The 61,641-nt window shown below is 29.8% G+C and overlaps 3 protein-coding genes across 3 annotated transcripts in view; 1 reads left to right on the top strand and 2 right to left on the bottom strand.

Annotated features, from left to right (window-relative positions):
- The window catches only part of LOC132919356 (loricrin-like), a 2,504-nt gene extending 49 nt beyond the window's left edge, over window positions 1-2,455 (bottom strand). Inside the window, exons 1-2 of the mRNA XM_060980917.1 lie at window positions 2,296-2,455; window positions 1-1,282 (exon numbers count right to left, since the gene is read on the bottom strand). The exon at window positions 1-1,282 is cut by the window's left edge and continues 49 nt beyond it. Coding sequence (XP_060836900.1) covers window positions 554-1,282; window positions 2,296-2,313 — 747 coding nt within the window. The 5' untranslated portion in view covers window positions 2,314-2,455 and the 3' untranslated portion in view covers window positions 1-553. The remainder of the gene's footprint in view (window positions 1,283-2,295) is intronic.
- A 19,316-nt stretch (window positions 2,456-21,771) lies between these two features.
- On the top strand, window positions 21,772-26,720 carry LOC132919933 (probable ATP-dependent RNA helicase DDX20). The gene is made up of 7 exons (XM_060981879.1): window positions 21,772-22,121; window positions 22,202-22,375; window positions 23,312-23,516; window positions 24,181-24,486; window positions 24,554-24,810; window positions 24,877-25,134; window positions 25,204-26,720. The coding sequence occupies exons 1-7, from the start codon at window positions 21,938-21,940 to the stop codon at window positions 26,511-26,513; spliced, it is 2,694 nt and encodes an 897-aa protein (XP_060837862.1). The 5' UTR covers window positions 21,772-21,937; the 3' UTR covers window positions 26,514-26,720.
- LOC132919932 (chondroitin sulfate synthase 1-like) lies at window positions 26,714-53,007 on the bottom strand. The gene is made up of 6 exons (XM_060981878.1): window positions 51,548-53,007; window positions 33,728-33,868; window positions 33,448-33,634; window positions 33,160-33,317; window positions 32,369-32,570; window positions 26,714-28,145 (listed from the first exon to the last, which is right to left on the bottom strand). Exons 1-6 carry the CDS (start codon window positions 52,559-52,561, stop codon window positions 27,070-27,072), a joined length of 2,778 nt encoding a protein of 925 aa, XP_060837861.1. The 5' UTR covers window positions 52,562-53,007; the 3' UTR covers window positions 26,714-27,069.
- Window positions 53,008-61,641: the final 8,634 nt, after the last annotated feature.

Below are 61,641 nucleotides of genomic sequence, written 5' to 3'. Positions count from 1 at the left end.
TTTTATACATAAAAAAATGATTAAACAAATATTACATTTAGTCTAATATTCAATATTGTAATATTATGTCAAATGTAAATATGTGATATGGCTAAATTTTCGACTACACGCGTATAACAATAGATAAAAAAAAACATTATATAATATATATATAACAAAATATAAAAAAAATACATTTTAGAAAAAATACGAAAAAAATGTGCTCTTTCGCGTCGCTGCCCCCGTGTCGGCGTTTTTGTCGTGTCGATGATGATAATATATTTACATTTCGTTGTGCTCACATAACGATGCGTCGTATTGCTGTTATAATATTATGTATCGTACACTCGCGGTTTATTTTATATTTTATAATATAACATACACGAGTAGAGAAGATCGCAGAGATGGCGAGTGTATGATATGATAACAGTAAAAGCTGTACAGGTCGATCACGCGGCGGCGTCGGAAGAGCGGAGGAGTCTGTGTACGTTATGATGATATTTATGCGGGTTGCAGCGGTTTGAGGTGTTTTTCGTGCGAGATGGTATCGACGAATCGAGCGCACCGGCCGCTATTAGTAAGAGGACGATGGTGCTCCGTAGGACGAAGACGGCCTGGAGGGAGCTCCGTACGAGGACGACGGGCCGGAGGAGTATCCGCCACCGGAAGAGTATCCGCCACCGGAAGAGTAGCCACCACCGCCGGACGAGTAGCCGCCGGACTGTTGGAATTGAGCCACTTGGATGGCTGGTTTCACCTGTTCCAATTCAACGCCAACGACGCGGCTCGAGTACGATTGGGACGGGACTCCGTAGGACGATGATGGGGCGCCGTAGGACGAGGACGGTGCGCCGTAAGATGAGGACGGGGCTCCGTAGGACGATGAAGGTGCGCCGTAGGACGATGACGGGGCGCCGTAGGACGAGGAAGGATATCCGCCGGATGATCCGGAGTTTTGGGCTTCGTCTCTAAGCACGATCTGCTTGATCTGTTCGAGCAGCTGTCCGTCGACGTACTGTCCTTCGTATGTGGATGGTCCTGGGGCTACTGGCACGTAGCTGCCACCGGACGAGTATCCGCTGCCGCCGGATGAGTATCCACCACCGCCGGACGAGTATCCGCTGCCGCCGGACGAGTAACCGCTGCCGCCGGACGAGTATCCACTGCCGCCGGACGAGTATCCACCACCACCGCCGGAAGAGTAACCACCGAAACCGCCGGACGAATGACCTCCGAACGATGGTCGGCTGTAGCTGCTTGGTGGTTCAGCGGTGACGATGGCGATCGTGGCCACGACGAGACACTGCAATACCACAATAATCAGTGTGTGTTAATATCGTGTGTATGATATCGAATAAATAATAATATTATGTCATATAATATTATATTTTTTACGTTCGTCGGGTTAGGTTTGTTTGGAGACAAAATCATCAGATCTATGATAAATTGTAAATTATGCTAAATGTAATAATTTCATATTAAGTTCGTTTTGATTTTAAAGCGTATTTTTTTCACATTAATATTGTCTTTTCACGTCTTACATTTTTCTATTCTCTAATAACACTATATCATACAATTAAGATACTAAAACAACAATCTTTTAAATTTAAAAATATCTCATAATATTTTCTTAATAAAAATATATTTTTTTTTTTATTAAAATAATATACATTTATTTTTTGTGGCGAATAAGAAATAAATGCTCGCGTGTGTTTAGATCATCTAGGTGCTATATCACATCGCATCGTCGATCCTTATAGAAATCGCTTCAGTAATATTGTAAATCTCGTACTATATCACCAGCTGCCAGACTTCGACTGGAGAAGAAAAATATAATATACACGAATATTATGTGTTTATATACATTATACGTGAGTAATAATTTACGTTTTAAGCCGCGTGCACATACGAATGTGGAGTGTATATATACATATTGTAGAACGGTTTGAACATACAGTGAAAGCTCCAGATACAAAGACCGTCTCGTGGTGTACGAAATTTAACGCTGGACTATTATGATAATGTATATTTTATATTTTATAACATCGAGTTGTGCAGTGCATATAGTTTAATATTATACTTAGTATGAACGAATTTAACGTAGTAAATTAATAACAAAATTATTTGTTTTTATCCAAAATTTTTTCGTTTGAAGAGTTGCTGCACTTTAATTTTTTTTTCTGTTATTATTCACTAGTATTATAAATATTATAAACAAACAACATTATATTATAGGTCTCGTCGTCGACGGTAAAAATAAAATAATAATTATTATTAATACAATAACGAATAAAAATTAATTTAAAAGTAACTTACCAACAGAAGACCGTTCATTTTGAAAATTTAAAAAATTTACTTGTATTAAAAAAACAGAAGAGAATAATCACTAAATTCACTGACTAGTCACCGAACTTACACCGACTATTGGATGGCTGTATGTAATTGCTCAGCTATTTTATACAACCACCACCCACCTGCAGGACACGGCGCGCGCGCTTGGTAGGGATTGAAAATGAAAGGAACGAATATTAAAAACTTCTTTGCAGATTCCCAGACTAGTAATTACATTATATCCTAATATAAAGTGATTGTAACTGCTTAAATCATAAGAAAAATATATATACGTATAAAACTGCAGCAGTACGCAAGTTATAATCCCACGATAATTGTTCATTTAAAACGCACTACGTTATATAAGTATATTCCTATAACCTATATAAGTATGAGAAAATTAATAGAATTAATTTCGTAAAATAACTAAGATTTGTGTGACTAAAATTGTTTTATTTTAAAATTCTAAACAATAAGGAACATGTGGTATATATACCTATATTGAACGTGTTATAGTATAAACTATTTTTTCGTCTATTTGAAACATTTTAATTCAACACATAGTTTTTTCTAATTGTTGCAATTCTTTGAAAATGAATGATTGATGAAAATTAAATTTGAGTAAAAAGTATTTTTCCACTGAAAACAGAAAATATTTTTACGTAATATAATATAATATATATTCCAATATAGTCTATGTCGCATAGTTAGACTTGGTATAACATTTGGAAATATTGAACTAAATAAAACAACTCAATAGAGATCTTATAATTTAATTTCAAATCGATTATTTCTAAATTCGAATAATCCCTATGTATCACCCAGCTAACAACGCAATAAATATAAATATAAGACATAGACACACTACGAAAAATAATTCTAATAATATGTTACGCTTGTAATATACCGAAATAGATAATTGATTAAGAAAGTGTAGTCATTACATATATCATGCAATATTCATCTAATGCGATCAAACATCATTAATTCACTTTAAAAATATTAAATTAAATGGAAATATTCTATTCTAAATTCATTATTTAATATATAGTATATAATAATTTATATCGTCAATTCAAAGCACTTTCTTTATTTTAAGTATTATTATTTAATATTTATAGATACATATGGTAAAAAATATAAATATTATAATTATACATAATTCACCGAACAATAGGCGTTAAGATAATAGGCATTAAGCACACATTTATATATTTGTACATCTCCCTTAATTATAATTTTTTATTTTCCTTTAATATATAAAGGATATAATATATATATACACATAGTTTATCTGATCTAAACAATCTTAATTATGCAAATAATATTTTTAATTAATATTAGGTAATGCATTATATGTATTATTAAAACAGGTGGCTTTTTATATTATAAATGTACCTATTCATTACTGAGCATTTTAATATATTTTTTTTTATATTGTATTATAATATATAAATAAAATATGAAAATTAGGCAAAAAATGATTTTGCAACTCGTTCTATAGATCATAGTACTCCTTTATAGGTACACACATTTCGTAAGAAAATGTATAACTATTGTATATCTGCTGGAGTTAAAATAGATTTGTAATCCATCTATATAACAAAGCATAGATTTTTTCAAACCATAAATCAAAACTAGTAGGTACCTATCTACTAACACAAAAACAATTAAGTTATAATAAATAATCACTGTACTTTAGTATAGGCACCTATAATATATAAATTATAAATATAAATAGTACTAATCTTAATTTGTATAATATTCAATTGAAATTATATGTAAAATAATGAATCCAAATCATATCATGATAACAATATTATTTGTGTTATAGTAACGTAACCTCACGTAGTTGCGTTATACTATATTCCTTTAAAACTTTAATTATTTGTCATTTAAAATATTATATTATATAATATGGCTTGTATAATATGGCTTAATATGCCTATTTCTCAATAAAATAATTCTTAGATAAATAACCCAATAATAATACGAATGATTAAAATATATTTTAAATTACGTATAAACTTAAGGTCATATATCATCCATCAATGTTTGATCTCCGTATTATAATTTTTTTATATATAAATATTATATAGAAAGTGGAGATTCCATGTGTATACGTTTACGTCATGCAACTATTACTGAAAAGTTGTTTACAGTTTTTTTTAAACAATGTTTTTCAGTATAAGTACCTATAGCCGTATAGGTATTGAAGTTTTCTCATTATTCTTTAGGCTTACTAGATTATATTTGTAAGTACATTTATTTACTCTAATATGGGAATTTATACATAATTGTTTTCTCGTCTATAATACAAGTGATACAGGTACCTAAGTTTTTAATCAATAATCGATATAGGTAAAACGTAGTCAAAACGTACCTATAACCGTTATGTTATCTTCTACTCAGTAGACTCTACTGCATGTGATACAACAGACGTATCGACATATTATTGTATCTTAGTTTTGAATAAGATCTATCGATGTACTTGAAAATAATCATTTCTTAATATAACTTTATTATATTTATGTGTAAATCAAACATCGATAAAAAAAAAAAAGCTTGCGATAAATTAGATACAATTTAAGTGTACAAAGTATAATATATACGTACAATTAGAATAGCCTACTCTTAGATCGTCATTCGTCAATCTTTGCAAAACGACCATGGCTAAAACCCTAACCCGCAGTATAGGTACCTATTAGATACACACGATATATGTGAAGGCAGAAGGGTTGTGTTCGGATAATACTGCACCACCATCATTTTCATCGTGGCTGTACCGCCGTCTGTTATGGTGATGCAATATCGGTAACAACAATATACGGATGAGTACCGCGTGTGAAATAATGATGTAAGAAAATGCGCGTTCCATCGGACTGTATAGGTATAATATCTGATCGGGTGAAAGTAGATCGGTGAAATATATAATATGTAGGTCCCGAAAAAAGACGTACCTATAACTTATAAAAATTTAAAGAAAACGTATTATCTTCCTCATAAGGTTTTAACAGATAGATTATGGTATGCATATGATCATTCAATCTTGTAATGAGATAAACTTATACTAACACTATGCATGCATGACGGCTCCATCACGTGGTTTCCATTTTAAATTTACATAATAGGAGATACATAGATAGTAAAATTTAATTTTAAAACCGTTCGATGTAAAAACTTTTGATCTTCGGGTGTCATGATTTTTTTCCAATTACTTGCATGAGGTTGTATGATAAAAATCGTTATTATAAAACAGTATAAGACTCTACAATAGGTATGCAGATGATCTGGGCATAATTAAAGAACTATTAGTTGTCATGATTGAGTTTCAACTGGACAACTGGTTCTAGTGGGTTTGTTGTTTAATGTAGACTATTTTTATACATACTATTCCGCGAACCTCGGTTATATCAACGAATTGTATTACTATATATTATACGGTCGTAATATAATTATATGTTATATTTTTCTTTTTCTTTTTTTTTTTACCGAATAAATCTCACGGTTGTAGACCACTTCACATTTACTGTTGACATAACACCGGAAGATTATGCCGTTTTTAGAGCTCCGACCAAATACCTATTATAATACTTGCAGCAGATAACCTGAATAATAAATACATCATGCAGCTGTTATATATATATGTTATCTAAATATAGGTGATTTATTCATGAGACAGCATAATAATATTATGTTTTATTTTATTCAAAAAAACAGTTGTATATTAGCAGAAGATTGGTACTATATGTATATATTTAGATGTATCGCGTGTTTTAACGGGCGATATTGGTTTGTAATCATATGAAAGTGAAACAATTTCGGTACACTTTCAAAAAAAAAAAACATCAACAGATTTGTTGAAAGTTAAAGTAAAAGAAGAAGAAATGGTAACCAATAACCAAATGTTCATTTCTTGTAAGTACAGGTTACATACAGATGTAGTTGCATTAAGCCCTCCCCTCATCCAAATAATGCTAATAATCTTTTAAAACTCCAACTTTCAAAATTTTTAAAAACCACGCATTGTTTTATAGTAAGCTAAATCGTAAAAATATAATATGGACTAGACCATTTCTCAAGTACTGTTGTCCAATTTATTGCAAAATGTAAACAATTAAATTCGATAACACAACCACGTAATATTCACAGTTTATTTTAACATTTTTGTGTAAAAATTAATAAATTGTATTAACTTAAGTCTTAAAGCTGAAAAAAATAAAAATAGGCACATATTGAAAAATCAGTCTTGTGATGTAATTAGTGGTAATATTACACATTTACACCTATGTGTAAGTTTATAATAACAGACCAAAATACAATATTTCAAGGACAATCGATTCTTATATATTTGTACATTTAATAAGGTGGCTAGGTAAATTACAATATTACAGTTGGCTGGATACACTAAAATATTATCAATTATTAGTTCTTATCTATACTTTTTAATATAAAAATAAATGCACACACATTATGGGAAAAAATAGACATCAGAATAAAGTTTTTATAGTATTTTCGTGCGCAAATTAAAATAATTATTAAAAAATTCTTCATACTTATTATATTTTGTTTATTATGCAGCTGTGAAATCCTCAACCTTGACCTAGAAGATTTTTACTATTAGGTTTATAGCGTTCGAAATTAAATTTATTGTCCGTCCAATTTTGTTTATACCTATCACATTCAAGTATAGTTATAGGCACCTATTTATATTATATCACGATAAGTTATTACTGTCATGTGTCTGGATGCGATTGACGTAAGAAACTATAAAATAAATTAAACAACAAATTGTTGTTCTGTGCTGTTTTTTTTTTGTGTAGTTTTTCATTGTACCTGGCACCTGCAGTGAATTATAATAAAATAATTGGTGATTTTTTTACGATTCTAAGCCAATTATGCAATAAATTTATACCTAGACATAACTATTATAGGCATATACTTCATTATCACTGTTATGCTACGCAAATCGAATAGCTTTAAAACTTTAAAGTGCCGACCCAATGCAACTGCAGTCGCTAAGATGAACCCGGTATTTATATTTTATTATGCATTTTATTACACGCACACAACTGATACTACTGAGACTATGGATCTAATAAAACTTATATTATAACAGGTAGGTACATAAAATATTTTTAGTTGTATTTAGTTGAATGTTTTCATCGGTGGCATATATATATATATATAATAGTAATATTTTAATCCCATACATTATAGATCATAAAAATATCATAAACATGGCGTGTATGCTATAAAAAACGATTATGTTTTTTACAATATTTTTTGTTGTATTCTTGTTTTATTGGTATTCATAAGTACCTATGTATTTAATGAGTAGTGAGTGAGATTGTGAGATCCATTTCTTCAGAAAAGAAAAAATTAAAAAAGGCCCATCAAAATGATTTTATATTTTTATCCGTGTTGATAGTCAAAGAAAATTTTACGAGTAATAAAATAATTAATGTATAATTAAATTGTGTGATACTGTAATGTGTAATATAGATTGAAAATTTAAAAAAAAAATACCTATCAGTGGCCTTTTATTTATTAAAATTATTTATTTCGAAATATTTTAAATAACTATTCAATTCTTCTAGCTGATAGTCTAGCCTAGCCAAGACCTACTGATTAATTCGGTCAAACGAATATTACAGGAGCTAAGCAGATTGCTGATTAGTAATTCTGGACACATATGTTTTGAATACAAATGGTGCATTTAACTTTGAAACATCAAAATTAACCCAGAAAGATAGCGTGACTTGAATTCCAGCGTGTTTAATGTATGTTTTCAGATTATTATGCAATGCAAACAGAGAAAAAGGATTAAACATAAGGTAGCTGGAGATTGAAGCCTTGCTAGAATATAGTTTATGTTCTACAAAATTATAATAATAACGAAACATTTGAACAGTGTATCCGTTTAAGACCGTGTGTAATATACGCAGATAAAGACTTTTTGCAGTATATGATAATTAATAATTATGAAAATATTGTGTAAATAATATTATTACTCTGCATCTTTTACCTACAGCATAAAATATTATTATATAGACTGTAGGCATAGGTATTCCTTAAATCTTGATGAAAAATTGAAAATAATAAAACGATAATTTTTAGCTGTTCTTAATGGCATAGTAGACTTTCGTAAATATACCCTTTCTCGCGAGTAAAATGATACCTAATTTATCATTATTTTATCCACTTTATCTATATATTAGCCAAAAATTATTTTTATTACTTTAATAGTTTAATATATTTAAGTACAAAAAAAAAACAATGGTCGTAATTTTATTTTAAGACATTATCTCTTATTGCTACATTTCTCTTTTATTCATTTAAAGTACACGTCATATATTATCAGAGCCTTGGGAAATTTCTTTATTTTTTCTTCCGGGTGAGAGATTTTAGTTTTTATTAATCTTGACAATAGGTACTTATCTAATGACTAATACTCTTGCAAGCCACAAGCTCAACTAATTTGGTTAAAGCTTTAAATTAAAAGACCAAAATGTATAATTGTAAAATTCAATAGATATATATACTCGTATATAAGATATATATTTTATAAATAGTTTGAAAAATGTTAACTAATAAATGTATACTTTTGTCATTTTCACATGTTGTGCGCATTACCTGCAGTGTATATGCATTATGCATCGCCACGTGCAATAAGTAAAACGATAGCAGTTCACAAAATCATATATTTTTAGTTTCGCATAATATATCTACAGATGTAATAAAGTTTATAATTTATTTCATTTATCATAATATTTTTTTGGATAAATTAAATCGTACCGATTTGATTATTAAAAAAAACTTGATAATAAATTCTTTAACTGCAATTTCGGATTTATAATTTATTACGCTTTAGAATGATACCTGACACTCATCGTACTATAATTTTTTATGTACCTATAGTTGTAAACTTCTGTTTGCATTACGGTCATAAATTATTTTTCAAACTCGCAGGTCTTAATTTAAGCTTATAGTCGTTTAAAAAATATTTTTTTCAAATTTTAGCAGTTTTTACGGTTTTATTGCAGTGTTGGGTGAGTGGTACATCGCAGGTTATTAAGTAATTTTAGCTGCAAGTCGTCATTATTATATATTTTTATTTGGTTTTTAATCACGTTTTACAACGCAGAATTCATATTGTATTTTTTTTAAGGGGCTAAATATTATATTATACCTGCGTCTACAATCGAGTACCAACGTAGTTTTTTTTTAGAATGTTTGCAAAACAAATATCGTACTAGAGGAAACACGCAGTTCACGTTTCAAAGACGCGTATTCCCGAGGGTATTATCTATTACTGTTAAAAATCTTGCGTTGCCCATTGACTGCATGTTATGTACAACGCGCACTGGACATACTTTTACCTATTTATTTTATCATTTTATTCCTATAAAAACGGCCATATACAGTGACCCACTGACTTGGGCCGCTGCGTATTACACAATTCGTATAACTACCTAATACCTACACTATACAGGTATATATAGAATACATTGCGGTTCGTCTCGATTTACATTGCGTATATTCGTGGCGGTGATTGCTAAGTAATTTGTTTTATTCAATACGTGTGAGCAAAAAAAAAATAAAAGTAAAAAATAAAATAGCCGTTTATCAACTTTTTCTACATTCAAACGTTGCATGTGACAGGGTAAACGGTATAGAGAGGGAAATACTTAGAGAGAGAGAGAGACATGAGAATATTAGGCTATTATAAATAATCATATACCATTTCACACGTATGCCCCTTGGACGTTTTAACGACCCCGCGAAGATTCACCTTTCTATAGATATTTTTTATCTTTGTATAGAATAAGCGTTGCTCGTCCGCCTTCGCACGATGCTCAACAACACTTGTTCTATAGGTAATAAGAAGGCATTCCTAATTGTCTGATTTTTATTTTTATATTTTTTTTAAACAATCATTATTAAATTTAGGGATAATTGGTAAATATTGATATGGACATACTAAAAAATCCGTTTAATATGGCGTATCGGAAAGTTGAGTAATGTTTCCAGTCTCCGGGTCCTACAGCTAGTTTGACCTTTATCGGATGAATTTATGTCAAATGAATGACCGTGACGAATGTTTTTTGATGGTTTAATCATAAAATGCAAAATATATTTGTGAATACGCAACTGTGTATAGTCATTAAGTTTGTCATAAAAAAATTTACATTTTAAACAAACGGAATATTATCTATATAGCACTTATCACCACATTATATATGGTATGATAATAATATTATGTGCATTAATTTATATACCTATCTTAAGAGTTAAGACACGTAATTTTATTCATATCGTTGTAATCAAAACAAACATCACTATGTCAGTATAAATACCTTGAGCCATTTATTCGCAGGGTAAATAAAATACTATAAAAATCTAAGTTTATAGTTTTTATTTTGATCCATGACATTGTGTTTATTAGAAAACATTAGAAAAAAAACCTTTTTCCTATGCCCCCTCAAATTTACTACAATATACCTAAGAGATAACCTTGTTTAAGCTTTGCCTTGCCTCCTTCGACTTACGATATTATATAATATAGTTCAGAGTTCTTCTATATACAGTCAAACTTCATAGCTTAACTATATTCTTTCCCTTATTGGCTATTCGTGTAATGGTTATTAAATAAATTACAAAATTTTATCATTGATTGTGGTTTCTTAATTTAATTTTATGTAAGCTTGTATACTCATTTATAAATTCTTGCATCTTGTAACACTAATCTTGGATAATAAATTACGTAATTATAGATTTGTATAGATATGTAATTACTTCACGGTTAAAGTCCCAAATAAGCAAAATAAATAAAACATTCTTGTACACATTATATATAGTTAAACGTACAGTTCGTACACGTAGAATATACTTATTTCAAATCTAATGAATTAATTATTGCTTTTAAATTTAAATAAATAAATACAATACTGATTTGCAATAAAGTAAGCTAAATTACAGTCTACAGACGAATGGTAAAAGCCCAATAAATTATTATGTAAAATTTTTTTAATTTAATTTTAACGATATTGATAAAAGATAAAACTCATAATAAAAATGTAATTACTATTATTATACTATATTTATGTTAGTTGGTGCTACTAAAAATGTTTTAACCACCGAATAGGTACGTATTTAAATTTTCATTTTATTTCTAAGTATTGACAGTTAACGGTTTTGGCCTTTATAAATATTATTTAGCGATATATTTGTACGATACTTTTGAGTAATATTTCATTGACGATTCTGGTTTATCTAATACATACTATTATTAGGTAATTATAGTAATAAATATATTATACTATAATAACGTGTATATTATACGTAGACATATAAATTGTTATATGCTTTTCCCGTAGAACCTCATCTAATACAATAAATCAATTAATCATATGGTCGCGCAGTGACCGCCGCCTCATCAAAATTTGTTTGATGGGTAACTCCCATATAATAAAACAATAATCATAGCTGTATGTTTGAAGTAAGTTTATTATTTTGAAATAATAAAACATCTTAATTTTTCTACACGAAATTCTAAAAAAAAAATACCCATCTTTAAACTTTCGAGAACTGTGAAAGTAAGAATTAAATAATGATTAAAATGGCTATCGTTTCAGAATAATTATTGCTTTTTGTATTAATGCTGAGTAGGTGGTAACTACGATATTATAGTGTAGTCATATAAATTATATTTTACTTTTATTTTCACTATATAGGAACTTATTATTTGGGTAATATAACTTGAATCAATTATTTATTTATTGGTAATCACTAATCAGTTACAGGTACTAACTGCTAGGTGTACAATAAATTGTATTGTATTAAATCACATTTAAGTCAAATTACTTATAGTTGTATCATGTATGTAGTACCTAAATGTTTTGTATAGATATATATAATTTAAACGTGGTAAGAATTTTATAATTGTGATAATAACTAAATCATGATGTGCAATAGTTTTAAAATGTATTTATTTTGTTCAATTATTGGCAATCTATCAGAAGGTATCACATTTTATATACATCAATATAAAATCAACGTGCAACCGATTGACTTAATATATAAAACACAGCAAAACAGACATTTATAATGTGTAAAGTGCGTAATACAATTTATATAGAATGTCTCAGAATTAATTGATGCTTTTAAGATAAATATATTGTAGATCGCTTATTTGGGATATTATCATATTATAATATTTTTAAGTAATCATATTATTTGATATTATAATAACCTATATGTTTTTTATTATTTGTGTTTTATAAAAACAAATTATTACAATACAAAAACATAAGACCAAAATTATGTATAATTTTAAAAATATACAATATACCTACTTGTCAAATATTTTTACACATTTTTCATAAGATAGAAAAATATAAAAATGAAAGTTTCCTGCTTATTAAATTTTAATATAAACATTTCTCAAATAAATAATCTGCATTCCTTGATAATCTAATATTCTAATGATTTCTCATCTTAGATGTTTTACTAAATTCGTCTTTATAATGTAAAATTGTTGTAACAGAAAAATTATTACTAGATTGTTTTTTTTTTTATGAGTGAAAATCGTATTGTTAATTGATTGAAATTGTTTGCACAGATCCTCCACTAATGTCTATTAAAAAGAAAGCATCGATTAAAATTTAAAAAATTAGTTAATTATTCATAAAACTATTAAAATATACGTTTTCAAAGAAAATTTAAATTTAATTATATTTGTAATAAGAAATAACTAGATAATTATTTAGATAAATTCAGATTGAAAATTTTAAAATTTCTTTGTATAATTTCTTGTTTTCGTTTTGTACTAATTAATTTACGTAATTACCTACTCCATTTACTTTATCGTACCGTACTTGGCTTTTTAAATGTCTTAATAATTCATTAAATAATTTACTTGCTATAATATAACATTTAATAAACTGTTACCAATTAAAGTTTTTTGGAAGGAGGGAAAGGTACCTATAAAACCGACGTAATAAACGAAAGTCTTCGTCTTTCTACACAAGGATTCTCTATGATTGAGCGCGCTAAGCAAAATAGCTAATGGCTAATACAGTAATATTACTTATAAAACTTATCTAATGTCTTGTGCACTAATATACTAATCACTGATTACCAAAAGTAGGTATTTATAAACTGAACAAGTACGTCTTAATAGTTAATATTTAAAACAAAGTTACGTGTATCGAATGTTTTGTTGTACCTATTGGTTCGCTTTTATATACTAATAATGTTCATATTTCATTAGGATTTAGTATTTAGAATATACAGAACTCGAGTAGTTTGTTAGAAATTGTAGGTGAATAATATTTTTCAGTAATCAGTATACTATATTTGCTCGATTTTGATGTTTTTATTTTGTTTTAGAAGAAATATCGGAAATCTGCAGACATATAATATGTGTATGATAATATGTATATTTTTATGATATATTATTGTAGCCCGTATAAAAATAAAATAAATTATATATTTATTATTTTTGATATAACTAATAAATAATTTTGTTTGCATAAAACATTGTAGACTTAAATAACCAAATAAATAAATAAATAATAATTAAATAAATTACCAAAGTACCTATAAAGAGAAATAAATTTGAACCTATTATAAGAGAGTATTATAAGACATAAAAGATAAAAAAAATGTTCATACATTTTTCTATTTTACATAGGTAATTAATTCAGTAAACAATAGAAAAGACTTGTTTTCAACTAATTGATAAATTCAAAATTTGACAAATTTGTTTATAAATATATATAAATAATAATAGCAATGGATGATTAGTTTTTCTATTCAACTAGCTCTGCGCCATTTAAAATAATACACCATTATAGTGTGATAATATCGATTTAGAGATACATTTATACAAATAATGTACTGTACCTGTACACTATAATATTGTACAACGTATTGATATGGTAAATCATTTTTAAAAAACGAACGAGATGAATACGTAGCGTATATAACCGCGAGTGTTCGCAATGCGATTAAATCTTAAAATTATCACCCTACACGCAATTATAAAGGTACTATAATATTATGACAACGACGATAGCGTCGTGTCTCGTCGGTAGGTAGGTAGATGTACATAACGCGAGAAGGCCCCCAGCTCATACGCGGGTTCAAAGGTCGCACGTCCTCAGGGGGGGAACTTCTCCGTATACATAACACAACTATTTTATGCGTTATGTATAGTTATTATCATATAATACATATATATACGGGTTAGGTTATATATAAACATAATGTAGGGTCGTCGGCGATTCGCGCGGGGTCATCGCGGCAGGCGGACGCGCGTTACTCGCCTATCTTGGCCGTCGGCGTCGTATCGTTACGGCGCTCGCGCGTGTGGGAGAGAAAGTTGCAGCCATCATCGCGGGCGTCGTGACTATCATCTGGGCGAACGGTAGCCCCCCCCCCTCCAAGCCTAGGTTTTAAGTCGACTCTTACGAGGCCCGACGGTCGACAGAAGTATGATGCATAACGCTTATAAATAATATAAATAGGAATAGTTGGTGTAGACGTGTATAGTATTAGAACACTCGGTACTATCGTTGCCGTTGGTAGGGTTAGGTATAGGGCGTGCGCGAGTACGGAGTACTGCGATAATAAGTATGTATACGGGCGGCGGACACAAGTCCGGAGAACGGGGGCGGTCGCCTCGGGATGAAAATATGCATACTATTATTATTGCTGTTATTATTATTTTATTATTGTGACGTGTGTATCGTACCAGCGTATATAATACTCGTATAATATGTGAGTGTGTGCGTGTGTACTGTGTGTCTGTGTAGGTATACCAAGAAAATTATTATGTCTTAATAATAATTATCGTCGTCGTACAGGACGCGCCACGTGCGTATTGCCCAAAAACGTAATCGAGTATAAACATGTCACAATCGTTTCAGTCTGGCCGCCTGCGGTTCTCATATAGTGAATATATAATAAAATTAATAACATATATACTTGATGTGAGTGTACGTATATGCTTACCTATAATCAGGTTCGTGAGTAGAACGAGCACCTCCCCTGCATCTGCGCCGGGACTACAGAAGTTGTAATAGGAAATGCCCATACTACAGTTACATATATTTTAATATCTTCGTTGTGTAACGAACGTTATTATTTTCTTAACAGCGTATGGATTCTGGCATTCTGCATTTCATATTTTACATAGCATATAAACATATATAATATACTGCAGGGTGATTCACCAAGCATTTTCACCCCTATTTTTCCTTAAATTAATTCATTAATACATATTATTATTCTGATTTTAAGAAAACAAAAAAAATAAAAAATAAATTTTTAAATTCTTAATATTTTTCTTATAATACTTAAGAAGTGTAGTCGTGATACTTCTAAAAATTTTACATTTTTAAAATTTCTGTTAATACAACCTGTGTCATATTTGAATTTTGAATACTTCCAATCGATGTACACCTATTTTGTTTACATAGGTAGAGATGTTGCGTGGAACTATTGTTGAGCTTATTTTGTTATATTCCATAAAATGACCATAATAAAAACAACACTATTATAAAACTTAAACATTTCTCTTATTTAAGATTTAGTGTATTCGTGTTTCAAAATAATATATTTCGAATCAAAATAAATATAATATTTTAATAATAATAATGTATATTTAAAATTTAACATTTTTGACAAGCAATGAATACCTATATAAAAGTGTGCCGTAAAATCTTAATTATCCTCTTAATATGTAGCATTTAACTATTAGTCGTATACTCGTTCAACATAAATACGTGTACTCGTATAATTTATATTACTATACGTTTTATATACGTATTTACACGGATACACACAGTTAATTAGCAGTAATAGGCATGAAAATTGTAAAAATAGTAATTATATTATCATTGATGTGTTGTAATAATTGTTTAAACATTTATAAACTATAATATTTATATCATGTTGAATAAATAATATTATATGTTTACATTGTTAACACTTGTAGGTAGTAATTATCATTTTATCAACGATGTTAATTTATATGCTCACACCAGTGAATCTAAATCAGATGAAAACAAACAGACAATTAACATTTAATAACACTATTCATTAATATACTACGTTTGTAAATAAATACCTTCATCATGCTTATATTGCATTATGGATATGTTAAATTATAGAATATAATTATACACAGAAATGAGTTACGATTGTTATATCGAACAAAAACATTTTGAAATGTTCGATTTCTTGACGATATTATGCAACATACTATAACATAGTATTTTAAATTATTATAATATAATTATTGTATTTACGGCAAGTCTGTGGAATAGAGAGGAAGTAATTTCGGTGATGTTTGAACTTTTTTCGACATCGTGCGTTTCAATCGTGTTCAATTTTAAATCAAATATGTCTTTCCTTATATACACAGGTAATATAATTCTATACATTGGCTACCCGGCTACAGGTATCACAATACGTGATTATAATCAGTTGATCGTTTACACGACCGGCAAGACAATAATGATTTCCTTATTAGTTATTACCTACTGCACGTATTGCCTATAGTGGTTGGGTTTATTACATATACCACACTGTATACCTAATATAAACGTGATAACATTATATATACATACACCAATGCCCACTGGTATACTGTAGTATCATTACTTTTTTTAATTTTATATGGTTTTTAACGAAGGTAATAACTAATAGGTAATTTAACAATGAGTATAACTAGAGAACTAGAGATGTACCTTTATAGTGCCTTAGTATAACGACGTTAGACATTAATCACACATTGGTGGAGATGAAAAGAAATATAAAAGCAATGTTAATATGTTATACATACATTGATACATCTCCAACAAGTCTTAATAAACAATATGTATGACATATTCAGCAAATAAACATATTATTGTAATATTAGTATATTATAGTATAAATTATAATATATATTTACGTAGTAGGTACACAAGTACTTAGATAATTACCGTTACTTAACCGTTTATAGTGTTGTATTGTAACAACAAAAAATATCAGACAAGCATAATTAAGGTAAGATCAATTAATAGATTGTGTTGGTTTTTCTTAACAAAATAACAAAATATAACATAAAATTAATGTTTTAATTTAAATAAAGGTACTTAGTCTGCCTTGTTATTTATTAAGTACTGTGTGAAGATGCTCAATGTTTATATTTGTTGATACTGACGAATATTATTCAGTAATGAAATGCTTATAGAATATAATTATTATAAAGCGTAATAATGAAACTATGAAAGCCGAAAAGTAACAATAAGAGAATCGGAAATGAGCACCTACGGCTACTTCAATGATCACGATTTCAAGTCGTGACAGTAAATTATTACAGAAGCGTCACTATTGCATCCGGAAGATAATTCCGTTACATTTTATTTGTAAAATAAAATATTATCTTTAATATTTGTTATTAATTATAAAAGTATAGAGAACATACAAATGTTATAAGGTAAATGTACAAACGCCCAAAACACAGACGAAAGTTTTATGAAATCGAATGAGAAAGAGAGAGAAAGTTGGCCGTAAAAGCAAAATGTTTGACGTTGACCAGAAAATTAAAATTTAAAGTACGAAATAAGCACTATTTTACAACATTAAAAGAGTTAAAAATAAAATTATTACAGCAATATTTTATGGGAGTATACAACAACAATGGGAACTTTTACACCTTTGATTAAGAATTCTCACCAGACCTGCACTATGGGTTTGTACTGCGAGTCTGCGAAGACATCCGTGAGACGAACTGACGTTAAACAATAACTACCTACTATAGCTATTTGCACACTAGGTAAACATTGTGTACATAATTGATTATAAGAACAATTTTATTTTATCATTATTTATTACAATAGACGTTATAATAGCTTATAACCGTCAACTGTAAAGTATGAAATAATTATGATGGTATTTAATTTAACTATTAATAAGTAAAACGTTTCCCAATGTATACTCTTTATTGATGCTTTTTTTCAGATATATAAAAATACAATTATTTTTTTAAATAATATGATACAGATTTTATAAATTCAAAATTCTGTCTTTTTTTCCCTTCTTCGTATTTTTTAATTTCATTAAGAATAAATTTTTTTCAAATTAAAGTTCATTTCCTGGCTTTTAATGCTCTCCTACGCTTCTAATTTTAATATAAACTTTTGATTGAACTCCCAATAATACTTGTATTAAATATTAATTTATAAAAATTTAGTATTTAATGGTGGCCCACGCCCAATTACCGGATACAATAATAAAAATCGTTAAAAATAGTGGCCCAATTCCCGGACGCCCATGGCCGTGTATCATTTCTGCTTCGTCGGTTTACCTGTGCCAAAATATCGTACATTGTTTGCGCATCAATATTCTTAACAATACGAGGGTATAAAAATAATTTGTAGTTGAAAATTTGATGATTGTCATACATCATGTGTAATAAATATATTCAAACAATTAAAAATAAATTGGATTATTTCAATTGAATTGTAGTCATAATAATATAAATGCACATATTACAGTAAAAGTTGCAATCGTACGTCTTGACAGGTCTATGCTTTACTGCCCGGTAATAAAAAAATATAATAATTTATATATATACAAAACTATGTGGATGGTTTATCGCTTTGCCGACGATCCCATGCAGGTAACGGACTCAATTCTTTTACATAACTATAGTTGGGAATGATCATTTTAACGCGCACTATTATCGGATTGGTGTTACCGGACACTGCGTGCGCGCCTTTGGAGAAATAATGTAGAATTTGGGGGCCCTTTATGGCTTTCCTGTGAGAGAGCACCGGGTCGAAATTAACCGCCCGGCAGGGAAGAGAGTAAGTTGTCGTTGATCGACGCGCATTCAGTCGTGTGGCGTGATGCCACGGACGTCTGCAGCGTACACCTAACCCTACGCGACGGCACTTCGAGAACGTTCGTCGGGCGTCATAATAGGTATGACGATCCCGATAGTCGATTAGCTCTGAGCGGTGCACGTCGATATAATATTGCCGTCGGTAGTATAATGTATAGAATAAAACCGACACAAAACGTCGTTAGTGAAGTCTGCGATGATGACTGCCGTGTCTTATTCTGTTCTAGTTCGTGACGTTTGGTCGACAACTCTATATCGTTTGTATCTTCCGATCTGGGCGTACTGTTATGGTCCGGTGCAGTCGACGGTGTTCGTCCGGTGTTCGGTATCCACTAATGGCAAGCTTCACCCGATCGTGTGGGTCTTATTTTTTCTTTTTTCCACTGGTTTCCTTAGCTCTTGACAGTTTGAAGGTTGAGAATAGACTGACGATATGTCGATATTCGGTAAACGCATTCGTATTTATACTCGTTGGCGTCAGTTATTAGGACGTTGATTAATCTAGCATTGTTGCTATGACGAAGATTTATTGCATTATTAGCACATAATACGATACATAGTTGAAAATATGATCTTTTTTCCTTATCGTATTTTTTATTCTCTTTGGTGTAGAATTGTATGTTTTTTATTAGCTTTTCTACACCAGTGTACTCGTTTTACTCGTCATACCGTTGTTTTATTAATCAATCGTGTTGACAGATAGACAATACTATGTTAATATAATATTTGATGACCATTCATATGATGCAGCCACTATGAAGCACTAATGACGCTAGTTTAGAAATGATACAAAGATCATGGTTGTAATAGTTACAATCGTACGTCTTGCAGGTCTCCGTTTTACTAACTAGTAGGTAATCTACTACTACTTTCCAGATTGGTATATACTTATGCGATACAAATGGATTGGTCACACATACACTTTATTACGATATATATATATTTTTAAAACTGAAATAAATATATTTTATTTATTAAATAATTTAAAATTTAATATTACGAGATTAAATTTGGAGATGTGCGAGTTTTAAGATCAAAGTTAGAAAAAAACTAGCACTTTTGGGTTAATATACACGATACACCTTTTTTTTTACTTATATTATTAAATAATATTGATACGCAAATTATGTACGACCTTTTAAACAGCCGATGCGCAAATTATGTATAACACAAAAACCAAACGATGCACAAGTGTCTTACAAAAAAGGTCAAAATTAACAATAGAGTATAGACAATAGTTATGCGCAAACAACAACCGCCGGCGCCCATTTATTTTACTATCACGATATAATTAAGTTTAAAATATATTTTTAAGTTTTCTTAAAATTTAAATGCCATAATTGCAAATAAGTACTTGATTTTTATACAATTTAAGGAGTATTCTGCGATGATACAATTATACTTATACAGTTCTTTTTTTCAAATAAGTACCATTATTTTTACTGTAAATTGTAATTTAGATAATTTGGTTTTTAATATCTTGTACTTATTATACTTGAATACTTTTTACAAACGACACAACAGTTTATAACAATAAGTTTGTATTATCACCATAGGATACCACGCACGGTCCACACGATCCGTGTTTAAAATTTTCTTTTATATTTACTAAATTAAATAATATTGTTTAAGTAATAATTTTACAAGTGAATAGTGATTAATAGGTAAAATAATAACCGCGGTGCTATTGATAATTGAGTATTTTCAACTATTTCATATTTAGTATATTATAGTATTAATAAACGGTTTATTCGGAATACGGCGGTGCACTGGTGCAGTGATCGGCGACTATTTATCCTTTGCATACACATAATACAATCTTCAAGTATTTGAAATATTGATATTTAACTTAATATTCCGCTGTGAAATAAGGAATTAAAAATACACGTTTTCATTAAAGAAGAAAAATAAAAAATATATAACTATGGTCCTTGATTCTTTCCCAATTTAAAGGCGAGGTTCATCAGTTGGTGGCATATCCGTCAGCAAGTCGTCGTAGAAAGTTTTCTGTAAGTGGCGGTATAATTCTGAGGGCAACTGACTCTGGGGTCTGATCAAATTTGACCTGATCCTGGCGAAGGCGATTGCAGTGTGCTGTCCTACAAAGCGTGGCATAGCTCCGTATAGATATCTATTTAATAAATAATATTACACTACACATAATATGCGCCTATAGGTACTTAAGTAATCCATATTTTGTTATCTATATATTATAAGAAATAAGGAAATAGTGGTTATATTATTTAACTCAACTTAACAAAATAGAGTACCTAATAAATAATTACTATTATGAAATAGCCAATTGTTTATACATATTATATACTATAATTAATGATTACTGATTAGGTACCTACTATGATTTAATTTTCTTTAAAAAATATTTAAAAAATAAAAATCTGTCGTTGCGTTGATAGTTGATACCGCAAATAAGTTTGAAAAAACAATATTGAAGTTGTTGATATCACAGAGATATCAAATCATTTTTACATTAACCATTGATAATGGTGTCAACAAAAAACACGTTGTTGTGATAATCATTATCAGTCATAACAAATTGATAAACGGAAACGGTGTTTGTCGTTTGAGTTTTTTGACTTTCGAATTCCATGGATCACCTGTCTCGTCTTATTCATTCTTACTTCATAGTGTCTTTAGTCTTACCTATTATCTAATTCATAAACGCTCTTTTACTCAGCTACTTTTTCTTAATTTTGTATTGATACAATGCCGGCGTCCGAATATTCCAAAGACACTGACCGAACTACAGATGTACAGACACAAGATGAGACGCCATTCAGTGCCATTATAAAGGACCATCCACTTATATTGAAAGGTCTGTCTGATTGTGAGTTTATAAATGCTTCTCCAATACAAGTTGCCGCTCTACCGACAATCATCGCAGGAAATGGTAATTTGTACAAAATATTTTTATTTTCTCCTTACCTCCAAAATACACCACCTCGTATTATATGATTTTTATATTTATAGACACAATAGTCGAGGCAAAAAATGGAACTGGAAAGACATTAACTTTTGTTATACCAACTTTGATTAAATTAAAATTAGAGCAAAATCATTTACAAACTATTATTTTGGCACCAACACGAGAAATCGCTGTCCAAATTCAACAGTGTTTCAAAAAAGTTGGACAACACTTAACAGGTACTTACAACAAAACTATTTTTTCTCCCAACTTGATACTAAAACCTTTCAGTGTATGTTTTATGGTGAATGCTAACAGTTCTTGTGTATATCAACACATACATTCAAAATTACCAAATGTTGATAAATTAAAAAAATCTGGACATTAACGTGATGATTTTGGTCATTGTTGATATACATAACAAAATCTTGGTTAATGTTTACGTTTATAGTTAAATCAGATAGTATTTATGTACAACATATTTAATTTAGCAATGTATTATTATAATTAAATATTATAAAATGTATAAATTAATATAAAATAAATGTATTTAATGTATTTAAATTATCTATTAGAAATTGTTATTAACTGAAAACTGATTTTTGATAAAATGTTTAGTTATTGTGCAAATCTATTGTATGTAATGTATTAATACTAATGTATAGCTGCTATGAATGACAATAGCATATTCAATTGCAGTATAGATAAGCCCCTATTGAAATAATAAAAGTTGTTAAGTAAAAAAATATTTTATAAAAATTACCAACTTGTGCTAAATCTAATATTATATTGTAGTATACCTACTATGTATTATTTATATATATTATTATTGTGACTTTCCCATTACCCCGAAATTACATTAAAATAAAACTATATCGGCATTACTAGCATTCATCATCATGACTATTAAAATGTCGATATACGTTAATGAGTATTTATAAATACTAAACAATACAAATTTAATCAATATATCAACATTTACCAATGATTTTGGTGTACAATAACATTTATTGGTAACTATCAGCATTCATCAATTGCAGACATTCATAGTAACATGTATACTTATATTATCTAAATAAAGATTTTTTTTCTCATTTACTTGATGTTGCATTAAATTAGTACCTATACATATTGAAATAGATAATCTAATTTAAACTTATGTATCTGAAATTTAGGACTAAAATGTGAATATTTCATTGGTGGTACTCCAGTTGATGTTGACAAACAGAAGGCAAAATGCTGTCAAATAGCTGTTGGTTCACCAGGACGCATCAAACATCTACTCAATGACCATGTGTTAAAATGTTCAGAAGTAAAGAGCTTTATACTTGATGAAGTTGACAGATTGTTTACTGACAAAAGTTTTACAAAAGATGTTCGGTAATATTATCAATATTGAATTTTATAGAAAATTAAATAAATATTGTAGGTACCTATTGAAAAATGTAGGTATAATAGCTTCTCTTTTAAGATTACCTATATAATTATTCTTCTTAGAAATTGTCTATATTTAAAAAGTTTAACCAGTAACTTATTCGCAGTACTTATTTTACTTATTTAAAAAAAAAAAAATTATATATACAAAGCTGTTTAATATTTAATAGATATATAATCCATTTTTACAATTAAAACAGTGTTAAGGTTTAAGTAAGTTACTATTTTTTTTTCTTCAAAATTTTTATTTAATTTAAAAATATTAAATATTAGCCATAAAAAAATAATAAGACTAATACAAAAAAGAAAAAATAACAATAGTTTTATCATAGACTTGTCTAATTCCTTTCAGTATATATTTTAGTATTTTGTAGAATACCTAAATTTCTTTTGATTATAAAATGTTTAATTAAAATATTTTTATTAAACTGTAAAATTCTGCATTTTTCCTCTAAAAATGAAAATGAATAGTTATGCTTAGGTAAAATGTTGTAATTTGATTTATATTTCTAATGTTAACATTATTATGTTATATTGGCACTGATTTTAAATGTATAACATATATATTTTTGTATAAATTATAATTTATGAAAAAACATTATTGTTCCAGACTGATTGATGCTAAACTTCCAAAATTAAAGCAAACAATAGTTGTAAGTGCATCAATTGATAAAAATGATATGTCTGTTTTCGACGAGTTCATGAAAGAATATATCATGGTCAAGGGAGCAGAAGAAGATATGAATGCGTTACAAGATCCATCAAAGTTCCTATTAGGTATTAAGCAGTATGTAGCATGTGTTAAAGCAGTCAGTACTAATATAATATTATTACCTGCCAAAAATGTGCGACTTCTCAATATATTACAAAATTTACCATACACTCAATGTATCGTATTCACTAATTACATGACAAGGTATTGTTATTGGTAAATATATTATACAAAATAATATATGGTAATTTTACTCATTATAATTTTACAGAGTTGAAGCTGTTTGTAATATGCTACGTGATCATAACTATAAAGCTGATTATATTAGAGGTGATCAAGATCAAAGTATTCGATTGAAATTAGTAGATAGATTAACATCTTTTAAATCAAAAATACTTGTTGCCACTGATTTGATAGCCAGAGGAATAGATTCGTCAAATGTAGACTTGGTAATTAATATGGACTGTCCAAATGATTGGGCTACATATCTACATAGAATTGGCCGAGCTGGAAGATTTGGAAACAAAGGTTGGATAATATTTTTTTTATCAAATATATATAATTCTATCAAAAACTGAGATATTGTTTTTTTAGGAAATGCTTTTACTATTTTGGATGATGACAAAGAGTTGAAATCTTTTAAAAATATTATTAACAGTATTGAAAGTGTTAAGGTAAAAATGTTACCGATTGCAATTACAAAACCTATACTTGAATATGCAGACAGCGAGCTTGAAAATCTTAATTTAACAACTGAACCTGAAATGTTATCAATCCAAGATACTGATGATGAAATCACTAAAGAAAATGGAAATAATGTAATTGAAGAAAACTTAAATAAGGATAATGAAAGTAAGACAATTTTTTATAAAATAATCATTATACATTTTAATTTAATTTTTATTATTTTCATTACTTAAGGTGATTCTACGTTTATTCCCAATGACATTAAATCAAATATTAGCAGTTTATCTGAAAAAGAATCACTACAAAAACTTTGTGATATTGTTAAAGAAACCGAAAAAAAACTCATTGAAGAAAACATGGTTGATAAAAGACATTTAAATGATGGCAGATCTTTTGTGTTATTTGATCCAGAACCTTTACTTGAAAGCACTGATCAATATACAAAATATAGTCCTGATGAACTGTTAGACATTATAACAAATTATGATTCAGATTTCGAGAAATATGAAGCTAATAAAAAACTAATGTTAAAAAACTCTACACTTGAAACCGTAAGTGAAAATGAATCTTCTAATATAAATCAAATATGTGAAGATAATGATATAAAAAATATATCCAACACTACTGATGATAAAATAAATGATATAAATACGAATCAGCTTTTACAGAGCCAAGATAAACCTCAAATTAATTGTGAAGACAAGCAGTTTGTTCATGAAGTGTGTATAGAAAGCAATTTTTCTAATGAATCAAATATTGATGACACAAAAATTGATATAAATAATAGTGAACGACTACGATTCACTGACATTTATAGTTTATTTCAAGTACCAGATTTTAGCCTTTTAAAGCCAGTACAGCATGATAGTGAATTTTCTCATTTAACAGATGTAGAAGAGAGTGATGTCTCAACTATGATATGTGAAAAGGATATTGAAGATAAAGAATCATTGAAAGAAGAAAACTGTGATGAACAAGAATACTGCAATGAAGAAGAATCCTGCAATGAAGAAGAATCCTGCGAAGAAGAATACTCTGATGAAGAAGAAAATTGTGATGAAGAATACTGTGAAGAAGAAGAAGAATATTGTGATGAAGAAGAAGAATACTGTGATGAAGAAGAATCGTGTGATGAAGAATACTTACATGAAGACGAATATCATGTTAATCAAGAAAATGCCAATGAAAATGAACATTGTGATAATAAAAAACAATATGAGGAAGAAACTGATTTAGAAGAACAATTTAAGGAAAAAATTAAATTAATAGCAAAAAATAAAAGTTTTGATGAAAATATTACAAATAAAAATTGCTCTTATGGTCATCATAACAGCCATGAGATACATTTTGTGAAAGACAGCAATAAATCTATACAGAAACCGTTTCACAACAATATTCAAGAATATAATAGACCTAAAAGAAAAGAAGAAAATATTGAAATCAATGATCATCAAACAGTAGATTATGAAATTTTAAATGACTGGTATGGCCAGTGGAAACAACAAATGAATCGCATACAAACATTTGTCAGGATGAGTAAGTGATCGTCTAGTGTAATAATAAGCTATAAATTCAAGAGAACTGAATGATATTATATTAAGTACAATTTTACTCTGTATTAAAATTAAAATTTTAGTTTTTATGTTTAGGTAAATGTAATAATATTCACCGATTTTATATTTTATGTAATAATATTATGTGTCCGTACATATTTTTTTTTTTTTACAAACAATAAAACACCAAAAACTGTATTTAAATTATTATATTATTTCCTTAATTGTTATGATAAACATTTATCAGTCGTAATAACTAATAATATTTGTTACAAATACCTACAATTAATTGTATCATATTACAGCTGGTATAATAATATCACGATATGTTTTAAACATTATATTTATAATATTATATATATATATAATTATATCTAGAGAGAGAGAGAGAGAGAGAGAGACGTATAAAAAGAGAGACACGATTTTCTCGATCGACTTGAGATCACGACGCGAATCGCCGACCTTGTTCGTTTACGATAAAAATGACAAACAATAATGTGCAGAGTATGATATCATAATAATAATAATATACAATTCAATAATATTATTAAACGCGCGGTCGAGGAGCCGACACGGACACGGGCAGCGGGGGCGGCGGCGGAGGTCGTGTCGCAGCGGTCGATCCGTTCAACAGTCGGCGGGCCGCGAACTCGTACACCGCTTCTCTGTTCCTGTAGATGATGTTGGCGAACTGGTCCACGTTACCGTACGTCTCGAACCTGGTGTTGGCGCACATCCGGGCCTTGGGTTCGGGCAGCCCGGCGTCGCACTCCACCGGGTGGTAAACATGCACCAGGTCCGGGTCGGCGGCGCGAAACACGGACACCGCCGTCGCGGTCCGGGACCGCACGAACTTCTCGTACAGGTCCACGTCCTCGTTGCCCCAGCCCCGGATGGACGTGTCCAGTCCACCGGCGGCCGCCAGGTCGGTGGCGTACGCGCTGACGATGCCGAACCCGTACTGCCGCCAGTATCCGGTGTCCTGGTTGACCAGGAAGTGGTTCGGGGACCCGGCCGCTCGGCCGTACACCACTACGGGGTCGTATTCGCTGTACACGATCGGGAAGTACACAGTGCGGCCGCGGACCGTGTTCAACCGGACGCGGTCCACCGTCGCCGCCGTCCACAGCATGTCCACGTCGACGAAGAACAGTAGGTCGTCCGGTGGCGGGCCGGCCGCGTGGACGGCGCCCGCGTGCAGCGCTGCCGCCCGGGCGAACGGGCCGCCGGCGTCCGGCAGAACGGTGAGTCGGGCGTCCGGGTGACGGGCCGCGAGCTGCGCCACCGCTGCGGCTGCGCCGTCCGCGGTGGCCTTTCCGTAGGGCACCACCGTCAGCGTGACGCGCTCGTCGTTCGCCAGGCACACCGACTCGTAGTTGTCCACGAACCGGGCGAACGTGGCCAGCCGGTTGAACAGCGGCAGCACGAAGTGAACCGTCTTGGCTTGGCTGTCCGACCGACGCTTGGCCGGCGGCCCTTCCACCCGGACCATGCCGTTGTCCGCGATGTCCCTGGACGGACTCCCCGCCGCGTCGTCATCGTCATTGTCGTACGCTTCGGCGTCCTGCTGTTGTGTTTTCAGCTTAACTTCCGAACCGTCCAGCACTTCGCGCACTTCGAAACCTGAAATGACCAAATCGCATAGATTATTAGGTATTTCTATTAAATTTACCACTTTAAATATAAATAAAATTGTATATAATAACATGGACAACTAAAATAATATTTTTAATAATTTCGGGGGCTTATATAATCTATTAGGTTAGGTGAAATTAGGTTTATAATCCATACTTCTGAATTCTAGACATCCTCAATAGTAAAAATGAAAAACGGGCATATTTAAAAACCTGCATGGTCGCACACGTTACGAAAGGCCACGGTATAGAAGGTTTAACCAACTATGTATTTGTATTACAAAGTAGCTCGCGATTTACCTTATTTAATATTTATATTATACTTTAATACCAACATTTAATATAAGTAACTATTATAGAGATAAGACGCAAGTCACAACTAAGTTTTAACTATAACTTAGGTACTTAAAAACATGGTTGTTATTTTTAATTGTTGCTCTAAATTGATATTTAATTATAAATTTACCTGGGATATTTAAATAATTTTGAGCATTTCAGATTTTGAGAAGGATTTATATATTATACATATTATTGTTTTATTAATTGTATACATATAATTGTAAAAGAACTAATAAAAAAAAATACAATTCTACACCAAAGAGAATCAAAAGTGTAATAAGGAAAAATATTACATATTAAATTAGAATAATGCAATAGCCGGCCAGTAATTCAATGTCATAGTAACAACGCTATATAGATTAATCAACATCCTAATAATTGACGCCAACGAATATAAATACGGATGCGTTTCCGAATATCGTCAGTCTACTTTCAACCTTCAAACTGTCAAGAACTAAGAAAACCAGCGGAAGAATTAAAAGAAACAAGACCCAGACGATTGGCGGTGAACCCAGTAAGAGAAGAGAAGAGAGAAGCGACCGGACGAAGCTCGCGGTAAACAGATACCGATTACCCGACGAACACCATCGACTACGCCGGATCGTAGCTGTACGCTCAAACCAGAAGATACTGTGGCGGGCCACAAAGACTCATCTGGTTGTTCGCCTCGACTGACTCGGGTAGTGTCGACTGAGCGGCGCACAGCTTCACCTGTTTCTACCCAGCTGCGACCACACCGGCAGACATCGTCTATATTACAGACCTGCCACGAACACCAGACCAATGTCCTCAAGGACGTCGGCCGGTCAAATCTTTTTGTGCGCCCCGCCAAATTGGTGACCACAACGCGATCCGCCGTTGTCCGTTGCCCTTCGGTCCTAACCCTTTCGAATGGCTCAAGGTAAAATCACACCGCTTGTGGCAATACGGTATGGCATCGGCGTGGAACATACGCGAAGCTTCTCACCCGTCCAGATGCGTGACGACTATCCGAGCTAACCACGGTTTACGACACGTTGAGGCTGCGGAGGAGTAACGTGGTGTTCCACATAAGACTGCGCACGGTCGCAGGGAACTATCTGGTTGTTCGCCTCAGCTGACTCGGGTAGTGGCGGTAGTGCCGACTCGGCGTCGCACACCCCACCAATGTCTCACGAACGCCAGCCGGTCAAAACTTTTTGTGCACCCCGTCAAAATACTAACGACAGAAATGTCGACCAAACGTCGTGAAGCCGACAGCCTATCACAGCAAACTTCAGTAACGACGTGTTGCCGGTGTGTCTACACTGCACGACCGACAGCGGTCATATCGACGTGCACCGCTCAGAGCTAATCGATTATCGGGATTGTCATACCTATGACGCCCGACGAACGTTCTCGAAGTGCCGTCGCGTAGGGTTAGGTGTACGCTGCAGACGTCCGCGGCAACACGCCACACGACTGAATGCGAGTCGATCAATGACAACTTACTCTCTTCCCTGCCGGGCGGTTAATCCCGACCCGGTGCTCTCTCACGGGGAAGACATAAAATCGCCCTTTTCAGGGCCCCCAAATTCTACATTGTCTCTTGAAGACGCGCCCGTCTCGGCCTCACGATTTTTAACATATTTACGTTTATTATTTAATAAAACATGAACAATAAGGGTATTTTTGACGTTTGTAGTCACTATTTACTACATACGTTAAACCTTCTATACAGTGGCCTCTCTTAAGTGACTCAGAGCCATCATAGTATCAAAATCCTGGGTTCCCCATTGCCCGTTGCATGTAATATTTAGAAACAATTTACAATGGTGTAAGTACCGTTGCACTGTAAACATAGGTTTTATCTATGCACATATTATAATATAGGTACAGGGGCCCCATAACTTTTTTTGCACCAGGGCCCTACAAAACCTATAGTTGCGGCACTGCGCACACCATTGTTAATACTGTCGTATTATACGTACAAGTATAAATTGTTGGTGATCGTTTTGCGATTACGGTGTTTGTGACCTCGCGGTTTAAACAAAATATTTAGTCAAAAAAAAAAAAATTAAAAATAGATTTTATAATTATTTTTAGATTATTACAGAATAAAAATATCACAATTAATTTCGCGTATGGTATTTATTAGTGTAACAAAATAAAAATAAAAATTTTAATTAATTATACTTATAAAGTATAAATATAATTATTAAATCCAACCAAATTCATAAATAATAAAAATATTAGGTATGTGACATTTTAGCTATCTATTTTTTCATTAGAATAATCACGATCATCCTATATACTAAGTAGATATATTCAAACATTTTACAGTGCCCGATTCTATCAAAGGTTTAAATACATCGCTGGTCGTAATAAATTACAAACCACTTTACCACAAGCTGTATATCTTAGTTTTTGCTCTACCTACTATAGAGTTTTTTATTTTATTGATAATTGAACTTTGTATTACCTATAACTTTTCTGTTTTCACATCATATATTAAACTCCCACAAAAGTTATAATATTTATTTTACATACTATTTTTTTGAATACTTTGTTATTTAATAATCAATAATTATTCGTGGAAAATAATATTCATCATAAAAATATTATGATACTACTTAAAACTACTATTTTAATAGGTAATTGCTTTGTTAACTACCTAGCTATGCCACAAGCTCAAGGTTGGATATTACTAGTTTAAGAGGATATCTGCAGTGTTTTTTATTCTCTCTATATCAACGTGTAGCATAGACAAAACGCAATCACAAAAAATTATTGTTGTTATGTTAAGTTATCTCAGATGTTAGTATATAAAATCACTTATTACAAAAATTACAGAGATAAATATTTTTTAGGGTATCACGTATTCACGTATTGATTTGTTTAAATATGGTCCAAAATAATTTAATATCAATTAAAATCTACAAAAAGTTTTTATTTTTATGGTTGAATATTAAGTCAAATAATAATAAAATATAAAGCCGACGTGTTAACTCTCAAAAATATTATGCTCTATAATTTTTTTTTAATAGATGATTTTATTCTAAGTTAACTAAAATACCATGGTATTAAATATTTAAATGTGCACTAAAGAAAGATTATACATAAATGCCTTTTATCTATGTTACGCATGCCGCATGGCATTTCTGAGAGAAAAACAAATATTTGCTGATATTCTTCTAATTAATTAATATAGGTAGATTATTAGTTTCTAAACTCCTGAAGTTATTATTATTTTTTTATTTATTAAATTTGAAGGTTGTTAAAATATAGATTAGATTTATTTTAAGCAAATATTTTGTTATTTAACCAATATTTTAAAAACCATATAATTACGTACCTACCTATACTCCCGAGATCCACTAGGAATTAAACAAATTGGCTTACATAATATATATATATATATATTTAAAGCAAATTTTAATACAAACTATTAACTACAAAGATGTCGTTGAATTTATTGAAATATGTAGGTATAAGAAATTGCCTGAAAATAATAAGCAATGGGTTTTTTCGTTTTATTAAAATTTACATATTTTATTATTTTGTAATCAAACTAATCAAAATTTATTGTTTTGAAAGTAATTTTAAGATTAAAAATTTATTTCATTCAACTTCTGAACTTTAAATGTAATTATCAAATTAATAACAAGCTTTTATTCCGTATTCCCATACAAACTGTGTGAAACGTCAATAAATCTCTTTACAACCTAACATTATATACTGTACCTATAATATTACGAAAATATTATTGTTATTTGGAACGATGATATAATTATTCAAGAAAATACATGTACGATAGTTATAAAATAAATGGAAAATAAGTCTATTATGATTAAAATATAATCAACAAGCCACTGAGTTACATTATGTACATTATATTATTATTATCTTCCTTACCGGTAAACTGCTGTTGGAGGTATGCGTGTCGCCGCACAGGAACGGTCATCTTCTTTCCCCGGTACTTTTTGTACATCAGCAACATATCCAACATATAGTCGACGCCGTATAATGGGTTCACCCTCTGGTAACCGTAAAATATTTCCTTAAAATCGATCACTCGACCGCGTTGCTTGGAAAATTTATTTATCAGATCCATCACCTGCAAAATTCGATATATGTGTATACATAGGAATGCAATATTAATATAGACAACAGTTACATCTTTGTCTTATTTGAAATAGTTGTTTTGGTTATAATAAAAAATGATAAAGATAAGTGATGATTTATGATAAAAAAAAATTATATATAACCACAGAGATAGGCTAAAATAAATGTTCAATTTGTTCAATAATGTATTTATTGGAATTTATTTCATTATTTTTGTGGATACCTATATTATATATAGGTATAATGATGAGTGACTATCGCAAACTGTGCAGATATTGTACGTAAAACGATGGATTTCAACCTATTAGACCTATTAACTATCTATGAATTAAATATCAACTCGTATATTAAAATATTTATTTGGTGAAATTGTAAAATAAAGTGTTATTTAAATAAAATATGTATAACACACATACTTATTATATATTTTAACATACATAATAAAATACATATCAATAGCATTTTTTTTTTATTCTTAAGTATTAAATCGATTGAGAGTATATACAATATTGAAAAGAATAATAATTAGTCAATTCATATTTCATTGTAAGTACGTATTTTGTTATATGTATAATAGATACCTCTCGAACGACGTCGTCGAGGCCTTCTTTTGTGTACGAATCGATCCGACGTCTAGGATTTGCATCCGTGTCTGAATACCAAGCCTTTGATATGAAATCCCATTTGATGACGTCCGCCACCTTGCGTGGCCTATACTTGTTGAGGCCCGGTGGAAGTCCTACACACCATATTATATTTTCATAATACACAATAGATAAGGTTTTTATAGGATTTGCATAACACGTATACATATAGACAAAACCGTGATAGTAATATATATAATATTATAGGTAATATTATTTATTTACCCAACAGATCCGGGTCGCCTAAGTAATTCGGACTTCCTGGCCGGGACGAGAACAGTTGTTTCGAGTCGCCGGTTAGCCGGAACTCGTTGGACGGTCGCGGATGCGCACTATTCAGCTGATTCATCATGGATCGTACGTCCCGGTGCAACAGGATCTTCTTCTGTTGTATTTCTTGCAATTCGAGACCCTGCAGGAGCGTGAAAAAAGTTTGCAAAAGAAATCAGCAATCGACATGGTAAAAAAATATTAAATTAAAAATTGTGACGTGCCACTACAATACCTTCATGTAGTTGTGTATCCTATACATGTGACTATGTTGTTTTACTGGATGGAGAGTTATGGCTCGGTGTACTTCTTTCTGCTTCAAATTGCCAGTGAACGCATCGCGGCCACTGGAGTTGTGGTATAAAATAGTTTGCATCTAAAAATGAAATTACAAAAATGATAATTTATGATTTAAAAATAATAATATTTAAAAAATATTAATAATATATTATTATTATATGGAATTTCACGGAAATATAATACTCAACATCTCATTCATTGTATCTAAAGATTTTTTTTTTTATTTTTTTATAAAATATTTTGATTTTAATTTTGATTTTTTCTTCTTCCTAGCTCCTCCATCTAATTACCTAATTATTACGTATTTTTTAAATATTCTAAAAATGACTTAAATATTTCTTCATTCCCTTCAGGTATAATAATTACTTTCAATTAATATATTATATAATGTGATAATAATAACTACCAAAAAATACTATTATTTACAATGAAAAGTTGGGACCTTCAAGTTTTTTTTATGCAGATATCATTTTTTCTATTATCTAGTTAAGACATACCTATGAAAAAGTTAACCATTTATTTCTATACTGGAAAAATTCTGCTTTAATTTCAATTTTAATCACTAATATACTGAAATAATAAGTAAGCTTCGATTTTTGCTACGATTGGAAAATTATGATAATTATTTACGGCAAAGCTTACTTGCGTTTGACATCATTTTGACGTGAGCAAGTCGTGAATAAACTCAACATTTACAAAAAATTGCCGTTCATTATAATCTCGTATATTCCATTTCAGGGGATGTAATAATTTTAGCGATAATCTTTAAGTAACGTTCAATAATATTTTTCGATCAATTTACATAATTCCAGATAAATTTGGTAAGATGTGATAACAAACACAAATTCACCTGTATAAAATTAATCATGATTCTCGTATTTCTATTATTGATCTAAATCTTTGAGCCAGCGCCATTCTTTAAAACACCAGTAGTCCAGTACTAATAATATACATATTTACAATTTGTTCTGTTACGCCGTATATAACGAATAATTTGTATACAATTTACATAAATATATAGGCGCATATAGCTGATCCCTATTAATTATTATATTATAATATAATTATATACAGTTATATAGTACTACACTATATTTCTCTTGTGTTAATCTTATTTTCTCTAACAATAAGCATTCTCACACCATAACTTCGAGCTTTGGCATTTGGTTAAATCCCTTCCACTGTTACATATTTCATACCCGTATTAACTGTTTAATTTTACAGTCTCATATATATAATTATCAAATACATAATTTTAACGATGTAATAGGTGATGATTTATGAATTACGCGCGAGTATGAGTTATTTTATCATACGTTTTTAAATCACACGTGTATTTTTAAATAAGTATATATTTGTTCAATTATACTTGCATAATATTATAATATTCTCTATTTTAAGCTATATATGTAGTGTTGTGATGTTAAAATTACATGATGAGCAGTGATAAAACTAATATGTATTAGATAATTATGCAAACTATGTATCAGAGTACAATAGAAATGCATTTTACAGTTTATTGTGTTTTAGAGTAAATGTACGTTAAATTATTCAAATAACATCTTTAAAATTTCTTATGAAATAATATTGTTTTCTGATTTCCGTCATATAATGCACTTGCTTTAAACGAATACCTGTATAAATATAATATATAAACATTTAAAATACATGGGAATCGTTTGATATACTCAGTGCAAAATAATATTATTTACTTCTAAAATTCATGAGTACCCACTACCCATATATTCTTATAAAATAAACTTGATTAATACAGTAAAATGTAGATGTAGGTATGTTATACATCTTATATAGGTATTAGATAACGATAGACGGTTAAGTTTTTTGGCTCTCTTTGTGTACAGATGAGCCAATGGTCATATTATATTATATTCTCCTCAAGTTCATTCACTCTAATAAATTAATAACACTATATTAGCTATTTATTTGTTAGTTTATGTAACCATTAACCACATGTTTCATTTCTATAATAATATTCTATGACGAGTATCAGCTAAAGATATTATAATATATTTAATATTATAATACTGCACCACTTGCACTAACGTCTAATGGTCTGCACTTATAATCATGATGTATCCTCTAATGAATATAATACATATAAATAATAGTATATGATATATATCTACGACGTGTTCAAGTTTTTTTCAAAATTAATTAATATAATTTTGGTTTTTATTATCTTATATCCACTTTAATGTGTAAATGTTTATTGTTTATAAAATGATAATAAAATAATTATAAACCATTTACCGACGTTTTTATAACCATTTTTTTTTAAATTGATTTTACGCCTAAACGATGATAATAATGATATTATCGTTGTTACACGAGCTTGTATTTTGTGAGTATCCGTTTATACTCTTCAACATACAATGTTGCCCGACAGCTGATTTTATATTGTTAAAATATTTTACAATAGGACCAAACCGATCTGATTTCGTGAAGGAGGGGGGGAGTCAAAAGGGTCGAATTCCTATAATATACTTATATAACTATGAAGATATAAGCGTCCACGCCTATATGGATTAAAGTGATACGATTTTTGATCTATTATCAACTTTTTTTTATTTATGAAAACTTATCTGAACCGAAATAGTTAACAGCAATAAACGTATAATACAACAAGTTGTTTATGGCCAACAGGCTAATTAAATTTTATAAATTCTGTATTGTTATTAAAAACAACGCACTGTGACTGTATCAAATCATAATAATATTATATACGTCATAAACCGACAAGATTTATGACCTCCCCCCCTTCTCTACTCTTCCATACTTAGACTGAGCTAAAATATTTTACAATTTACAATCGACCCAACCGCATTACCAGATTCTGGTTGAAAAACTTTTCCGTTTCACGTGCTTATAATACGGAAAGAACCCCCATATCACATTTCCAATATGCTTATTATACGATAGCACAAAACATACAATTTCGGCACACGTGATACGAGCTAAACTACGACATTCCTCGATAATTGAGTATATTTGCGCACATGACTCGGTGAGATTCGAGTGGGGAAAAAAAACATCACACGTACGACGTATACCTATTACTGTAATATATTATTATAGCCATAAGAGCGGCATGCAATTCCAAACGGTTTCTCGAGTGTGCCGAAACGACCAACAGACATTTCGCACATACCGTTCTATTTCTATATGATATACAAACCTAAACTCGACGTATACCTAAGTATAAAAAGACATAGATGAAAAAAATAAATTCACGACCAAATAAAACAATTATGAGTGACCATAATTGGAAAACAAGTCCATTCTTGTCTGCGCTTGTCCGACAAATATAATATGTAAAATAATAATATTATACATCCTATAATTTAATATACCTATATATAATATATATATATACATGAAGTGCATTGTTATACTGCGCGTCATTTTGGATCTTTTTTTCTCCCTTTTTTTTCTTTTGCTCATATATTATACACGATGTATGGTAACGCGTGCGTCTGCAGATGTCCGTCGTGGTCTACCGTCTAAACCGATTCCTCGTGTTATTATGTAGACGAACAATTTGTTTTTTCTCAAGGCACCGCGTGCCTCATAAAAAGTCCATTAATTATCCGTGAACGAATTCGTGTATACTGTGTACACATTTCTTTTTGATTCACTTTTTTTTTTTTGTCCCATTTCCTCCGCAGACCGCGGCGGCGTGGGCACTGCAGTGTATAGTTCACCCTCTACTGAAAAAAAACACCATATTATTTGGTCGGGAGGAAAAATATAATGATAAAAAAAAAACCGGTCCTCCCGACCTGCAACGGTATCGCATTAGGTCCGGCGGCCTTGGCAGTTGGCCGCGTCACACACATAATATTCTCCTCGACTTACCTACGTGATCACAGTCGTCATTGAGCCACGCACGCATAGGTTAGTGACTTCCTTAACGCGCATTTTTATTTATACGCTATTATAGAGCGCGAGCACACAGCATGCGGAATAGTTGGCACAATAATATAAAAAGGGTTCTTAATTTCGTAATTGGTCTATAAATCTAACCTTAATACGCGTGTACATATATCATGCATAGGTACATATATAATTTAGAATGTGTATATAAATATATATTAAAATATATGTCGACACGTCTTCGTGATGTTCTCGTCGAATAATTGTCGTAAGTCGAACGATGACCGTGACGTCCTGTTTGGTACAAGATTCGCATTTATTTTTCTTTTCGGCTTTTAACGCGTACGTGGACGCGTCGGAGAAACGACAAATTTTTGTAACTATTAAAGATTCAATTTTTTTAATAGGTAGAGGTAATGTGTTGAAGAATCCATGTGTAAGTTATCGCTTGCGGTGAATGTTTATGCAAACAATACATAGACAATAAACGCGTTCGAAATTTCGGATTGACCTGCATTTTAATACTATAATATAATAAAATATAAAATAAAATACTATCGCAAATTTGATGATAATATTATTTGAGGTATATTTTGATTTTTGGTTATTAATGTATTATTATGATAACGATGATAGTGTATCGATATGTTGATATATCGATATGTTGATCAATAAATAACCATTGTGTCATACGATGTACCAATCAATTTACCAACGCAGTATAGAGTCAATTTTCAAGTATATTTCATTCATTTCAATGTATTTTGGTTCTTCTTCATTCTGTTTCATGTTTTAAGTACACTCCCGCTTCGTCTTTTGCGTCAGTATTTGCCTTATTCGATCACCAATAACATAAATCTTGGATAATTAATTACATTATTGATTTAAACACATTTTTATACGATAACATTTTGAAATTATGTTTTTGAGCTATATATTATATGTAGACATTAAAATTTTGTAGTTTTATGTTTTGATCGTAGTAATAAAAGTAATGATTTTTTTCTTTGTAAAAAAATAAAAAGCAAAAATTTTTACGCTAACCCAGTTTTTGATAAAATGTATTTCTTACGTTATAATTAAAAAATGAATTACTCTAGAAGCTTGAAATTTGATTTAAATTCAGTGTTAACATTATTTTCTAAATATATACTATAATTTTTAAAATATTTTAAGATTTTTGAGCTATTTATTTACAATTAATTTTTTTTTAATGTTAATAAAAATATGTGTACTCAGCCAAAAAGCTTGAAAAACTAATACAAGTTAATTTAAAAAAGTTTAGCATTAATTCAGAAAAAAAAAATTATATAAGCATTTGAAATTTGAATTTAACAAATTGTAATTATTAATTCATAAAATGAATGATGGGTACATCGCACTTATTATACTTAAGATTAATGAAATTAATTCAAGATTCTTTTTATAAGTTTATCAACATATATTAAATAATAAAATTTTACCGTAGTCAAATAAATTATTGATGAGTGTTTGAAGTTCAAATTTTTACAATATTACATAATAATCTGCAAATTAACTATATTTTTCGGCAAATGATTTTTGTTTTTTTGTTGCAATTCAAAAACTAATAACAGTAGATATTTAAAATTTTATCATTTTTATATTATAATGTTTACCCTTTTTGAGCTATTTAAATATACATGAGAAATTTTCAATTTTTTTTTTATTATTGATAAATTTTTGATGAAAAATAAATTATTCGACGAGTCAAAAATTTAGAAAATTCAATAAAAGATCCCACATAAGTTCTTCTTATATCTGTATAAAAATATTAAATATAGGTACGATTTTTTTTTATATGTGTTTAAAATGTATACTAATAGTAAAATAAAGTACTTTAATAGCTACTTTAATATCAAAAAAAAATATTATGAAATAAACTGTTAGTATAATATATTATAAAGTTGACAGACCCAATCGACACCTACTATACAGTTATGTAGTAGGTACTCACTTCTCAACTTTTTTCTAAAATGTTGATAAAAAATTTCACCTGGCCTTGAAATTGTAACGTTTCTCATAAATTTTTACTATACCAATTAAAAAATACAAAAATACACTGTCAAGATATTTTTTATAAGCATTTAAAATTATAGTTATGACAAAATTTGTTTAAATCTACAATTATTTTGTAATAAAAATTCTTAAAACGTTTAATATTCATACCTTAGTCTTTAAAATTTAGTACAAGGTTCATAAGTTGTTGTTATAATTTAAAAAAAATTAAATGTGATTACTTAAATATTTTTATGAGTATAGTTTACGGTGTAGTTACATCGCACCGTTATGTGATTTTTGCAAATCAAATAAAATCTATTATTCAAATTTTAAGAAAACCATTTATTTACGCTCAAAAAAATAATAATTGAATTATTACAATTTTATTTGTAATTATACAGACGCCCAGGCCTCCAAAATCTAAATTCAGACCCGGTTGTCATTGATCTTTTTGCTGCAGGTTGTAAAACACAAAAATATAATTTCAATTTAAGAAGTATTACGCGTTCATAATTTTATAATTCAAACATAAAAACTGGTTAATGAACATGAAATTCTATATTATTAGATCATATAATTATTTATTATTAGTCGTTAGTGTTTACGACTACAATTTTGTTCATACAACATTCAGTCCCATTTGTTTATATTTTATGCAGACAATTTCAACAATTATTGTTATCATATTTTTTTTTCAGTACATAATAAAATAATTACTGAGTATCATTCCTAAACTTAAATATTGGTATTATTATTTAACATTACATAATATAGTTTGTTGTTATTAGTCAAATGGTACCTAAGTTAAAAATTAAAATAAGTTTTTATGTTGAAATTTGAAATATTAATGATAATTATATTACTATATTATCATATCATGTATAGTATCGCTTATTAAAAATAATGTTTGACGGTTATTATTTTAGTTTAAATGTATGCTCTTACACTAATTGCTAATTACACATTAACTCAATAAATTTTTGAAAATGTATTTTCAAAAGTTGCTTATTGATATATAAGTAAAGTATAAGTAGGCTATAAGTAAAAATTGTAATAACTTTTTTAATAAGTTATTAAAATACATCATCAAACAAAATAGTTTACGGTGTAATTGCACCGCATCATGTAATTTTTGCAAATCAAATCAAAATCTATTATATAAATTAATAATAATTATGTGCGTACTCTCTATATGTATACGCGAGTAAAAAAACGTTACTTTATATACAAATTAAGTATACCGGACGTAGGTACTCATAAAATAAAAGATATAATATATACTCGTATTTATAGTATTTGATACTATGTAACACGCGTATCTATATATTATATTATATACTTACCTATGTGTTTTACAATCTCTTTGTTAAGAAGATTTAACAACAATGTTTTGGAGAGTATAGTTTCTAATGAAAAAAGAATTGGAGAATTAAAAGCAGGATAAAAGTAATAAGTATATACAATTTCAGTTGACACACAAAAGTACAGCCAGTATAACCGCATAGGTATAATCTTAATAAATTCTCTTTAATGGATTTAAATACAATAAGACGATTAGTTTCTTACAGATTTATTGAGTCATTTTTCTTCGTAATCTGTACTAGAGATTAGTAGACACAATTATTTTCCAAAATAATTTTTCCCTTCCAAAGTTTGAGGTACATAATCAATTTTTTTATTTGAATAATTAACTAACTGGAGTTTTTTTAAATTTTTTATGTCTTTGATAAGATCCTCACCAAATTATTTTACTTATAAGTTAAAATAGTTTAATAGTCTAAACAACAACACACGGCTAAAACGTCCGAAACACAAAAAGATTTTGCCCCGGATTTATCAAAAATAGACGTCTAAAACCGGATTATCACAAGACATCCTCAGTCACAAAAATACTTGATGTGAATACATTATTAAAAAGGTAGGCAAATGGGTACCATTTTGCTATATATTAGATATAGAGTTGGTCACTATTATGGCCTATGGGTATGTTAAATTTGAATTCAATGATATATCATTGTATACGAAAAACGAATCTAAGCGGATATGGTCTGTCAGCCTATATCACTAATTATATTTCGTGATAAATTCTTTTTTTTTTGATATAGTAACTATTAATGTCATGTATTTTACTTTTAGTATTAAGGTAGGATTATACAATTTTTTCTCGGCTAATGTATTAATTACTAATTACTAATTATTATAATAATATATGTTTATACTTTATTATAAAAATGTATAAAACTCGAAAATTAATTTTATCATTCTGTGAATACTGTAAAACTGCAAAAATAAATTCATAATACTATCTTAAAATAATCGAAAATGCCATTACTTATAGTAAAATGAGTAATAATAGTTTAAAGCTCCCATGAATAATATTTTTAAATTATAAAAAAATAATAAATAATATCATTATTTATCGTTTAAATAAGTAATTTTGTCAAAATTTAAATTTCAAATGCATATAAAAATTGTGCCAATACGGCAATACATTTTTAATATTTTTGTACAGATATAAGAACAACTTATGGAACCATGTATAAAAATTTCAAGAACTCTGACTCTGTGAATAATTTTTTTTATCGACATTTATAAAAAAATCACTTTACAAAATTAAAAATATGGCATGCCTATAAATAACTCAAAACGAGTTAAACATTTTTGAAAATGTATTTAATTGAATATAATAAAATTAAATGTTGTGCAAATTTCAAATACCTATCTAGGTAGGATTATTCGTTTTTCAATTACAAAAAAAAAAATCATTTGAAAAGAAATATTTATTATACGGGTACCTATAAATACCCAATGTAGTAAAAATTTGTTTATAATTTTTAAATCTGAGGTAAAAAACAATTCATTTTTATATATATATTTCCAATTAAAGAATAACTATTTTTTCGGAATTTTTACGAATTTCATCAACATTCTAAATTAATATTTAAAAAAAATATATTATGACTAAAAATGTTTGATATTTTTTATTTGGGAAATGAAACAATTATTATAAGAACCTTGTATTAAATTTCAATTATCTAAAAACAGCTTTAAAAAGGTTAAAATAATTTTAACCTTAAATCATATTATATAGAAAATTATAAAAAAATATACTCGGTAAAAATTTCAAGTTTCTGTGGTTAATTTTTTTTAAATTATAACAAAATAAAGAAATCAATTCAGTTAAAATTTGGTTTAGCGAATAAATTCCTGTTTTTCTTTAATTTTTTGTTTGTTTTTCCTGATTATAAGAAAAATCCTGTGAATTTTTTATTTTAACCTCTCGAAAGTACAAACTAGATTTAAAGTTTAAACCTTATGCGAACTAATTTGCTAACCAAAACCACCTTTCAACTTGAAAATTGAAGTATTTTATCATAACTTATCATGCATTCATACACAAAAAAACACATTGTAAAATCAATAAATAAATAAATAATAATTGCAAAATTGCTATTTAGTTACCTAAACGAACATATAATATACATTAAAACAGGAATGTTTATAGAACAAAATCTTTGTTCATATTTTTTCAATGCATCACAAGGCATTTTAATTATGTAATTTAATGTGTAAAATTCTTTTTTGTTCTATCATTTTTTTTTTTTTTTTTTTTTTTTGGCGCTAATAGCAGTCAATGAAGTATAGGTATACCTACTAAGTTAAACGTTGTACTTCACCATGAGTTCTGAATAGTTTATTGTACAACGCGTCCAATTTTAAATATAGCAATATGCGTGTAATATGAAAAAAATGCTTTGAGTTTCACATTGCAATTTTTTCACCTTCTCGATCTGCGTGCAAAACAATTCTATATATATTTAAATTTACCTCAAGTACACCAATCGTTTAAAAATCGCATTGTAATTTACATAAAATTCTTGTTATCGTTATTATGATTATTTATTTATCAACTGATTATAAGGAGTTAATATTTTTTTATAATGTTTATTATTATTATTCATTAAATATTATTACGCAAAGTGAAGTATCAACATCCGGAATTTTTAATTCGATTTCGATCATTATCTTAATTCATCATAAGTCGTTGAGTTTGTTACACAAATGCATTTCCTATTATGCATTGTATACTACAATAATATAAATCATTGTTACAGTTTAATAGTCTGAGAATAATAATTAATATTTCGACGGATACTTCTGACATGGGGTCTGAAGTGATGAAATATATCTGTCGAATGCACACTATGCATAATGCACTTATATATACGTAGGAATACTCGTACAGTTGTACATATATTTATAGCTTATACATGATGCGGCACGACGATATGGTTGCAACTTGCAGTGTGATTTGTTCAACTTGAAATATGCCACGTTATTAAGCTGAGTTGCGACTCAACAAACCTCCCTATAAACAGGACGGCGGAGTGACACGAGTGTCCTATAATAATATCGCCATCACACTAAAACCATTCCTACAATATACATAATATATTACATTTATTTATATACGTATGTGCTCGAGACTCTGGTGTGTTTTTAAATAAGTGCTAGACATGTGCATGCCACACACGAAAAAACCCCACGTCAAAGATTCCGACCGACAGATTCGTTTTTCGAAACGCCATTTTTTCTTCGTTCAACGGTTCAGTGCATTAAGTTAAAAAAAAAAATACACGCGCATACGGACTGCACGTGTTCGTTTGACAGACGATTCGACGCGCCATGAAGAGCTGATTTGCTTCCGAAAACATAGCTACCGGCAATTATTATACAATTATATATATAAATATATAATATAATAATATATTTTAAATGTAGTATAAATTATAATATACGACAGTTTGAGTTATCACAACGCTCGCGTATAATATATATGCAGCATACACTTGACAGTGTTTAATATAATATTAAACAAAACATTATTGTCGTTATACAGTATTTTGTCTACGATCTTTAGTTAAAAAAAAAGTCCATTTCAATCAATAGGTAAGTTTACAATGAAATCCAATTATAAAAAAAAAATCCAAGTGCATTACACATCACTCACTCGGAGATTTCCCTGTAAAACCTGCACCGGACGCGTCAACGACACAATTGTATTATGTTATTACGCACGCGTGTATATATTTTTTATGTATATAGTATACGTACATAATATACGTGTCATCCATTGCAGGACATGTTATTATAAATATAAATATATAGATTATTATTGACACATTGGCGATAGGTGATACTTTCAGAATTAGAACACCTAATGGCTAATCGAAATAACTAGATCATATAATAAATAATAATATATATATATATATATATGTTTGGAACATTAAATACATTTGTATGTATATATAATATGATCGCACATACCTCTGCAGTAGGTTTTTATACACGTGGCAAACTAAAATAAAGTCAATAAACGCAATTGATGAGTATATAGCCACTAGCCAGCATAGGTATACAAACGAAATACCGTCTCTAAAAAATATAACGTCATCATAAGTATTGCGTTATTATTATGAGTTTAAGTCGCTAAAGGTTTTTTTTTATAACTGTTTAATATTTATTTATGCTTGCATTTGCATAATTAAAATTTAAGTAACTCGTTAAATTATGTAATTTTTTCCAAAAATAGTGTTTGCATATGCAAATCATATAATAATATACTATAATAAATACTTATCAATACCAATATTATTCTAGATTGTAGTACTCTTGTGTATAATTTTTGTGTAAAATTATTTTAAAGTTTAAGCATATACATCATTTAAATTAAAAAATGGATTGTAACCTTTTTATTAACAGACCGTATAACTTTTATTTGTATTATTATTGTTTAACGTTGTTATACAAACAGTTTTATTAATTATTGTATTCATTTTTAAATATATAGTATATACCCCGATAATGTTTAAATACTTTAGAAAATATTCCCACTTGAAAGAATAAAATTAATAATATCGCTAAGAAAATCATATGGTTACATTTCAACATTAATCCGTGACGCCGTATTAAGAAGTTGCTCGAACAGAACTTAATTAAAATCTTTACATACACGTGTTTTCTTTTAGGATTTAATGCATAACTATTATTTATTATATTAATACATTTAGTATTTACATCAATACATTAGACTATACAAGATTTTTTTTTATTTAAATGGGGTAATAAAAACTATTAAATAACAAGGCAACTGATAGGACATATTTTTTTAAACATATATAAAATATATATATATACTTCAGATCAAATCACGAACGCTACCCAATATGAAAGTCTAATGAAATGGCATTCAGATTTGTTAACATTTATAGTTGTGTCATAAAGTTAAGATAAAATATAGTCCTAGAATTATATTACAAAAAATATTATATAAAATTATTATTATTTAGTAGATTTAACTTTTAAGATTACAAAATTATATTCTATAAACCTAGAAGAATTTTAATAAATTTACTGTTGGGTAATGATTGTTAACTAAATCTTGCTACCTTCCTATAATAATTATTATACAGTGTAAAACTAATAAAAATAAATCAACGTTAATAGTTTTTTTAGTAGTATTTCTAGATCCTAAGGGTACATTTACCTATAACTTTCGAAATGTTATAAATTAACTTTAATTATATTATATATATCTACCTATAATATATAGACGATAGAATAATCAACAATTGCATGATCAAATCGAATTTTTAAATATATTTATAAGGACCATATTATCTGCAAGTACTTTTTAATAACATGTAAGAAGAATCCTGTGATACAAATTTTTTTTTTAATGATAACTATAATTTTATATTGTACATTTCTAAGTTTTTTTTTAATTCTGACACATCTAAATAGATATTCGTACGAATAGTTTCTGAGTAATAAAAATGTTCTAAGAATAATATATAATTATTGATGGTAAATTACACTTTATTTTTAATTGTTAATAACGTTATTATATCTCCAATTTTCTAAATTATTGATCTTAGATTTATTTTACGCGCAGTTAACGATCGGGTGAAGAATTTTTAGTCGTGAATACTGAATATACTGAATAGTTCAATAGTATTTAAATTTTTAAACATCATAACATTATATGAATTTAAAGGATCAATAGCGTTAATAGATACTTAATATTTATACTATGTATAAACTCAAATGATAATATTATATATCACTGTTGTACAATATATTACCAAGTCATACCATAAAATGTCATGCTGTAATTTATTTAATGATTTTTATATATTTTTATTTAACACAAAATGACATTGCGCAAGTAATAGACAAATTACTGCAATATCTAATATACAGACAAAGATGAGAATGCTCCTATGGCGACTAACACGAATTGTTCAGGAAACGTCAATATTATTTTTTTCGATAATAAAAGTAATAATATAGACATTATAATATTTATCACTACTACTATATTATTTTAAGATTGCTGTAAAATAAACAAAACTATAAAAAAAAATGGAAATGAAATTTGAAACTATTTTAAACTAATATATCTATTTATTGACCATTATAGATTTGTTTGTTTATATTTTTTAATATATAATACAACGTCCTTTATTGTATTACAAGCATAAACAATTACCTATTATACCTAGTATTATAATATACTTATATAGGTACGCAGGTAAGTATCATTACTCATTATAGGTATTGTCTTAACTATTAGTTCACACGTACCTACGTCTAATGTCTATACTTATCTAATGATCGTTTTATTACTTTAATAATTACAAGAATTAAAACATTAAAAATTCATCACTTCTGTTTGCTGTAAAGTCTTTACTGGATACCGTCATTTTAAAATTTAGACCGATTATGTTATAAAGGTTTCGGTTTAAATAACATTTCCCGATGTGATTCCAATTTTTGTACATATAGGAACAATTATAATGTTACAATGAACATAATTATTAATTATTTAGGTTTAATATAATACCATAATGGCAATATATTATATTTTTGAAATACATTTGATCGTGATCTTGGTAGCCAAGGAGGGATGATGAAAAATGAATTTAACTAACACTAAAATAACTTCAGGAATGACATCCTGTGAATAATTTGTAATAAATAGACAAATTTATAATAAAAGTAATATATGAATATATATATATATATATAAAATACTTCCCATTACACTAATATACGCGCGGATTAACATTATTTCAATTTTTTAATATTAACACTTTCTAGTTTCTAGTCTAAAATAACTAATAACTAATAAGACATCAATTAGTAAATATTTTTTATATTTAAATTCCATTTAAATAACAATTAACTTAGTTGTTCAAAGATTTGCGTGTAATTTAAATTAAGAACATATTTGTTTTATGCAAACTCTATTTAGGTGCATAATGCATAGATTTGTGCATAATTCATATACTACTACTATTATTTATTTAACGCAATATATTATTTGTTAATATATTATACTGTGTTCGTCCAAGTTTTATTAAATCCATAGTAAGGTCTAAATAAAATATAAATCACAAGGTACTCAAAGAAATAAAAAAAGAAATGTATAATGCATAATTTAAACGCTTTGGCCCTAGATAACCACGTATGTCACATAAGGTGTGTTTTTAACTAAATGTAATATTTACGTCAATGAATAAAACGAAAACTATCATCTTCAAATCATTTTTACATAATTTTCGAGTAAATATCAGATATCGCAATTAATTCTTACTATCAGTATTAATATTAATATATGATTATTAGGTATTTTTTTTTATCTAGTTTCGATAAATAATTGAAAATGTGTTCAAAGGTTATCTATTGAATTATTGAAATTTACATCCAAATAGGAAAACGACCTTAATGTTTTTGAGAGAATAATCAAATATACAGATAAAAATAAAATTATATTGAATGAAACAGGTATTATACAGATATACTAACTGTGCGTGTTTACTTATGAATTAATTATATATTTGAACATAAAATTTGTATGTTCCGATTTCTGGATGTACTTTTTATCATTACATTTTTAATAGCACAATTGTGTTTGAAAATTGATGCATTTTTTTGAATTCATGTAAGATAGTAGATATTAGAATTATACAGGTGGATAAAATATTTTGTTGGAATTTCAATATATAATTATTGCCCTTTAAAAATTATGAACACGCGTGGTTTATTGAGAATCGAGATCGTCATAAACTTACTTAAGAACATTAGAATAAAAACCATACATTTAACTTAAGCATTGTTATTTGTCATTGAATACAATAATGGCTAAAAATATTTCGATGGCAGTTCTTAGAAGACTTTAAAATTTGACATTATTTTTCAACAAAGCTGATCGTCATGTGCCAAAAAAAAGAACTATTTTTCTTACCAATCATTGTCTAAATATATTGAACTGTTGTAATTCAAGTACGTATTACTATTTAATTTCAATTTTTTAAACTCTCGTACACCTATATGATTAATTATAAAATATAAATAACATTATATAATATAAAAGCTTTCTTAAAAGGGAACAGTAATTTATTTTTAAATACTATATTACTAGGTACTTAGCTAGTATGTATAGAATATTACTTTAATTGCGAAATGGATAACGGTAAATAGTGAATACATTTTTAAACGTTCTTAAAATAATTAGTTAACTTTGTTATATATTACGGGATCTCTGAAAAGGCGAGAAACAGATAAAAATGTGATAAAGATAACATTTTTGTTATCCTCGATAGTTAAAGACTGATAACTAATAAAATAATTATTTTAGTTATACAGTCGAGTTGCGATAACTCGAAAAATTGACAACTCGAATTTTTTTTTTATTCCCCTAGAAATATAAATGATATACAAAATTATTATAAATTCGAGTTAGATACCTCGAAGCGAATTTTTACCTCCCTTCAATTTCGAGTTATCGCCACTCCACTATACAATTAAATTTTGCAGGAAATTGATATTGATTTCACAACACATGGTTGATAAATATCTAAAAAAAAACTAGAGAAGCCGTTTTGCTATTATATAGATTTTGATATATATAATATATAAATAGATATATAGATTTTAATTATATAGATCTTCGTCATTGAGTAGGTCACTATAGCTGTAATCGATTTTTCAATTTAAAATCAATAGATAATCATTGCATGCGAAAAACTATTCTGAGCCTTGTGATGGTGTATCAGCTATTATGATATATTATAATATGTTTTTATATTACTATTAATTAGTTTTTCTATTAGTATTAATAGATAAGAAAGTTAAGCTAATATATTTTAAAATATTGCAGATTATATTATAATTGAATCTTGTTGATAATTTACGTCAAAATCGTTAATTTTTGTTGAAATATACAATTTCGTGAAAATTTTAATTTCAAATATCTAAAAAAAGGTATATAAATGCATTTTCATTTTCAATATTTTTTTATTTCTGTAAGAAAAATGTATGAGGAATTTTGTTTTACATTTTCAAACTTTACGTATTCATTTTGTATTCATTTCTACGATAAAATAATAATATATGATATTATTTTTATGAAATATTTGTATGTTATCTTGATATCTAATAATAAATATAGTGTACTTTTGAAAATCTCAATACAGAAGTTAGGATTTTTTTTTGTTGGGGCTATTAGGGACAGGGGAGTCATATTTATAGATTATACTTATACAGTATTATAATTTATAAGGAATCTAGGAAAAAAAAAGCTTTTTTTTTCCGATTACCATTATAAGTCATAACGCCGTCATTATCAACTAAATTCAATTTCCCATCAGAGACTAACTTCAATGATTGTTTTTGGCAAAATCTTTGCTTAAAATCTAAAATAATCAACCGATAAGAAGGAAAGCGTTTACTATCTGACACCCCCCCCCCCCCAAAAAAAAAAAAATGCCGTAGCTTCGTGATATGTAAACCGGACGGCGGACGTAGAATTAATACCAATAATATTTACTTGGACGAAGTTCGACGTATTTCTAATCAAAAGATTACAAGACAAAAAAATAAAAAAATACGTATAACATATATAATATAGATATATGTATTGTACTAACTCACGTGGAAATCGAATGCGACCAAAAAACCAGTTTTTAACTTTAATATATGACGCAACCAAAACGTACCGTATAAACACAATATATAATGTTGAACACAGCAAATAATTGACGAATTCCGTGGTTATATTATTATACATCACCTCATAGCTATACTTAAATGCATATATAATAGGGCGTGTAAATATTTTTTGAGGCACGGAGACGAATTCAGACATTTAAACGTCGTCTCGAAACGAAAAAAATACACTAAACCAGTGTGGCTGAGAACGAATTTTTCTATAATAAGTAAACATCCTTCATATAGGTACAATTTGAACGCACGCAACAATATCACTGCACTATAATATATATACATAGGTCCTACTACATTCTACTCTGTTCCCTCGCGGCTCGCGTGTCCGTATACATAAACTTATAGTACGCTTTTCATAGACTATATAATATACCCTACACTACGGTGGGTACATCGCGGTAAGAATAAATATATACTGTATATGTCTATATTATATAGTATACAATAATATAACTTACACGATCTCGATTCTCGATATAAATATATAATACACATCTCGCAAGCAAGAAACGTCGAGTAAAGAACGTTTGCGAAAAGATATGTGTCTTATGCCCACGGGGGGGAGCATGAACACGGAAATCGATTTCGTTCGTTTTATTCGAAAGCGTGACCGTGTAATATGTGTATACGTACGATCGAACACTATCGGTGGCGTTAGTTTTTCAGTGGCGACGGAGACGACGACAACAGCACAATATAAATATACGATTATATTATAGACGAGTCAGGACGATTATTTCGAATAATTATAATATTATTGTACAATTACCTCGTAGGACCATGTGCACGACACGCCCGCGAACTTTTGCACGCACCGGCCCAGCTCGACGTCCTCGTGCGTGGTGAAAAGGTTCTTCAGGCAGTGTTTGATGTGCGGCACTACCCGGGCCAAGGTCTCGCGGCTCATGATTACCCCTGGCCCGCCCATACAAAAGTTCTCGTCGTACTCGAGACTCAGCAGCCCGAACTCCTCTTGGTTGCCACGGCCCGCCTGTCCGATGAACACTGGCTTGCGGCTGTCCACCGACCGGAGCAGCGCGGCCAGCCGGTCCGGGCGAACGTACACGTCGTCGTCGGCCCTCATGAACCACTCGTACGCACTGCCGTAGTTGTCCCACATGTGCTGCAACATCAGGAACGACTTTTTTTGCGGCGGGTACGAGTCGTCCACCGTCGGCAACCGGACGAGCGGCAGGTCGGCCGCGCCGGGCGGCCGGACCGACGTCTCCGAGCTGTAGAACATCACGCGGCCGGGCACGCGACGCGCCCACGTGCTGTGGACCGCGGCCGCCCTGGTGGCCAGGTACCGGTTGGCCGTCATCACGCCGACGAACAGCAGCGATTCGGGCGGGCCTCCGGCACCGCCGCCGCCGGCCGCGGGTATCGCTCCACCGCTGTCGTCCTCGTCGACGCGGGCCCGCGACGATTGCAGCGGCCGCAGCACGCCGGACCGACCGGCATCGCTACCGCCACCGGCGCCGCCGTTGCCGCAACCGGCGTACAACCGCAGTCGGTCGTACGATCCGCCGAACGTGTAGCCGACAAACAGTCCGAGGACAATGCCGGCCAACACGTGCGTCAGACGCCGCCTGCGGTTGCCGGTGGATTTCTTCTTGCCGCCGGCCGACGGCCGCTGTTTCTTGACCACGGTCTTGTACGCGTAGTGGTGTTGCTGCTGCGGCGGCCGCTGTAGCACCGGGCGGCCGTAGTGGTGGTGATAGTGGTGCGGCCGGTGGTCGTCGTGACGGTGGTCGCGGTGTTCGGTGTCTGTCGAGGCGGCCATCGGCGCCTCATCGTCCGTACGCTGCACCGCTCGATGCACTGCACGTTTCTCACATAGCGGCCGGACGGAAACGGCGGTGCCGCCGATCGATGACTGGGGACATGCGATGATCGCGAAAATCACTGGACGCCGATCGACACCGCGGAGGTCGCGTCGCGTGTCGGTTTTTTATTTTCGCGCGCGTCTGTTATTGTGCCTATACCGCCGAAACGATATTGTTATATTATTTACGAATGCGAAAGACGGAGAACACCGTATACGCAGATACAGATCTGTACGTTTAATATGCGGACGGTCGAATGCGAGTGCACGCGCTACGCGGCGCACGACTGTAATACGAAATACACACTGAAACGACACCGCTGCTGCGTGTCCGAATCGCACGAACGCACTGAGCCACCGACACACCGTCGCGATCGTCGTCGGCACTCGACGGTGGACCGCCGCACGGTTCGGCCACGGGCGACGACGGTGACGCGTCGACCACAACGGCGGCGACTGGTTCTCCGACCTCCCCCACCCGCACCGGCACGGATCCGCCGACGACGTTTCGCGCGCGGTAATATAAAAACGTTCAGTCGTCGCCCGTCCCATTGTTGTCGTGTGTATTATGTTATTACTGTATACGTACGGCATAGGTGGACGAGATTTTTATTTATTCTTACGTTTGCGCACACAATATACGCCTATACCTACTTAAATATTATTATATTGTGCGTGTGTACCTCGGCGGCGTTGACGACGACGACGACGTTATTATCGTTATTAAAATATTGTTCGTCGACGGCGGTGATTCGATCGAACGCGTGCGCCCGTCACAACATGTACATAGGTGGGCAAGGTGTATCGCATAGGTAGTATAATAATTAATAATTATTATCGTACTCGTACGATGACTCGACTATAGGTAGGTGTAGGTACGTATATATACGTCGCGTTTTGCTCGTGATGTATAATATTACGTATTAGTAGATAATGTGTAGGTATACGCGAAAAACCGATACGGTTTTTTTTTTCTATTAATTTTTAGCGTTTGTTCGACTAGAATTTGTGGGCGCTATCGCGACGTGTAGGTACTTAGTGCTCGGATCGGCGGGTAAGAAGCATCCCGCGCGACAAACGATTTAGCTCTTTTACTATTTTTATGTACTTACGTATATATATATATATATATATATATAGTCGAAGAGCACCTCTATATCGATTGTTTTCACTATAGAATGGCGGAGGTCGTTACGTCTAGTTTTACAAAAAATGTCTGTAATTTTCATTTCGCAAGACTGTATATCGAATGAGATTCAAATTGAATTCGAGATTAATTATACTAACAACTATGATAATACATGATTTAATAGTCATTTAGCTGACTAAATTTATTTTTAATGTAAATACAACATATTTGGTCATTAGCACTCGTAATTGGCATACTCGTATATTGTTACTAATTATTTTGTTCGATGATCGATGGTTGAAGTGTGTGGGGGTTCAGCCACGTGCAATAATTAAATAGGTCGAGTTCAATAATTTCAAGTCGCGCTAATTTTTTTCGAGTAGGAGAGTACCGTTTCATTTATTTTTCCAATTTCAGCATTGCAGTGTACGTATATACGATATTACACCTATGTGACAACGGAAACGTCGTAATCTCTACTCGTGCGACAGCTGAAATCCCAAACGTATATGCAACGTGCGTGTAACACATTTATACATGTCGCCACATAAAGATGAAAATGTCTCCAGATTATGCTAATATATTATACTTATATTACAACTTATAAGCTATGTAATATTATATACTGCTATATATATTTGTAAAAAAAAATTATCGCCGCAAAGAAATCGTCAAGCTGAAAAAAGATTGCTTCATATATACCGCCTCATCGGGTCGTTTTCGTCTGGCGACTATAATGGTGCGTAATATAATGTATAAATGTATGTCACTCACTATATAATATGCAAACAATGTATGGTAATATGCTGTTTTCTGTTGTTGTAGATACGTGATAAGGTATGATGCATTATATTATGTCCGCGATCTGAGATCAATAAATAAGTGTATCAGTGAATCTGCAATAATATAATATCATATAAGTACCTACCAGCAGCTACTGTTTTTCAGTGTTTTTCAGTTTATAGGGAATATAACGAGAGTTTACATTGCATGTTCATTATAATATGTGTAATTAACTAATTAACTATATGTCTATATTATAAATTTATAAATATAATAAAACTTAATAATATATATTATATATTAATATTATATAAATTATACTTGTATAAGTTGTATTATACTAAATTGATATTTAATAATAGGTTACAATAAACTGTTTTAATAAGCAGTAATCAATTATAATTAAATATAAGCACTACACACAAAATAGGCATGTAATAATAACTATTTAAACTACGGAATCTGTAGGCATTTTCTTTTTTTTTTGTTAGTCCAATACAAATGATAAATCTATTAATCTATATGTAGATCTGATATAAATTTGTTTCGTAATTATACTTTATAAGTAATACACAAAATTTTATTTTGCTCATTTTAGCACATTTTTTTTACGTTTAAATTTTAAATTAATTTTGCATTATAACTGTTAGATGTTGCACAAAACTTGGTAATTTATCAACAAATTCGGAATGTTTTAAATATTTATATCTTATATGTACCTATAAAATAATGTTTGCAGGAATGGAGCAAATTTATATTATCTTGGATTGATTAATTTATTAGTTTTTGATTTATAAAAGTATTTTGTCAATTCGTCACCGACGCTGATTTTTACTTAAAAATATTATATCAACCATTTAATTAACTGGAGTAAAAATAATTAGGTATTTCATAAAAATAATAATGTGAAATATAAAATTTTTCATTTATTTTTACGAATTGCATACATTGTAAATGTTGTAGATTTTCGTTGCTTTTAATATTTTATAAATAAGCTACAGCTAGCGCCTGGACTCTAGTAATAACCAATGAAGAAAATCATGCGTGTTGTCAATAATATAATATAATATAATATTATAATACGAATTATTATATCATAATATATCTTTTTGAAATATAATAATGGTTTGTTAACTTTTTTTGGCCCAATTAAGATTCTTAAACTCGATGATCCGATCTGCGATACCTTCCGTGTCCTGCAGCATTCCAACGCTGTATACCAGTATTATAGGTACCTGATAATATCCATGCGGGCGTAAAATATAAAATATGTATAATTTATGTTATACTATTTATGAGTATCAAAATATATACTTACACAACTGGATTTTAATACCATTACTTTCATTATTGCATACACAGTATAAAACAAATAATAATATAATATTAGATTCTAGCTTTATCTACGAAAAGAACTAGTTGTATTTCGTTTTTTACACATTTTCAGGAAAAACAATATAATAATTTTTCAAAAGTATATTTTAAATTTCTAACTCTAAATTTAAAAATAAATGGTATCATTTTTTAGATATTCTTTCTAAAAGTCCTCTTATTTTATTTTCAGCAATTAAACGGAAGATTGAATAACTTTTTCTATTATACAAAATGTCTTTAGCAACACATCATTGTACTTATCGGTTCGTTCAAAATCTAAAAGTATAACAACCGATTTGAATGTAATGCATGTAACTGTGCCACTGGCGTTCGCGGGATTTTTTTTAAGGGGGGTGTCATAAATCATAATTATATGCACGAATTGACCATTTTTTTTCGTTTCATAATTTGAACAAATACTCATTTTTAAGGGGGTGTTATATCTCCCTGACACCCCCCCCCCCTGCGTACGCCACTGAACTGTGCGTTTGTGCGTATAACTGCACCGTAACACAATAATTTTAAATACTTGTTAATTATTTCCCAATAATATAATATGCATAAAGCATAAATATTATTATTAATTATTATATACTATTTAAGTTTAATAAATACGTATTAAATAATGATTATAAATTAGTTTGATTTGACCGTCTATGTAAGAATATTTGTACCTATAGCTAGAAATGATAAAATGTATATAATGAATTTTCTTTAAAAGTCATATTCTCCTAATATTCCTATAGAACCTAGATCACAGTTGTTTATTTTTACTACGTGTAATAATAAATAACGCGTCCTGTCATCATATTGGTTTACCTACGTCATTAACGAATTATTTTTTTTATTATTTATTATTATTTTATTTAATTTTACTAGATATCACTAACATGTAATTTAATACCTATCAGTTGATATAATACCTCCTACCGTTTGCGTAGAGCGAACCTCTACTCATAGATAAGAGCATAAACTGAAAATGTAAATAGATGAATACATAAAAAATTTTTCCCTCAATACATACGATTGAGGTCGGATTAAATTACGATATACAGTTGGTACATATTATGTATATATTATTTATATTGAGACATATTTAAGAAGAAGGGCAGTCGCTTCGGGTGGTCCTTTTTTAAATAGACATATTTGCGTTTATCGTTATAATATACGATTATTCAAAATTATTTTTCAAAACTCGAAATCATTTTTTTCTTAAATTTTATTCACTCTTTTTATTATTTTTTTTTATGTAAAAAATTAATACAAATCAAATTTATTTTTATTTTTATTAATAAATATTGATAAGCTAAATATTCTTCCTCTTTTTATAACAAATAAATAATAATAGTAAACAAAAAAAAAACGGGTTAGTCGTTTGGCCGTATAGTATAAATAAATATAGATATCGAGTGTACTTCGTCATCATTGAGTAGGTCACTATAAAAGAAGTGTTAAATTTTAATTCAATGATTTAAACTGTTTCATACGAAAAACAACTTTGAGCGGAAACGATGCTATGTCGGCTTCTATTTCTAAGGATGTTTTATAAATTCTTCATATTCTTGTACTAATAGTATTAGTAATACTACAGTAGGTTGAATTTATTTTTTTCAAAAACAACGGATGTACCTATTAATATTTTAAAATATTACATAACTATTACTTATATAACTATCAATGATATCATGTATTATTGTTATTAGCTTATAAGTAAATACTAATATACAGCTGTAACTAGTAAAACGGTTTAAATATATGCGTACTCGTATAAATAAGTAATAGCTTTAAATGAATAAGCATAAATTTTTTTGAAATGTTATCGTGAATACTGAATAGAAAATAGAAATATACGTAATTTTGAAAAGTTTGAAGTTGACGATTATTATTTTCTGAATTATTACAAAATAACTAAAATCGGTAAAGTTATAGGTATAGTGTGTAAATATATCAATCTATGGTAAATATAAACGATATATCATGGTATATAATATTATGTTATATAGCCGAATGAATTTAAAAGGCGAAGTGGGGAAAAAACAAAATTTGAATTACATACCTACCTATATCTATGAATTTTATTTTATTACATATTTTGCTTTAATTTTAATCTACTTTAATACATATATAGGTATTTACATATTACTTATTAATGAATAAATGAAAAAATTATAATGAAAAAAATATTTTATTAATTAAATATTATACTAATTAATCTGCAGAAGTGTATAACAATTCACACTATAATAACAAAAAATGCGATAAATGTGAAATGCGATAAAATGTGTTGTTCATACACACATTATAAAGCATGAATTGGAACCAGAAATAACCAACAAAAAATTATCATTTTTCAAATTTATTTCAAAAATTTTAACCAACAATGTTTATTTTAAACCATTTTTTTTTACAAAATTTGAGTCTTATAAACAAAGTGGTAAGTTCAATAACCGAATTTTTATAAATTATTTGGATTCGTCCAGGCCATTCCAGTCGATTTTGAGTCTAATAAGCGAATGAACCTTATATCCGCGAGTCTTATATTATAACCGGCGATGCGGCGACCACTTTGCAATCTAGCTCTGACTGTATAGCATATCTAAATGTTTACATAATTACATCTATCATCTGAAAGATGTTGTTCATTGTGTAATCTATGGAAATAATAAATAATATCAATCGAAAAAATGTAGCTTTAGCGCCTCAGAATTTTCATAAAAATTGCATTCCTGCTTGTACCAATATTTAGGTATATAGTACTTATCTATGACCAGTATATTTAATAAGTTAGTTTTAAAAGGTAACATATATTACTTTATTAGTTAAGCAAAATAAAAAAGTGTAGTGAAATTACTTTTTTAATTGTCACCTTTCTATAAATACTTAATAGTTATTAATAATTATATATCGCCTGGGCCGCCTAAAAAATAGCCAATCATTCATTGTTTTTGATTTAATTTCTATATGGTTTTTGTTTATACATAGGTAATTCATATAGGTCCCTATTCCCTATAGAATATAGATTATAGTGATAGGTAAGTATGTATACCGATTTTGTATCAGCAAATTGGTATATACTATATATATTATATGCCCACATGGCCACACAGTTTGATTAGGTATTCAAATTATTTTCAATAATGCGTTAGGAATTTTGAATGAAAAACAATGTACCTCATGGCTCATTCACTAAATGTCTATATGATGCGTTAATATGTAATACTTAAAACCGATTAGTGACCTCATTAGAGCGTAATTAACGAGTAATAAATAAATTAAAATAATAACACTGCTTTCTTTATAACTAATATGTATGTATTTGTCCAATGGCTATCTATATGCATGTACGATAATATTATGTAATACAAAGAATTAGGCCTATCTTATATCTTTCTTCTAAAAAAAATAAGTGCTGTTATAAAATCACAATTTATTATCATTACAAAATAAATTGTGTTAGTAACTTTTTATAAAAAAAAAAGAATTACCGAATAACCTTTTTACCCTTACAAAAGTTTTGAACTTGTCTGTATAACTTAATATTGAGTCCTTTCGGAAAAAGACCTCAAAATAATAATATGAATTTCTTGAAGTAGGTATCAGAGTAAGTACTATAGGTATACAGTAGGTATATACTCTGTAGCATCATACTGAGTAAGAACTCGCGTGCACATCTAGCGACACGCCGACACTGGTACCAAGGTACAACCTATTTATAAATTATAGGTTTAAATAATGCCTGTATATTATATAGCCATATGGGTCTTCTCGTACTGCACCTCTCTGCCCAGGGGCGGGTAGGCATAATCTGACCTGCCCGGGAAAATAAATTCTAGCAGCCCACATCATCATATCCAAGATTGAAGATCCAGATCCATAATTACTGCACAACGATCAACACATTAACGTTGGCTAGGTATTTTAATAATAAGAAAAATAATGAATTGTTGGGATAAAAGTGGATTTTATGGCTTCGGACAAGTAATAATATAATAAGACCATTATAGGAATATGTGTTTCATCCATATAGTTTCATATCGACTTCCGAGTTCCGAGTATCGCATAAGTTGTTAGTATACTGCCTTGTAGCGTACTTTCTTCCGGATTTTTCCGATCTAAAAACTGATTTTATTGCTGAAACGTTCAAACTTATTCGATTGGCAATTACTATATTATATTTTGTCATAATTATTTGATAGGTACGTTGTGTTATATTTTATGGTTACCATAAATAAATATCAATCAAAATAAACGGATAAAATTGTCCAGTAAATACGTTATAAATAATAGTTTCTTTCAAGCCAAAATCAGTTTAAATATTTTTAATAATTGCATGTTATAAGTTATAAACTTATAACTATAATAAATGTGGTATCATTAATTGTAATTACTTAATTATTATAATATATATTTATTAAAAATCTTTTATTTCAACTATTATTTTGTACGATTTATTATTATATAGGTAAAGGAATTATTTGAATAGTGTCAAGTAAACTGTCGATTTCATTTGCTATAGGTATCTAGTCTCTACCTATAACTAACACTTATAAATAAAGTAAGAGAAATTGACCACTTTTTACTCGTTAGTCCTTTATAGCAGTCACTGTGACGTACCTATATAAAATTGTTTTAAAGAGGATATAATATAACAACATACTGTATTAAATAAAATAATCATGCTCATAAATATTTTAAACTGTAGGTATTTTTAAATATAGTATAATATTATATAGGTAGATACAGTTACAAAAACAAATTATTATTTAAATATTAATCAAGGTTTATATCATATAATATAACAGCATTCTATCTTTATTTTTTTTATACTAATAGTATTGAACTAGATACTTCTTGGACTGTAATGTACTTCACTAAATCTCGATGAATATTTTATTATGTTACCTAAGCTATTTAATTTTTGTTTGGTTGATAAAGTTTCAAATATAAGTAAATGTTAATACAAAACACGATAGATACCTAATCATAATAATTAACATAGAAAACTTCTTTCAACTTCACGAAATGTAACAGAAAGCGTAGCAAAAATCTGAAGACAGAAAAGGCTTAAATATTTGGAAACAATTCTTTATGGTACTTATCTAGACATCTAGTGCATAAAAAACAATATGTATTTAAAGTCATAACTGTACTTCTGACTTCTGTTTTAAAACTATATAATTCATGTCAAAATTAACGACTTAAATCTGAAATATAATCGTCGTAATTCTAATAATAAGATAATCATAAGTTAATAACCAACTTGATACTTATAAATTCACCTCACAATAGACGTTACCATACTTAAATATTTTTATGTTAAATAAAGCTATTTTCGATAAAATCAGAAGGGGTATTATATCTACAAAACATCTTTTTACGTTTATCGCTGCTCAGGGGCGTGCCTAGGGGGGGAGCACACCTACTTCTTTTTATAAATTAATAAATCATGATAGTAGACAATGGACACTAAACAGACACACAGAAGTTAGATAATCAGGTAAGCACCTATTGACTATAGGCGCTACTAATATAAAGTTACAATTTTAAACAGGTGTCAATTTGGAAGTTTTTATATGCAAATATCAAATTCTATAATTGTATATTTTTGATAAAGTAATTTCCATGAAATGTTAACTAAATAAATGTAGTTTAACAAGAAAAAAGTTGTCTTAACTATTATAATAGTATAACTATGTTTGATACAATATCATACCGATATTTTTAATAGATTTTTAAAAATTTGTATAAAATA

This window comes from Rhopalosiphum padi, chromosome 2 (assembly GCF_020882245.1).
Source record: "Rhopalosiphum padi isolate XX-2018 chromosome 2, ASM2088224v1, whole genome shotgun sequence".
In the NCBI taxonomy this organism is placed as follows: domain Eukaryota; kingdom Metazoa; phylum Arthropoda; class Insecta; order Hemiptera; family Aphididae; genus Rhopalosiphum; species Rhopalosiphum padi.
The sequence above is the reverse complement of the archived record's forward strand: the minus strand, read 5'-3'. Positions and strand labels throughout refer to the sequence as shown.

Excerpts from the sequence above, each read along its gene's own strand:
- LOC132919933 (XM_060981879.1), top strand. The coding sequence starts at position 21,938 with ATGCCGGCGTCCGAATATTCCAAAGACACTGACCGAACTACAGATGTA. Across the intron at positions 24,487-24,553 it reads TTCACTAATTACATGACAAG|AGTTGAAGCTGTTTGTAATA; the intron begins GTATTGTTATTG and ends ATAATTTTACAG. Across the intron at positions 25,135-25,203 it reads CTTAAATAAGGATAATGAAA|GTGATTCTACGTTTATTCCC; the intron begins GTAAGACAATTT and ends TCATTACTTAAG.
- LOC132919932 (XM_060981878.1), bottom strand. The coding sequence starts at position 52,561 with ATGGCCGCCTCGACAGACACCGAACACCGCGACCACCGTCACGACGAC. Across the intron at positions 33,869-51,547 it reads CGTGCACATGGTCCTACGAG|ATGCAAACTATTTTATACCA; the intron begins GTAATTGTACAA and ends TTTCATTTTTAG. Across the intron at positions 33,635-33,727 it reads GGATACACAACTACATGAAG|GGTCTCGAATTGCAAGAAAT; the intron begins GTATTGTAGTGG and ends ACGCTCCTGCAG.